At 37.8% G+C, this 72,089-nt stretch overlaps 3 protein-coding genes across 4 annotated transcripts in view; 1 reads left to right on the top strand and 2 right to left on the bottom strand.

The window, feature by feature from the left end:
• Positions 1 to 7,267, bottom strand: part of otud7b (OTU deubiquitinase 7B) — a 19,606-nt gene extending 12,339 nt beyond the window's left edge. For both annotated transcript variants that reach the window (XM_077527505.1, XM_077527506.1), the window contains exons 1-3: positions 7,051 to 7,267; positions 963 to 1,044; positions 279 to 509 (exon numbers count right to left, since the gene is read on the bottom strand). In XM_077527505.1, the coding sequence (XP_077383631.1) occupies positions 279 to 509; positions 963 to 1,044; positions 7,051 to 7,077 (340 nt within the window). In that variant the 5' untranslated portion in view covers positions 7,078 to 7,267. The remainder of the gene's footprint in view (positions 1 to 278; positions 510 to 962; positions 1,045 to 7,050) is intronic.
• Positions 7,268 to 7,890: 623 nt separating this feature from the next.
• On the bottom strand, positions 7,891 to 10,938 carry rbm8a (RNA binding motif protein 8A). The gene is made up of 6 exons (XM_077526895.1): positions 10,721 to 10,938; positions 10,301 to 10,360; positions 10,135 to 10,212; positions 8,905 to 9,041; positions 8,263 to 8,399; positions 7,891 to 8,190 (listed from the first exon to the last, which is right to left on the bottom strand). Exons 1-6 carry the CDS (start codon positions 10,890 to 10,892, stop codon positions 8,142 to 8,144), a joined length of 633 nt encoding a protein of 210 aa, XP_077383021.1. The 5' UTR covers positions 10,893 to 10,938; the 3' UTR covers positions 7,891 to 8,141.
• A 20,547-nt stretch (positions 10,939 to 31,485) lies between these two features.
• ntrk1 (neurotrophic tyrosine kinase, receptor, type 1) lies at positions 31,486 to 66,657 on the top strand. The gene is given in 17 exon segments (XM_077527414.1): positions 31,486 to 31,661; positions 36,802 to 36,876; positions 38,444 to 38,515; positions 41,439 to 41,507; positions 42,383 to 42,561; positions 43,451 to 43,593; positions 44,743 to 44,881; positions 51,828 to 52,160; positions 53,341 to 53,388; positions 53,391 to 53,488; positions 53,573 to 53,675; positions 56,620 to 56,775; positions 56,867 to 56,997; positions 58,900 to 59,072; positions 61,362 to 61,602; positions 62,739 to 62,897; positions 66,112 to 66,657. Coding segments are annotated over 17 exon segments (2,481 nt in total). The 3' UTR covers positions 66,298 to 66,657.
• The last annotated feature ends 5,432 nt before the right edge of the window (positions 66,658 to 72,089 follow it).

The following is a 72,089-nucleotide window of genomic DNA, read 5'->3' as shown; positions in this document are numbered from 1 at the left end:
GCCCAATTAGCCGATTGTTTTGGCCGATGTTTAAAGGCCAATAATCAGCCCGATTATAATCGGCGGCCGATTAATCGGTCGGGCCCTACTATAAAGTTATCATTTTAATAAGTCATAAAATTAATGAAATAAAGTTTTCTAAGAAAGGTCTATCAATAAGGCAGCTCAGTTGCACCAATGTTAGGGGAATAAAGTCAAATCTGTTCAAATTTCATCTCAAATATTTCGGTGTTCATTTATGCGGAAAAGTTGTGTCGGTTGTCGAATATCGGTCTTACCGGCGTGCTCCAGGGCCACCATCATGGATTTCTCGATCAGGTCCCTCTCGCTGACTTGGAAGTCGTCCTGGTACATGCTGAGGTCAGGCAGCTGGAAGGTGAACTCGGGCGTGTTCAGCAGCAGTTGCTCATCGCTGCCCCCCGCGGGGCTGGAGGCGTCGGGGCGCGGCGGGGAGGCCGCCGCGGGCGAGACGTCGCGGGCCGGGACCGCCCTCGTCTGACGCTCGGCAGCTGCAGAAAAACAAACAAACAAACAAAAAAAGACGGTCATGAGGGTCTTCGTTGGCGCTACCGCTATATTTTGTATTTTTAATGTGACAATTTCAATTATTACACTCCAAAATAAAAAAAATAAAAAATCTGCATAATCGTAAAAAAAACAAAAAAAGATTACTACTAATTTTTGAGTTGTTTACATTTATACATTTGCAATTTTTTATTTTATTTTAAAATAAGTAATTTAATAAATTTTGTTTCATCCAAAAGGAACTTGCATAATTAGTGTTTCAAAGAATTTTATTTGTCTTAATATTTTTCATATATTTGATATAATATTTTATTTGGTACATAACAGGAAACTGTTTAAATGTAAAAAACAAAAACAAAATTTTTTAATTTTTATATGGTCTCTCGCGCTCCCATTAATTTTTTTCAGCATTTTTTTGAAAATCGTGCCGGCCTCACCTTGGGTGACGTCGTCTTGTCTGTGCAGTACGGGCCGTCCGAGACGGGCCATGTCTTTTTCCGGGGGCTGGTATGTTTTCTCCTGGCAGGGGGGAAGGAGGACATCAAGTTCAAGTCAAAGTCATCAAATCAAAGCGTGGGTCGCCCCTCTAAGCTGGAATTCTGCATTAGCTTTCAGCTTTCAGGATTCCCACGCAATTTCTCCAGAAATTGCACTTAGTCTAGTTAGTTCACATTATTCCATCTACAAAATACCACAGTTTTTGTGTTGCTCGTATGTCATTCTTAAGCATTACCATAGTGACATCACCATATTAAAGCATCGTTTGTTACGGTGTTTGTGCTGCTAGTACCGGTACATAAAAATACATAGTGGATTTGCGTTTATTGTTGTTGAAGCCTTTTATTAATCAGCCGCAGAACAGGCACCATGACCGATGCAGCGTGTATGTAGCATTCCTTGCTCCGGCAAATACACACACCAGGCTGATGTCAGATATTCCGCACACGCCCACCGACAACAAACCCGCCGCATGCCAGTGAGGCTTCAGCTGGGTCACAACACAAGAATCCGCCAAGTGGAACTTCCCTCTCGCGGCCTCCTTGTCTGCGTGCGCACACACACACAGGCACGCACACACGGGTGCCAGATGAAGTAGGCACGACATGCATACCAACAATCTGGCCCAATTGGAGCACTTTTCAAGTTAGCACGTAAGATCTAGGCCGACAATAGGGGTACACGCTAGGGGTGTGCAATTAATCGAAATTCAATTACAATTTCAATTACTCCACAATTACAAAATCAGCATAATCGTAAAAAAAAAAGAAGAAAAAAAAAAAGATTAATACTAATTGTTGAGTTGTTTAAATGTATACATTTGTACCTTTTTTTAATTTGTATTTTTTAGGTTTCATTTTATTTTATTTATTTTTATTGGTCTTAACATTTTTAAATGCTTATTTTCTTGTTTTTTACAATTTCAATTTTTAAATTCCACAATTACAAAAAAAAAAGATTAGTACTAATTTTTGAGTTGTTTAAGTTTATACATTACATTTGCACCCTTTCTCAATTTATTTTATTTTATTTATTTTTTATTTTTTTGTGAATTTTGTTTCATCCAAAACGAACTTGCTTAATTATACTATAATTTTATTTGTATCAATATTTTTTTATATCTAAACATTTTCTTTTTTTTTTGTCCTCAAAAATCACTACCGCACAGTGCACAAGATTAGTCTTAATATTTTTAAATGGGTAAATATTTTCTTGTTTTGTACCAAACAAATTAATGACCATCCTACCACAAATAAATATATATATAAATTATTTAATTAATCAATAAATAAATATTATTAGAAATTCTGTTTGTTCCAAAAGGATCTTGAATAATTAAAGTGTTTCTATTTTTTTTTTATTGGTCTTAATATTTTTAAATGCTTATACATTTTCTTGTTTTTTTTTCCTTTTTTTTTTTTTGCCAAAAAATAATCGTTTGAATAATCGTGATTTCTATTATTGCTTGATTATTATTTTTCCCCCATACATAACCGAGCAGCCCTAATACACGCATTGTCACCATTGTGGTTGCAAAAGTGGTTGCTGGAGGGACAAAATGTGCAATGTGCACCTAATTGCTACTTGAGCGCATATCAACAACTTCCAGCATCTCCCCCAACCTGCTGCGCAACTCGCCAGCTAAATTAAGTTTCAGGGGCTAATTAAAAGGCATGACGAGCGAAGGCGAGAGAGAGAGAGACTTTTGTTTTGTTGCCGATTGGCCTTTCAAGACAAAAAGGTTGAGAAAGACAAATAAGTTGGAGTTGACCTTTGTTTGGTGGAGTGATAATTATGTCACGAAAAAAAAAATTTCAGATGAAAATGAAATGAAAACTAAAGTAGAAGTATGGAGGACCAAACCTGACAAAAGTCAAAATAAATACATGACTAAATAAATAAAATGACTAAATAAATAAATTACTATTTATATTTTTTATATTCATTTTCACTTTTAGTCTTTTATTTATTTATTTATTTATTTTGAATTTTGGCAGTTTTGGTCCTCCATAGAAGCCATTCATTGAGACTATAATGATAACTAAAATGGACTGACAATTTCGTCAATGTCTAAAAAGAATGAAATGTAACACAGTGAGGAAACTTCACACAATCCAATCAAAAGGAACAAAACGTGGGTTGGAGAAAAGAAACTGTTCAATTTTACTGCACTTTATTTCATGTTTACATTCTTACATTACATTACATTCTTTATGCAGCTGTAAGATTAATCTCAAGCAATTTTGCATTTTTTTTTTTTTTAATATAGGTGAAAACTAAGTTGGAATTTGCTCTCAAAATGGCTGCTGCAAAACCAAAATGGATCAGTTTCCTGCTTGGGTGTGTGAGATTGTTTTGTTTTGCATGCCGAACTTATGATCGACATGTCGGCCTAATTGGGTGTCAATCAGTGAGGCTGATATTTCCTCATATTCCATGTTGACGGCCGCCTACAAAAAAATCCCTTCAACGAGGAAGCGGCCTGCCACCTAACTTACACAAATGTAAGACTTTTGTTGACAATTTAATTACGGCTTGAATATTATTCTACTTTTACTTTTTTTTGTTTTTGTCCAAACTAAAGCAAAACTTTTGACACGAGCCTGCAAGGGTGCCATTTGGACTCTTTCTGGATGTTTATCTGAAACAACCTGTGCTCGTTCAAAAGTCTTAACAAAATAAAAGGAGAAAATTATACAAGAGTTCCTTATAATGTAACAATTTCATAATTCCATCTTCAGCTCAATAAGAAACGTGAAATTGAGGCTCAAGTATTTTTGGAATCGAGTATTTTATTGGTCATCATATCAATTATTCAAGTATTGCAATAAAATGTAATTTTGCATGATTATACACCGTGACGTGTACACGATAAGTTAACTTTAAAGGGATACTTGACTCATTGAATCATTTTCAGCAGTGAAAAGTTCATATTTTCAATTCTCTAGAATTAATTTGAGAACCTCATTATTTTTCCATGTACTATTAATACCTTTAAAAAGTAATTTTTCTACTTGCTGTCGATTGATGATGACATCACCTGTGCTGAGGAAGTAGGTCATGATTGGTCGTTACTTCTTACCTATTACCTGGTTTTATTTACTTTTATTCATATAATTTTTATTTACTTTTTATTTATTTATTTTATTAGTTTTATTTACCCTGTTACCTATTCTTCATGTACAATTAATGCCTTTAAAAAGTAATTTTTCTACTTGCTGTCAACTGATGATGACATCACCTGTGCTGAGGAAGTAGGTAATGATTGGCCGTTACCGACTTCCTCAGCACAGGTGATGTCATCATCAGTCTACAGCAAGTAGAAAAAAAAAAAACTTTTTAAAAGGTTTTAAAAATGTATTTATTTATAGATATATTGCTCAGGTAATAAATCCATGATAAAACTGCTCAAGACATAATGATGAGTCTTCTTCACCTGAAGACTTGCCATCCATTTTCCCACCACTCTTATGAGGCGCTCCCCCTAGTGGCCCGCCAAGTAATTGCTCATGAACAATGGCGCCGTTATAGTGGCTGTATATGAACTACAAATGTCACAATACTTGCGTAGGCGTATCAATAATCTATCGGGAGCCAAAGTATCACGATTTATCACGATAATCGATATATCGCCACACTCCTACACTGCGAGGCCTTGCTCGCCGTCCGGGTTGCGTCAGCGACTTCCGGCGGACCTCGTGACACGGCGCTGGCAGGCGAGGCTGGCTATTAGCTTGTGCCACACACCTGGGCCACAGCCCAAGCTTGGGTGTGTCTTTATCATCATCATCAACATGGCAGCCAAAACAAACCAGTCAGACGTGTGCTAATTAGCCGACGTGCTGTGGAAAGTACACGACGTGATGATCGACGGAAAGGTCCCGCCGACCAGGCAATCAATTTGTCCGCATTTGACAGATGAGAATCGTGATCGGCGTGTCAAATTTTGATCTGGAATTCCCATCAGTGAGGAAAACCCTGGACATAGAAGTGTTAAACCAGCATTCATTCAGACGGGCTGCGGAAATGAAGGCAAAAAAACCATTGCACTAAACTAGAGCTGTCAAAATTAAATCAACAAGTAATCGATTATCAAATAATCGACAACTAATTTAATAATCGTTAAGCCTTTTTTTTTTTATTCAAAATTGTAAAAAAAATCCTCTGATTTCAGCATAACAGTACTTGTTGACTGATTTCTGGAGTCTGTTAGGGGTGCACAGATCACAATTTTCCGGCTGTTTTGTTAGCATGCTAGCGTGTCATTTCAGGCACGCATTCTCTTCATGTGACATGTCGCATGTGTTTGTGTCATGTCAACAAATACATGAAAAGGTCACATTTTACAAAACGTCCAAATTGGGAATCAAAAAGAAGACATTCCAAATTGACATGCAGAAACATAAACCGATTATGATTCAGTTACGTATAGGTGTTGTCTATAAAAATTTAAAAAAAAACTGCAAAATGAAGAAAATAAAAGCAGATGTTTGCAAATGTCCTATTTTGATTTAAAACAAAGTTGATTAACTTTCTTAGACCACAGAAATCGGAGATGATTTGCTGTTGAGAGGCTGAAACGTTGAATGAACATTTTGAACAAGGTCTCCAAACAGTTATCAAAATAGTCGATCAATTTGATCATCAATTAGTTGTTGATTAAACCGGTAAATTGTTGTACCTCTCAAATGTAAACAAAGTCAATTTTAATACAATTTCTTCTAGCACAACTTGCCTTAAATTATACTAGAGGTGCACCAATCACAACTTTCCAGCCGATCACCGATAACCCATCTTTTAAAAAGTCTGACTTGCCGATCCCGATTTCTATCGATGCTGATTTTTTTCACAACAGGCAGCGCATACCTTCAGTTTTCCAATCTTATTTCATTGTTAAACATTAAACAGTATTGGCAAAATAATACAAATGTTTTGTTTTAACTGCACATGAATTTGTTCTCTCAAATAAAAATGGAAAATCCGATTAGTCGTCTTTTTCACACCTCTGAGGAGGGAGATGGGTGGAAAAGATCGGTTCATTTTGAAGGGATCGGGGCCGATGAATCGATCGGTGCACCCCTAATCTACACATTCCATGACAATTTCATGAATTTACCCATGTTAGGGAGCGCGTTACGCAATAATACTCTGAACTCATTTCATGTTTTTGTCTGGTTGATGCTGATTTTCAAAAATAACTGCATTTACTTACTAGTTACTCAATACGAGTAGTGTCTTCCCCACCCCACTTGATTCTTACTTAATTATTTGTCGGTTGCACCTTTATTTTTGACGTCAGTGATATCAATGTAATGTATTGCTCACATAACTTGACGAATTCTTTTTGTCGTTTGTTTGTTTATGTCCTGACGCACTCCAAAGAGACCTTCGAAGTCAACTTGTCAATCAATAATTGAAGAGTGTAACACGGCCTTGATAAGCCAAGGAGGGTGCGCTTGTTTTAATTGCCTGGAGGAAAAAAAAAAAAAAAGATGACAGTCAAGTGAAGCTCAGATCAGATCATCGCCCTTCTTAAAGTGTAGATGACGTCACTCGCTGGCCGCATGCTGACACATCACAGTCATGCCAGTCCACTTGGACTTGGGGGACGTTTGAAAAAAAAAAAAAAAAAAGAAGAAGAAGAAAGGAGCGAGGGAAGGGGGTACATTTTAGCACCACCACAGCTTGACACAGGCGGAAGCTAATTAAGCGCAAAAAACACAAACGCTTTACCCTAAATTAGCGCCTGTGATATGTTCGGATCGTGTTTGAAGAACGCTTACGTAAAAAAAGAGGCGTTGAAGAGCATGGGGTGGGTGCATGCGGCTTCCTACAACTTTACCGACGAGCGCTAAACACCAATGAGCACATCAATTGGTCCCAAAAGACTATTTTTTTAATATTTGTATTTACGTACACTGAGCAACGTCGCTGTGGTGTCTCCTCGAAGCTGTGTGGCTAATCGGTAGCTAGCCGTTAGCTTGTTAGCTAACCGAGCGATTGCACTCCACCAAGCTCGCTTCTTACCTTGAGCAGCCCCGCGGATGTTTTCATCCTTCCCGTCCTCCTTACTTTTCGCCCACTCGGTGTAAACGGACAGCGGCTAACTTTCCCAGCATCTTTTCGTGGCGCAAGTGAACGTCAAATCCACCAAGCCGGACCATCAGCCACAAAAGTAATTTCCACTCCGCTTACAACAACAACGCCAACATACTCAGAGTCCCAAGAGCCCCGCCCCACACCGCGTGCCGACCAATCAGAGACGAGAACGTCTTCCGGTGACGCCGATATGAGCCAGTGACTGAGACTTGAGTGTTTTGATGGACCGCTGTGGTTGACCAATGGGGAGAGGACTGGGGCGAACAAGTGTCTGCTGATTGGTTTGTAATTAAAAAATGGGCCGGGCCAGCCTATGGGCTACTTCCTGGAGGGAGAGTGACAGGTGCTTCGCAGCGTCAAAAATGGTACCGGGCGGGTGATGAGGTCATCCTGGAACGTCGTATTGAAAACGTCATAATAATAATAATAAAAAAAATTATTAAAAATATTTCTATAAGATATGAGTTTTCTTTTTTTTAAATCAAACAGTCAATGTCAAAGAAACTGAACATATAAAAATCCAAAATTGCGTCGTAAGAACTATTCAATAAACTGTTTCCAAAAATATTAATTTTTGTGAAAAAACATTTCCAAAATACATCAATTGAATGCAATATTTACATGTGAAATTAAATATATCGACAAATTGTATCGAACAAAACATTCAATATATTATACAAATCTAAGGCAAAAACAAATTCTTTACCATTTTTCAGTTTTTTTGTGATTACATTTGCCATTTTGTATATATATGAAAAAGAACTACAATTTTTTGTCCTTTTTAAACTTTAATGTTCATTGTATGTCACACAAAAGAAAAACTTCCTCACAATCAAATGCAAACCCAAAAAAAAAAGGGAATTAACTTTTTATAAGAGATACAAATTTGAGATTGCTACACAAGATACTGATCCACAAATTGTGTACAAACAGAAAATAAAATATAAAAAAAAAAGCAGTGAAATTGCTGCAAAGAAACTTTCCCCCCCCCCCCCCCCCCCCCAGGCCTTTCCTTGGTTTTAGCGCCGTCGCCTGTCGGGACTCCTACTGCGTCGCCGCCCACCGGTCCTAAAAATAGCACACATTAATTAGCAAGCTCGCCTGGCATCCTGGCTTGGTGCAAACGCCAGCCGGCCTCACCTGCGTCTGTTCTTGGGGGGTCCACGGACAAAGCCCCAGTCCACGCTGATGGGTTGGCCCATCATGTCCTGCCCGTTGAGGCCCTCCATCGCGGCCTGCGCCTCTTTGTACGTCTCGTACTCCACCAGTGCGTAACCCTGTCGGCAGGAAACGCGGTAGTAACGTAAAAGAATAAAAATGATTTATAGCGCGCTTTCAAACAGCCTTAGCTGTCACAAAGCGCTTTCCGCAAACAACAAAAAACATAAAAGTCTCCCACTTCCATCCAGCAGTAACAAAAGCCTGTTGTTTACAAATATTACTAAATAATCTATCTTGAAATTAGAGCAGAGAAGAGATGAGTCATCTTCCATTATGATCAATAGAGGTGAGTGATCAGGGCCATGTTAATAACATGCAAGATGCCATGTTAGCTTTTAGGAGGAGCAATGGCGCCATCTTGTGCTTGAAAACGGAAGTGCTGAAGTTGGGAACAGTTCCGGAAAGATTTGTTTCCCATTGGACTTCTGAGTCAAAGTGCACATATCAAAATGAAATTGTCGAAGACTTTGATTGGACTTTTGAAGTCAACGTCATAAAAGTCCCGAAATAAAGACAGTGAAAGTCAAAGAGATGAGCGCTCTCGCCGCAGGTGGCTCTCACCTTGAGGTATCCCGTCCTGCGATCCAGGTTGAGGTGCAGGTTCTTGATCTCGCCAAACTCCGAGAACTTGTCGTGGATGTCCTCCTCCGTGGCCTCCTCATGCACGCCCGTCACAAACAGGATCCAACCCTCCACGGCTACAACATCAAACAAAGTAGTATGCGGACGTAAGGTATGTTAATATTTTTCATAACTTAACAATAGTTCCCAGGTCCTCTTAACGTGTGCCATTTTTTTGGGTCAAAGTATCCAAGTACATTTGACTGAATCTTACTGCTTTTCCTTACCAAAGTCTGCAAGCATATTGGTAGCCTTGTAATAAACTTTCACTGATCTGAACATATAACTGGATAGCAGATAGGCCTATCGGCTATCCAGTCATATTCCGGTCAGTGTAAACTTTTAAGCAATCAACATATAGACAAAAAATATCCTCAGGCATATATATTCTTTATCTTCTGTTAAAAAACAAAACAAAAACTAACTAATATTACTGCTATTGAGTCAGTTATGACTGTCGACTGCACTGAAAACGGCAAATCTTCGCCCAGCCGAGATGGCATAAAGTCCATGTGGGCACGCGATAGGGCTGCACAATATTGGAAAAATCATGGAATATGTGATATAATTGCTGAATATAACGATATCAATGATATTGCGATATTTAACATGTACCTAAAGAAATTGCATTTCAGTTACCTAATGAAAGAATTAAAAAAATTTTTTTCATGCATCAAAATAAGCAAACGCAGTATAATCTTAATTATAACTACCATTCAATAACGTCCAACTATTGGATGGTGGCACACATTTTAGTTAGCGGTTGACTGGTCAAATTGAGATAAAAGCATCAAATTCCATATCAACGCCTTCTTAAAAGAATCGCTAGGGCTGCACGATATTGGGGAAAAAACGTGCGGTAGAGTTGCTGAATATAGCGATACTGATATTATTGCGATATTAAACATGTGCCTAAGATATTAGATTCAATATCGATACTTTTTCGATATATTGTACAGCCCTAGCACGCGATCATGCATATTATCAAAAGGGCTCTCTGACCAAAACATTTTTTTTTTTTAAATTAACACTTCAAAGGGTAACTTTGCACTAACGGACATTCCAGAGACTTGATTACTTGTAAATCAAGTTAAGTGGGAAGCAACTTGTGCGTGATGTGATTCGCGTAGCTGCGAGCCAGCAATCATCATCATCACATCTCGCACTCACATCTCTGAGGGCCTGGCTCATCCCCATCCTGCTCCACGGTGTCATAATCTTCTTTCATGCGGGACCTGGCGCCTTCATCTACCGACACAAGGAAGCACATCATCGTCAGCAATCAATCGCTTCAACATGAGCGAATGATGATTGCAAACGAGCGCTTCGTACTCACCAGATCCGAACCCTCGTCCCTTCCTCTTCTTGGCTTTCTCCTTCAGCTTGTGGATGCTTTCTGCGAGTGTATAAAAGTATCATGCGTGTTACTCCACCAGCTTTTGCGCTATAACTTTCATGCAACCCTATCTAGCCTAAGGAGCCCCGCAACTTGTATTACATGAAATTATTATCATCTGTCGAGGAAATGAAATCAAACGTGTAGCATAGCAACTAGCAAGGCGGTTTGAATGAATAGCCGGCGGCGCGTTGTTAGCATTTTAGCTTGCTAGCTTGTTAGCTCGAGCCTTCCACACGCCGTTCGACGCGTCCCTCTGTCACTCCTGACTTATTTCGCTAACTAACTCCTCCATATTCACTAGTCAGCTCAACTACTTTTCCGCTCAGCAGTGAGCGCAAACATGAAGGCTACCCTCACCATCCTCATCCATAGGAAAGTCCTCGCCGCCCGCTTCGTGAAGTTCCAAGACGTCCGCCATGTTGACTGCCAAGTGAGAGAGGGACGGAAGGAGGGAACGAGACAATGAGCATGCGCAGTTGCGCACTAGAAGCTGTAGCCTTTGACGAAAAAAAAATATTTTTCTCCTCATAAATATTTAACTATGAACGTATAATAAAGACGATATATATATAGAGAGAGATGTAGATATAGCTATAGACAATATAATAAAGACGTCCGCCATGTTGACTGCCAGTGAGCGAGGGAGGGAACGAGAATGAGCATGCGCGTTAGAAGCAGTAGCCTTGGATGGAAAAACTAAATCTTTTTCTCTTAATAAATATTTAACGATATGTATCGAACGTAACTTGATTCATGTCGTGTTTATTCATTTATACAACAGTGTTAAGTTAAAAAATTAAATATTTCCAAGTGTCGTGATAGATGTAATGTGTAATATTTCCAGCAGAGGACAGTCTTGTATCATTGTATGGGACGCATGGCGCTCTGGGCCTCCCTCTGGTGGCTGCGTGGCGCAACTTGAGGTTCTCACGAAGGCTTCCATTCGCTCTGCTGTTTCCGGTCACATATTTATATTTTAGGAAATCGGAATCGCATCTGGAGGGATGGCGCTCAACGTCCTAGGCAATCTGTTTGTTTGGTATTGTGACTCTCTGCCACAAATAGAACACAAAGCAACATTTGGCACTTCTGCTGTCCGGGCTGCCGGATGGTATCGGGGTCGCCTGCAGATGACGTCACGCTACAGTGTTGTCTGGAAATTGTCCGTTTACAATTGTTCAAAATAACATGTATGGACTAAAATTGTGAAAACAAACAAAAACATGTAAATAAACCAAAAAATATAAAAGCATGATACTTTAAGAGTACTGTACTAATAAATAAATAAATAAATAAATAAATAAATAAATTTAAAAAATAAAATAAAAAATATAAAAATAATAGAATAAAAAATATATTTGTCACATCTGAGACAATTATTTTGTGTATAAATCATTAATTCAATCTATTTTGTGATTTATTCAGTATATTTTGTGGTTATATTCTAAGGTTTATTTATTAACACATACAAACAGCAGACAACTGCCATACAGCGGGAGCTTCACTCTATCCAATGTTCTAGTGTGTGTGCGCAATGCAATGAATTAATAATACGTGGAAATGAGGTCCCAACAGACTCATACAAAAGCGGACAGACAGTAGTGGACTTTGTGTGAGTCCCGTTGTGTCAGCAAGCAAGCAAGCAAGCAAGGTTGAGCCATCAGGATGATTGCACTCTCCAGAGGTCAACCTGTCAACTCTGTCATGGTGATGTTGGCCTGCTTATTAGCTGGGATTCACTCTTCCTCAGGGGGGACTATAAAAGGCCCGTCTCGGCGCTGATGCCGAGCACCGTTCACTCCAGGAAGAAGCCCGACTTCCTTTTTTTTTTTTTTTTTGTGGATCCTGTCGAGCGGGACCGCCAGCGACGCCATTAAATTCTCCATCGACGTCACGCTCGCTGTCATCTCACCATCTAAGTTATTCGAGTCAACTAAAACTCAACTAAAATTCAGAAAACAATTTTGTTAACGAAATGAATTAAAAACGACAATGCTTTTAAAATATCAGAAACTAACTGAAACTAGATTTTATGTTTACAAACTAAAACAAAAAAAAACTAAAACTAAAAATTCAAATAATTTTGTTAACGAAATAAAACAATGAAAATGCTTTTTAAATAACAGAAACTAACTGAAACTACATTTTGTTTACAAAACTAAAACTAACAAAAAAACTAAAAATTCAAAACATTTTGTTAAAGAAATAAAATAAAAACAAAAATGCTTTTTAAATAAACTAACTGAAACTACATTTTCTGTTTACAAAACTAAAACTAACAAAAAACACCTAAAAATTCAAAAAAAATTGTTAAACAAATAAAATAAAAAAACAAAAATGCTTTTCAAAAAATGGAAACTAACTGAAACTACATTTTATATTTACAAAACTAACTAAAACTAACCAAAAAAAGAAAACTAAAACTAAAATGTTTGTTAAATGAAATAACTGACAACAAATTGTTAACGAAATAAAAACTACAATGCTTTTTTGTAAAAAAAATAAAAAATAAAAATAAAAAATAAATAAAAAATAAATAACAAACTACATTTGATGTTTACAAAACTAACTAAAACTAACTATATCGAAAAAAAATGTCCTTCGTTTTCATCTTTGGTAATGAATTGAATGCATGAGCCTTTAGGGATGATTTCAAATGTGATTTGAAGTCGATTTATTTTGATATTAACAGAAATAAGTACGTTTGAAAGAGAAAAAAATAAAACTAAAAAAATAAAAATAAAAATAAACCTATAACTAATACAGAAACTAAAACTAAGCATTTATTAAATAACTACAACTCATAAAAACTAACAGAACCCTGCTGAAAACGAATTAAAACAAACTACATTTAAAAAGCAAAACGAAATCAAAACTAACTCAAAATGAAAAATTCCAAAACTATAATAACCCCGCTCACGATACACTAAGAATTCGAGTTCAGATTTTAAGATCGGTGATCGGCCGATCCCCTTCAAAATAAACCGATCTTTTTCCACCAATCTCATCTCCCTTCTGAGAGGTGTGAAAAAGTCAGCCACTGCTGAGACGACTAATCGGATTTTCATTTTGATTTAAGGGAACAAATTCATGTGCGGTTACAACAACCCATTTGTATTATTTTGCCGATATTGTTTAATGTTTTCCAATAAAATAAGATTGGAACACTGAAAGTATACGCTGCTTGTTATGAACAAAAATCGCCATCGGCAAAAATCGGGCTCAGCAGGTCAGACATTTTAAATGATCGGTTATCGGCCGGAAAATTGTGATCGGTGTACCTCTAATAACAACAAACAAACAAACAAGAGAGAAAAAGGGGCAATTATCATAAACAAATGTAACGAGCGGATCAATAGGCAGGCAGGCTCCACTTTTGTATTGATCCGAGGTGTTGATGATTTGCTAGCGTAGCGGGCGAGGTGGCGGTGTCTCCACGACAGCGATGTGGGAGACAATGATTTGCTGTCCTTTTTTTGAGTCAAAACAACAAAATCACGAGTCTTCCACTCCGCCGTTGGACGCGCGCCCGAGATCTTCCACTTCGTTGTCGTTGCCACGCCAAGGCTCCCCCCCCCTCTCCTCCTCCCCTCAAGGACGAATATGAGAGCTCAGCTTGGCCTTCTCCTTGTGTTGCCAACATGAAGACGATGCGTCTTTTGTTTGCATTCAATATTGCATGGAGACCATTCAGATCGTTGATCAAACAGAACATTTCTATGAGGGACCCCCCCCCCCCCCCCAAAAAAAAAAAAGATACTAACGATAATGCCTTGAGATTTGTTCAATGCTAGCACCTCAAAGCACTTGTATCTTAAATCTAGGGATGTAACGATACGGGCAATATCATAATACCGCGATATTAAAACTGCCACAATATATCGTCGTCGTCATGTCACGATATTAAAAGCAGCACATCTGTTGAAAAAGTCAGGTTGATTTCCATTTGTGCAGTTCTAGCACCCTCTGGTGGCTATTTTTTTTTAGTGCTGTTTAATTTTCATGAGGCATGTTTTGGCCCTTCTTTGTTTAAAATCCATGCTAATGGTGATATAAATAATAAGTAATATGCTTGTAAACTGAGTCAATATGTGAAAGAACTGTGTGTGCGTGCATTAACAAGTAAGAGCTAATTTTATTTTATTTTTTTTTAAATTTTTTTACAGTATTGTGCCATTCTCTAGAGCAAATTAACAACTGGATGAACCAAAATTTCCTTCAGCTAAACGAAAACAAAACGGACCTCATTGTTTTCGGCAATAAAGACAAGAGGATTGCTGTTAAAAAACAGCTTGAGTCACTGTCTTTAGAAACTAAAGACCAAGTTCGAAATCTTGGGGTACGAATAGATTCAGACCTGACCTTCAGCAATCATATTAAATTCATCACTAAAACAGTCTTTTACCAGCTGAAAAACATATCCAGACTGAAGGACTGCATGCTTCAAGCAGACCAAGAGAAGCTTATCCATGCTTTTATCTCCAGCAGACTCGATTACTGTAACGGTCTTCTGACTGGACTCTCTCAAAAGAAAATGAGACAATTGCAGCTCATTCAGAACGCTGCAGCTTAAGTTCTGACCAAAACAAAGAGATCAGAACATATCACTCCGATACTTAAGGATTTACACTGGCTCCCAGTCAGCTGTAGAATCGATTTCAAAATTCTGCTACTCGTCTATAAATCACTAAATGGTTTGGGTCCTGAATATATCCAAGAAATGCTGATTGAGTACAAACCCAGCAGGGCTCTGAGATCGACAGACTTGGGCCAACTAGTGGAACCCAGAGTTCGAAGCAAACATGGTGAAGCTGCAATTAGCTATTATGCTGCACACAGATGGAATAGGCTGCCTACAGAAATGACGTCAGCCCCGAGTGTAAATGCTTTTAAATCCAGGTTAAAAACTTTGCTTTTTTTTTTCTCATACCTTCGATTAAGGACTTTTAAACAGCTTTAATTAAGTTTTTTTTTTTTTTTTTTGTTTCCTTTTTAATGTACTGTACTAAAAAATATTATAATATAATTATTATAATTTATTTTATTTTTATTATTTTAAACTTCCTTATGCTAAATGTTTTAAAGTTTGTTGAACAATGTTTTAAGATTGTTGGCTAATTAAAAACAACCCACCTATTGCGTAAGCAGTAGCAACGGGGACATTTGCAAACTCGCCATCACCGTCGTCGGCATTTTGTTGTCAAGCCTGCTGACATGAGTCAAAAAAAACAAAACAATCAGAATTATACTTGAGATTATTTCCGGACATATTAGCAACAAGTTGACGTCAAATGAATTATTATGACCACTATCTTTTTAAAGTCATAATTCTTTTTCCTTTCAACATCTCTTTTTGTGTGTTATTAACCATATTTGGGCATAGTCATATTGCACAAGATTAACTTCCATTGTTAGAAAAAAATCCATCTGTTGCATTCCAGGACAAATCCATTCCACAAGTACACACAAAAAACGCGATCAATCGTGATCAATAATTGAAGAAGCAAATAAAAAGAGAGTTGACGGCAAGGAGCCAGATGGACGTTTGAGACGACTGGCCGGCTGCCATCTTGTTTAATGCTCGCACGCATTCGAGTGATGGATGGATGGATGCGGCGCATTACGTGACAGGTAGAACAGACACTTCATTAGGAACCACCTCGTAAAATAGAAATAGATACGATTAAAAATAAATAAATCCGATTCGTCGACAGCTTTGTGGATTGAAATGAAAATAAATGCCCTACTTTTCCGAGCTATTTATGATATTTTGGTGCATAATTTTCAATAAATAACCTGCAATTGGCAAATAGCCACACCGGCAACTATTTTCCCCAAAATTTTGGCTTCATATTTTCGGTCCAAATGTTCCCAAAATGGAGCCATTTTGTCTCGTTACACGGACAAACTGCTTACGGAGCAGGCAGCAGGCGTACCTAATCAAATGGCCCGCCGACAGACAGACGACAATTTGCATTCCTGGGCCACTTCATTAGGAACACCTGCACCAACTCATAAAATACAAATATATATGATTTAAAAAAAAAAAAAATCTGATTCGTCGACAGCTTTGTGGATTGAAATGAAAATAAATGCCCTACTTTTCCGAGCTATTTTTGATATTTTGGTGCATAATTTTCAATGAATAACCTCCAATTGGCAAATTGCTACATCGGCAACTTTCCCCCCCCCCCCAAATTTTGGCTCCATATTTTCGGTCCAAATTCTCTCAAAATGGAGCCATTTCGTCTCGTTAACGGACAAACTGATTACAGAGCAAGCAGTAGGTGTACCTAATCAAATGGCCCGGCGACAGACAGACGACAATTTGAATTCCTGGGCCACTTCATTAGGAACATCTGCACCAACTCATAAATTACAAATAGATATGATTTTAAAAAAAAAATCTGATTCATCGACAGCTTCATGGATGGAAATGAAAATGAATGCCCTACTTTTGATGGACACTCCCGAGCTATTTCTAATATTTCGGTGGATATTTTTCAATAAATAACGTCCAATTGGCAAATTGCCACACCGGCGACCATTTTCCCCAAAATTTTGGCTTCATATTTTCGGTCCAAATGCTCCCAAAATTGAGTCATTTCGGACAAACTGCTGACGGAGCAAGCAGCAGGCGTACCTAATCAAATGGCCTGGCGAGTGTATGACAGGACAAACAGACGGCAAACAAACAGCCGATTCCCTGGGCCACTTCATTAGGTACACGTGCTGCACCATCCAATCAATCGGTCCCGATGTACAAACGTTGCCTTGGCAAGTGTCAATCAAAAAAAATCTAAATTGGCGGGAGAGAAGCTAGGGGTACCTAATGAAGTGTCCCGTAGATGAGTGATGCGTTCGCGGTTAGTGGGAATTATTTTTTTTTGGGGCAACTTGATTTGAGAAAAGGATGTCATGTTTGTTTCACAAACTCAAACGTCCTACCGGCCTTGAACGCAACTTCAGCCACAACACTTGCTATCTAACGAGCTACAATATAATATAATATAAATAATACAATAGGGCTGCACAATATATCGAAAATATATCAATATCACGATATTGGCCTCATGAGATGCGTTCAAAGTAGGGGTGCACGATGATGCTAGTGTCAACCGATAAACCAATCATTTAGAAAGCGGCGATGTCGATAACCGGTAAATAAGCCGATATTTGTTTGCAAAATTAACTTGAATACAAATACACTTTTGAGTCCGATTCCATTAAAAACTTTTGTTTATTTCGTCTGTGTATGACGTTAAATTGGTCCATGATTGCCAATAATTATCGGCAGATTTCTTTATCTGGTTTATCTGTATGACGTCAAATTGGTTGATAATTGCCAATAATTATCAGAGGATTTTTTTATTATCTGGTTTATGACATCAAATCGGTCGATAATTGCCGATAATTTTCAGCGGAATTCTTTATCATTTGATTTATCTGTATGACGTCAAATTGGTCGATAATGATCGGTATATTTCTTTATTATCTGGTTTATCTGTATAACTTCAAATTTGTCGATAATTGCCGATAATTATCGGCAGGTTTCTTTATTATCTGGTTTATCTGTTTGACGTGAAATTTGTCAATAATTGCTGATAATTATCGGCGGATTTCTTTATGATCTGGTTGATCTGTTTGACCTCAAATTGGACGATAATTGCCGATAATTATCGGTGGATTTCTTTATTGTCCGGTCTATCTGTTTTACCTCAAATTGGTCGATAATTGCCGATAATTATCGGCAGATTTCTTTCTGATCTGGTTTATGTTTGACCTCAAATTGGTTGATAATTGCAGATAATTATCGGCGGATTTCTTTATTATCTGGATTATCAGTTTGAGATCAAATTGCTCGATAATTGCCAATAATTTTTGGCGGAACTCTTTATTATCTGATTTATCTGTATGACGTCAAATTGGTCGACAATTATCGGCAGATTTCTTTACGATCTGGTTTATCTGCTTGACATAAAATTGGTCGATAATTGCCGATAATTTTTGGTGGATTTCTTGATCTGGTTTATCTTTTTTGCATTTATTTGTTTGTAGTTATTTGTTTCTCTTTTTTGTATTGATGTCATTCGAGTGAAAGCAGATGTACCTAATGTTTTGACCCGGCTGACGAATAGCGTCCGAATCAAACTGGGACAAAAACAAAAACAAAAACAAAAACACTGGATACAGGTGAAACAAAATCATGGATACTTACCTGGGATGGTGAAGGGGCACCTCAGACGGGAGTTTTCCTCGCAGCCTGTCAAAAATCAACAGAAAAAAAATAAGAATTGTTGTATGGACGCGAGATGGAGGCCAATTTGGAGAGGAAGAGGAAGAATCAGAGGAAGAAGAGCGGGCGCCGGACGGACGCGTTTGTCGTTTTGTCGACGACGGACTGACACACGGACGGACGTGCAGGTTCTGCTCGAGGAGAAAAAGAAGTGCGCAAACGTGACGTCACCAAAGAAAGAAAGAATCAAAAAAAAAAAAAACCTGAAGCCCTTGTGGGCCTTTGTGTGCTCCGCCCACCACATGTTGCTCAATTCCCATTTTTCAATTTTCTCCCTTTTTTTTCTTCTACTTCTCTCTCGCTCTCTCGCTCGCCCGCCACATCCACGTGTGTGCGTGAGAGCCTCTAGTCTACATTTCAAGCGACCGCACTCTCATTATTAGGCACGAATGCTCGATAAAAAATAATTAATTAATTAATCAACAACTATGAACTGAATAGGGTTCAAAAAGGTCACAAAAAAAAAAAAAGGTCAACAAAGCCTCTGGTGTGATATTGCGCAATTGTTGTTTTGTAACGAAACAATAGCAAATAAATAACAATAATTGGTTATTAATAAACAGCAATCAGGAAAAATGCAATACAACTAAAATTGTAGCTGACAAATTGAATCGAATAATGGATTCGAAAAAATATTAGTATTGTATTGATTTGAAGTGTCATTGACTGCAAATGTAACAATTGATTTATTTTTTTTGTGAATTTATATATTCATTTCAAAGTAATGAGGACTAATAGAGGAAAAAATAGATTCATTAAAAAGACTAAATTCATAAATGTTCATTTGAAATGATGTTAAATGACTGTGTCAATGTACTGGAATATTATTGATTGAAAATGTATTTAAATTTAATAATATTGATTGCAAATGTATTCATTTAAAATTTAGTTTCACTTTTATTTCATTTGAAATTCATTTTAATATTTTTTTTAATTTGAAATAACTCTTATTTTAATATACTAACTTTTATATTGTAAATATATGCACTTCAAATTTATTTGAATATTTTTTCATTTGAAATAACTTATCTTAATATATTAATTTCTATATTGTAAATGTATTCATTTCAAATGTATTTCAGTAGTTTTTTTTTTCCATTTGAAATAACTTATTTTTAATATATTAATTTCTCTATGCTAAATGTACAAATTAAAATGTATGTTTACATTTTTTTTCCATTTGAAATAACTCTTATTTTAATAGATTAATTTCTATATTAGAAAGGTATTAATTTCAAATGTATTCGAATATTTTTTCATTTGAAAGAACTTATTTTTAATATATTAATTTCTATATTCTAAATGTACAAATTAAAATTTATTTTTACAGTTTTTTTTCATTTGAAATAACTCTTTATTATTTTAATATATTAACTTCTATATTGTAAATGTATTCATTCAGAATTAAAATTTCAGATAATGGATGGGTGTTTTCAATTTTGTGATTTTTCCATTTGAAAATAATGACATTAATTAACGTATTGAAAAAGTTATATGGATATAATATTATGTAAATGCAATAAAAAATATTGTTCGGTATAATTAAATAATGCAGCCATAATAAAAGTATTTTTTCCCCAAAATATTAGCAACAGCTCTTCATGCTTGTTTTCCTCGTCGCCGTTTGTCCGTCTCTCCATCTTTTTTTCTCTCTCTCGTATTCTGTCCATCCGTCCAAACGCCACTTTTGTGAAACGAGCGCCCAATTTGGGAAAGTAGCAACAGGCAGCGGAGCAATTGAGGCCGGCGCTCCACAATGGAGCGCTGGCTGGCCTTGGTGACGGTTGCTAGGCGACCGGAGGAAACACAATGGCCTCCTCGGAAAAGCGGTGCCGGCCTTTTAAGTGGACTGCCGCGCGCACTCACGCACGAGTGAGGCCGCACGCGCCCCCTACCTGCCCGCACATGTGCATGCATGCGGCGCACAAATATGAACGACAGCCGCTGTTTGGTAGCCAGCACCAGGCAACTTGTTTTTTCAGTCGACACAAAGTAGAAAAAATTACTTTTTAAAGGTATTAATTGGTGATAATAAAAAATAATAATAATAAAGTTATCGAATTTATTCTGGGAAAAATATGTTTACTGCTGAAAATGGCTGAATGAGTCAAGTACAATTTTTCTACTTGCTGTCAACTGATGATGACATCACCTGTGCTGATGAAGTATAGGTGACGACCAATCATGGTTCACCTGTTTTCTGGGTTTGGTCAGCCATGATTGGTCGTTACAGATGATGTCATCATCAGTCGACAGCAAGTAGAAAAATTACTTTTTAAAGGTATTAATTGTACATGAAAAATAATGATGTTAACACATTAAATTATAGACAAATATTAACTTTTTACTACTGAAAATGGCTCAGTGAGTCACATATCCCTTTAAAGCAATGCTAGTTATTACACAAAAAAAAACACGTCCAGCAGGTGTCAGCAGAGTATAAGAGATCAGCCAGGGCCATTTTGCAACAGGCTCTTTTTTGGCAGTGTTTTGAGCAGGAATGGGAATAACTGATGAAACTTAGCTAATGCTAATTGAAGCAAAACGGAAAATATTGCACTGATTTTTTTTTTTTCGTATCGTAGTCGAGCGCCATCAAAAGGCGGCCACTAAATGCGTTTGTTTCTTTTTTGGGCCTCCATGTTGTACAATGGAAGGCATACGCCACTCGAGTGGAGCGAACGCCCGCTGGAGTGCCGCACTCACTCACTTCGGGGCCGGCCCCGCCCGCCTGTAATGCAGATTCCATTTCAGACGCAATTAAGCTTCAGCCAAGCGGGTCTTCCTAACCCCTCCCATTGCACTCATCCTCTCCTCTTCCTGGCCCATCTGTACCCCCCCCCAATCCTCGGGGGAGCCCCTGCAAGCTGCTTATTCAACAGCCAGCCGCCATGAAGATATGTAATGACATTTTGGAAGGCAAAGAGGCCTGTGTGGTTTTTAATTCATATTTAATGGCCGCCACCATCCCAAGTGGAGGAAAAGGAGAGCGTGGTTGGACGGACGGATGGTCACCTTGTGTGTACCACTGAAGACTCACACAGTGACATCACACGCGACAAGCTAAAATTTGGACAACTCAACTTAAACAAGTTCTCAAAATATTTTCGCAATTCTGATCTGAGTAGTTGTTGATTTATTGTGTGGGACGTATATCCATCTCAGAATTTAGAGAAACATAGCAAGAGAGAGAGAGACAGAAAAAAGTTAGTCTAATATTTAACCCAGCGAGGGTTCAAGATATGTGGGAAAAGAAAAAACAAAACAGAAATTGCAAGGTAATGGCGCTGCTAAGACGACGGCGTGCGAGGCGCCGCCGTGCGCGCAATCAGACGGCACAACACGCAATCATGCCGGACAAATAGACTTTGATTACACGCAGAGGGACGCCCGCTCGTGTTTTGACATTCGCCACGTGATTAATAGACACGAGCGGTCGCCCGACACCACCGTGTGGACGTCCTGCACCACATCTCTGCTTTATCAAGTGACATTAATTCTTTCGACAGTCGACAAACATCGGCTGAAATGTAGTACCAAATTTAGCCACTAACAGCCTGGGCAGCACCGAGCTCACTGGAATGCAATTAAGAGCAAGAAGAAGAAAAGAAGGTCCCAAACTAAATGGCACTATTTTTGACTGCTCCATGTGATCTCAAACAACATTTATTTGAAGACTTGGAATTAGCACAACTAGTTTCCGTTAGCACGCTATATGGTGCTTGGCGTTGTAGGTTAGCATGAAGCTAGCTGGATAGGTTTGGGGAATCCAGGTCCAGAAAGTAAAAAAACAAAAACAAATTGCCTCAATTTGACTTCAGCCAACACGGGTGCCTCCACTCAACTGGCAGCTAAACCAGCTCGTCTCCACCTGTTGAGTAAGAAGCACCTGTGGCTAAAGTCAAACGGCAAATATGGAGGCGATATGAAGCAGCAAAAGGGAGGAGCGGCGATGCTATCTCAGCGCAAAAAAAAAAAATCGATCCGCGCGACGGGCCAGCGTGACATCCATCCGCCTGGATGAAGCCGTCGGGACGCAGCCGAGCATTCCGAGTCGCGAAGAGGGTCAGACCCGCTCGACCCGGGGTTAACCGGTGCGGGGGTAAACATGACAACGTGACACCGCACCGAATGGATCGTCCCTGCAAATCGATCAATAGGGAAGAAGAGTTGCACTTTTGACGGCCATCTTATCGTTTTCATCAGCACAAATCGAATTGAGCAGCACGCGGGACTGACCATTGGCAAATGGTATTCAACTTTCAATGAGCAGAAAAAAAATGTTTAATTTAATGACCATTCGTTTTTAAATATTTGTCACATTTAAGATGTTCTTCATATATCTTTTTTTATGGTTATTAGTTTATTATGAATGTTTTTTTTATTCATAATTTATGTTTTTTTTCCAATTACAGTCAATTTTTTCCCCATAAAAAGTATGTTTTTTTTTTTTAAATACTTATTACAGTATACAGCACAGTATATTTATTTTTTCATTTATTATATGTTTTTTTCGGTTTGGTATGATTTTTAGTTTATTATGAATGTTTTTTCATTCATCATTTATGTATTTTTTTTTCATTTATAGTCATTTTTTTCCCCATTAAGTGTATGTTGTTGTTGTTTTTTTATTCATTTACTTGTTGTACAGAACAGTATATATTTTTTTCCTTTATTATATATGTCTTTTCGTTTTGGTATGATTATTAGTTTATTATAAATGTTTTTTCATTCATCATTTATGTTTTTTTTTTTTGTCATTTTTTTTCCATTAAAAGTATGTTTTATTTTATTTTATTTTATTTTTTTACTTTTCTCCGGAATGCAATGTCATGGAAGGACCAACATAAATAAATAAATAAATAAACAAACATACAAAAAAAGCACGTAAAAAAACATGGTTTAAAAAAAAAAAATAATAATAAATTGGCGAAATGATGAGTTTCTAACTGAATGTCTTGTGACGTACGGCAAATCCATATTCCCAATCCTTCTACAGATGTCAACTTCTTTCTCACGCTTGCATAAAAGTTCAAGTTGTTCAAATCAAATGTGATGAAATAGTTCTGATATTGAAATTGACATAACCAGAAACATTTGGAAAATGACGAACATGATGAAAAATAGCAGATGCAAATTTGTTGTTGTTGCTGCTGCTGCTGTTGTTGTTGTTGTTGCGCTCGTCCGTCTCGACCTCCGACTGAATTTTTCCACTCATCAGTTCGAGAGAAACAAAGCATCGTAATGTTCCCGCCGCACGTTTAGTGATCGACTTTTCCTCGAGCTGCAGACAGACGGACCGAGTGCGTGCGCGGATTCCAGAAAGCTCTAAACGTCTCCCACGTGCACAAAAAGGCAACTTGTGGCAACTTTCAAGCACAACACCAAACTGACACCACACAACCGGACGGATGCCAGGAAAACAAACTGTGTCGCTTTAAAAGGACTCATTGAACAATTTTCAGCAGCCAAAAGTTCTTATTTTGTCCAGTTTGAATTTGATAACTTCATTAATTTTCTTGTACAATTAATATCTTTAAAAAGTCATTTTTCCACTTGCTGTCGACTGAAGATGACGTCACTTGTGCTGAGGAAGTCGGTGTTTTCTGGATTTGGCAGAAAATAGAGCCATGATTGGCCGTTAGTACCGGTGATGTCATCATCAGTCGACATCAAGTAGAAAAAAAACTTTTGAAAGGTATTCATTGTACACGATATAAATTGTTCAGAGTCAATTATCCCTTAAAATATTGTGCACATTTGCACTTTAAAAAAAACAAAACAAAACAAACTAATACTGAAACTAAACTAACAGTAAGCCTTTATTAAGTAACTAAAACTAATAAACTAAAAGAACCACCCTAAAAATAATCGAAGCCAACTCAATTTAAACAACAAAACTCAAAACGAGCTGAAATGAAAATTCCAAAACTATAATAACCCTGCTACTGCTAGTCAGCCAATTGGAGATATTCTGAGAAATAATCAAAGTTATCACATCCAAATTTAATTTTGAAGCCATTTTCGATTCCATTGTTCTACAGGCACACAAAAAAGCCAGATCCATTCCATTTGTTACATACAAGTTTTTATTTATATATGAATTTATATATTAAATTGTTAATTTAGTATAAATATAATTAAATTAATCAAAATGAAAATTAAAAAATTAAAGGAATAAATTAAATATATGAAATTGATATATCAAATTTTTAATTTATAATAGTTATTAATAATTTATATATTTTAAGAAGATAAATAATCAAAGTTATCATGTTAACTCTATAACTCTAATTTTGAAGCCATTTTCGATTCCATTTCTTCAGGCATATGATTTGTCAATTATTTTTATTTATTATAATTTTTTATTTATATATTAAATTATTGATTAATTAATTCTAAATACAATTCAATTATATAATTCAATTAATGTAAATAAATAAAATTAAACAATTAAATCATTCATTAAATTATAATATATTGTTTTTATTTATTTTTAATATTTTAATAAGAGAAATAATCAAAATTATCACATCCAACTCTAATTTTGAAGCCATTTTCAATTCTATTTTTTTACAGGCACACAAAAAAAAAGCCCGACGCATTCCATTTCACTTTCCGTATAAGAAATCGTTCTCAACTGAAATGAGATCACGCTCGATTGTAGCAGATTGCATCGTGGGTGGTGAGATGGAATTGTGACTGTAAAAAAAAAAAAAAAAAAAAAAAAAAAAACTCCTCAGGTTTCTGCTCATCTACACGAGCCTCTGGTGTCCACAGGCCGGGCTGCTAATGACGCTCCGGGACGGGCACGATCGGGTTTCACGCGCGCACAACAACTCATCGATTCCGGGTTTGCCCAAAAGCACGATGATCGTGCGCACACGCGCATGGTAATAAACACAGGCTAATGCGGGCATTAGCGGCGGGGGGGCTGGGGGGGGCTGGGGGGTGGATTCGGCTTGCAATGCCAAGGAAACAATGACGCGCTGGTGTTGATGTAAAAAAAGATGAAGAATCGGAGCTGGCCGCTCGATGAGGAGAAAAGTGTGTGTGTGAGTGTGTGTGTGGGGGGGAGGGGGGGGGGGGGATTAAGCGGGATGAGGCCTCGGAGGGGGGGGCAGGGGGGCGGCCGTGTTCAAGATGTGTAGATAAGGAAGGGAGCGAATGTGGATCTTGTTCCAGCAGCTTGTTGTACTTGAGCTGATCTGATAAGATGCACACGCGCGCATGCAAGTTGACATGTTTGCTGGTGTGGCCCCGACATGACATGAGCCGGGTCAACCGTTTACTAGCGTATTTAGCAGCGGCCCCTTTCGCTGGCACAGCGCGTCAAATCAGCCCACACGCAATCTCCTTGGAGGACAACCTGGAAATGGACAAAGAACCGTTTCAAAGTCAGCCGCGACCAAGGTTATTTTAGTGAACTAAAACTACGAAAAACTAAAATTCAAAAAACAATTTCATTCACGTAATAAAATAAAAAGGAAAATGCCTTTAAAAAACTGAAACTACATTTTATGTGTACAAAACTAACTAAAACTAACTATAATGACAGCAAAAATGTCCTTCGTTTTCATCTATGGTCATTAATTGAAAGCATGAGTCTTTGGGGATGATTGGAAATGTGATTTGAAGTACATTAATTATGATATTAACCGGAATAAGGACGTTTGAAAGTGTGTCACACAGAAGTGAAGTCATCTTACAGCAGCGAATAGAAAAGCACCAAAAGATGACATCACTCCCATGGTGTTTTTAAAATATTACGCACAAGTAATACACATTTAAAAAAAAACTAATACTAAAACTAACTAAAACTAAACTTAAAAAAAACATTTATTAAATAACTAAACGAATAAAAAGTAACAGAACCACCATGAAAACATTAAAACCAACTAAATTTTAAAAACAATAGTCAAAACGAATTAAAATAAAAAATAACTGTAACAACCTTGGACCCGACCGATTAATCGGCCAGCTGATTAAATTGGCCGATTATGGGGCAAACGGCTGAAATTTGTCTGTGATTTTTACTACGCTGTACTCTAACCATTGCCAGCAGTTGCCATTATTTATTGCACACAAATCTAAAACTAACACTTAAACTAAAACAAAACTACAACTAAGCATTTTTTAAATCACTAAAACTAATAAAAACTAAAAGAACTAAATTACGAATTAAAACGATTTCAGATTTCAGTTCAGGATGTACCCCGCTTGCTGCCCATCGCCAGCTGGGATAGGCTCCAGCACCGCCCCGCAACCCTTGTGAGGAGCAAACGGTTCAGAAAATGGATGAATGGATGTATATATATATATATTTTACTTGTTAAAAAATAGTGAGCACCCCGACACAAACCCCCCCCCCCCACCCTGCCTACGGCCTTAGACTACGGTAACTGCCTCCGGGCTGTATATGTCTCATTTATACGTATAGCGTATGGTTGATACAGTCGTCTGCTCGCAAGATGGGAGGAGCAAGATGGCCGCCCTGTGACTTATTGATACCAGTGCAAGAAGTAGGAGGCACAGTGTGAAAACTTTTCAAGACAATATGAAATGTTTGGAGCTGTCGAAGACATGGAATGTTGATCGCCAAATAACAATTCACGCTTGTTTTTATGTTTCTTCTTTTGGTGTTTTTGTTTTTGGAGACATCTTCGCAATTTCACCGTCATTTACAAGCCGGCCGATCGCCAGATAATAGTCGCCTCATTTTTTTTCCCCCCAGCGTATTTAACCAGATTAGCGTTTTTTTTTTTGTGTGTGTGCATGACGCTGATTGATGTCGGCAAGAGGGGTTAATGACGACACTTGGCTTTTCAATCAATCAATCTGCCGTTGTCACTACAAAAGATAAATGACGCCGCTTCGGGACTCCAATGGCAGGAAACGGACGTGCGGTCGACTCGAGCCGCGGTATCGCACATCATTTCTTGTCGTTAAACGATACACGCCCGCACTCTCGTTTGTTGCCCGGCATCGCAAACTAACACAAAACAAAAACACGTTGTTGGATTGACAAGTTTGTGTTTTTGTGTTGAATTTGACTGACGCTTCAAATGAAATTCAAATGAGCTGCGTCGGCTGCCCCAAATCGGATCTCATTGGTCAAGACGTGGCTGCGGCGCGGGTTCGATACCCGACGCCACCGGCATGAGATCTTGAAAAGGTCAGGAAAAAGTGGATCTTGGGTCAAAAAAGTTGGTCAAAACTCATTTTGAACAGTAACTCATTTGTTCCCAAAAACGTATAAATACGTTCTATTTGAAATGTTTTAGGTGTTCCAAAGATGTATTTATTTATTTATTTATTTATTTTTTCATGCTAAAGCATACAGAAGGCTTTGATGCAGCCTCTCTACTGCAGACAACGTGTGGCAGGAAGGTGGCAGCAGAGTATAAGAGATCAACCAGGGCCAAAAACGAGCTCAATTACTCACAATTCCAAATAGATTTGTGAATAATAATGATGAAACCTAGCTACATTCTAATGCTAAATGCTGCAAAACAGAAACAAATAGAAACATACTTTTTTCTTCCTGATGAAAGAAGAGACTTTCATCTTTCTTTTGCTAAATTCCACGTTTTTATAGCAATAGAACAAAATATTCTGTGGTCCTTGCAAAATCTGTCAAAATCCAGTAACAGCCGGGAGCGAAGGGGGTTGCTTCCGTCAAAATGGCTGCCAATCAAGTTAAGTAGGCCTTCAAAAGAGAATTCTTTTCTTTTTTTTTTTTTTTGTAATGTTTGGCATCTTTCAGTGAACTCTTGAGTATTGTTGAAGTATCTCAAGGCTGAGTCACAAATTAAAATAGGCTCCTCGTACCCTAAAGGGTTTATAACAACAAAAGGGATTGGTTCAGTGGTAACGTGATAAGCGTAAAGTTAAAAGGTTTTTATGAAGTTCACATTTAATGTGATAAGTTTTGACTGTTGCATTTGGCAAAACAACACAAACCAATCGTTTTGGGTTAGTTCTTTTTTGTGTCCTATAAATCAAAGTTCTGAGCGACGTAGTGTGCCATCAGCGAAGAACGTGTCAAGATGTTGGTTCTCCAAATGAATGAGGTTTCATCTGGCTGCTGCTCTCTCAACACTTTTGCTGTCAATAAGCGCTTTGTCCCGCAGCACTTTGCTGAGCTAAGCCGCAGGAAAAAAAAGAAGAAAAAAAACGTGTAAAAGGAAGAGTAATTATTAAGGCAGCAGATAATCCTGATGACACCAGCAAAAAAAAAATTCTTTTTGAGCACACGGTGGGTAATTGTGGTCAGGACACGGCGACCTCACTTGTGAGTGGGAGGGGGTTGGGGGCGGGGCCACACGTTGACGGAGAAGCTCTTCAGCGCAGGAATATTCAACGGCCATCTGGCCGTCACGCGACATGTTTGTGTTCAACGTCAACGTTGCGCTCAAATAGCTTGAAAGTGGACTCGAGCGTCTCGAGTGCGTTCATGTTCGAGGAACGAGCTCGAGGTGAGCCGACAAAAAGACGAGAAGGAACGACTTTTGGAGTTTCTGATCGTTCCCACGTTTGTGCTTCCATATGCCGAACGTCCGAGTTGAACTGACATGACGTGCTCATGACATTTCATCATCATCATCATCACTAGGGCTGGGTTTCAATAATCGAATAGATATCGAATCAATTTTCCGTTACGAGCGCAATACCGATTCATAAGACCATGAATCGATTATTTAAATATCTCAATTTTCTCATAAATTCTGAAGAAAATAGAATTTTAAAGGCCTTTTTTTTAATCTTACTCTTTTCTTGAAATTTACTGTTCACAGGAATTGAAAAGTATTTTCTTAAATTTAATAAAGACCTAACTTATTGCACTTCAACACAATTCAGAATATTTTAAGCTTATATTTACAATTATGCTGAAGCATTTCCACATAAGTTATTGTGATTTTTATTCTCCACACTTTTTTGACGCATAACAACTCCCACATAATACTTTACACTGTTCAAATTTCAACTAGCTTAAAAAATTCCCACCTCCCGGGGTATATATTGTCTGCTTCCACATTACTTACAGTATTTGCACAATTTCACATTTAATATCAACTTTTCCCCATTCATTCTCAATGGGACAGACATTGAGCTTTTTCTAAGTATCACTTTCCACGTCCACTTCCATACGTATAACTTATTATTATTATTACCAGGTGTCTGATACGGCTCAGTGGTACAGTTGGTAAAGCGCATTGTCCAGTAACCAGGTTATAATTTCATAATTTGTCTCTCAATTTACTTCATAAGCATTCCACATACATTCAAATCTTAGCATTCAGCTATTCGCATTCAGCTTTCAGCACTTAGTCCAGTTATGAATAGATTTTCATTTCATCCTTGCTGATGTCAATTAACGAATTATAATTAAATTATTTGACCAGTTACTGCCTCCACAAAATTGACTTTGGAACTTAATATTTGTGGCGTTTTTATCATGTCCTTGACATTTAAGAAGAAATGATGTTCCATTAATTCATCGATATTAGATTGAACTGAATCGAATCATGAAAAATTTAATCGAACTGAACTCTTGTGAATCGAAATCGAATTGATTGAGGAAATTAGAATTGATACCCAGCCCTAATTATCATCATCCTTATCATCATTAGGGCTGGGTTTCACAAATTGAATAATCAATATCGAATCAATTTTCCTTTGAGTGCAATACCGATTCACAAAACCATGAATCAATTGAAATATTTTTTTCCCCGTAAATTCTGAATAAAATAGAATTTTAAAGGCCTTTTTTTAAAAAATCTTGTCTTTGACATTTAAGAAGAATTGATGTTCCATTAATTCATCGATATTAGATTGAACTGACGTGAATTCCATCCATCCATCCATTTTCTTGACCGCTTATTCCTCACAAGGGTCGCGGGGGCTGCTGGCGCCTATCTCAGCTGGCTCTGGGCAGTAGGCGGGGGACACCCTGGACTGGTTGCCAACCAATCGCAGGGCACACAGAGACGAACAACCATCCACACTCACACGCACACCTAGGGACAATTCGGAGCGCCCAATTAACCTGCCATGCATGTCTTTGGAATGTGGGAGGAGACCGGAGTACCCGGAGAAGACCCACGCGGGCACGGGGAGAACATGCAAACTCCACCCAGGAAGGTCCGAGCCTGGACTCGAACCGGAGACCTCAGAACTGGGAAGCGGACGTGCTAACCACTCGACTACCGTGCCGCCCCTGACGTGAATTGAGTCGGGAAAAATCAAACTCAACTGTTGTGAATAGTAATCGAGGAAATAAGAATCGATACTAGGGGTGTAAGTTACCTAGTACCTGATGATTCGATTTGTATCACGATTTATAGCTCACAATTCGATTCGATTAATCCCAATACAAATTTATAAGTCGATTGTTGTGATTTTTTCTATTGAATCAATTCGGGAATTGTGTGCTATAATATTGCGATCTATTGCCGAATCGATTTTTTTAATATAGCACTCATCATCATCATCATCATCATAATCAACAACAACACACCCTCTTACTTTCTAAGGTGTCTGGTGACTCTTGCCCCTCCCTCCCTCTCTTCCTCGCATGGGATGAAGCGGGAAAGAGAGTGAGAAAGAGCGAGGCACTGACCAGCCCACCATCGTCGCCGCCTCCCCCATGATGTCCCCAGAGGGCCCTCGCACCGCCTGCCTGGCCGCCCGCCGGCCCCTCCCGCCGCTCAGTTGAGCCGCGCCTCCGTCCTGGAACCCTGACCAGCTGGGATCTCCCCCTCTCGCGAACGCTCATCTTTGTTGGCCGGGAGAAGACCCTCACCCGCTTCCTCCTCTCGCCAGAATGGGCGCAGCGTCTCTGGTGCTGCCCCTGCTCTTGAGCCTGGCACCGGCGCCCGCCCTGGGAGGATGCCCGTCGGCCTGCCGCTGCTCCTTCGCAATGCTGCAGTGCCTGGAGCCCGACGGCATCGCCGGCGTGCCGGCGCTGGCGCCGCAAGAGAGCGAAAACGTCACTGAGATGTGAGTATCGCAAAATCGGGATTGCTCGCTCGATGAATCGGAAGCGGTTTGGGTTGTGACAGTTGGGTTTTAGGCGCGTGTTTGTTAGGAGCTGTGTGGGCTGTATTTGAAATTCAGGTATCGGGGTTGGAAGGGTTGACGCCAACTTTCTGAAAAAGTGAGGGAGATGTGAGAATCGGCGGCGTGGACAGTTTTGATTTGTCTTCCAAGACAAACACAAGAGTCCAGTTGCTATCGATTTGGTGTTCTGAGAAGCATGAGTGATCACTACGTCTTTTATTTTCAACTACGATGTGGACTGAGCTGAGAAAACATTCTTTTAAAAAACAAACAAGAGCTGGAAGTGACGTTCTCGTGATCGATTCGTAAGCAGCTTGGAGGCCGTCGAGGCTTCACCTCGTTTGGTTTTCAAGGAATCGGACGGTGCTCAGGGAGATTGTTGCCCCTTTCATGCGCTTGCTTGACTGGGACACGCTGGTAAAAGACACCAGGTGCGTTTCCATGACCCTCAGTTTTGCGCAAAAAGCAAGTTTGCTGGTAATGGAAACACTGGATTTGTGAAAAAAAACAACTCAAATATCACAAAAAAAAGTTTTTGCGCTTTCATGAGGTGGTTTCTGAGACATGTCGAAATTGAAGCATTAAAATATTTTTACGCATTAATCGTCATGTGACACCCGCCCGGTCACAGAGTTAAAGGAATGGAACACGTTGTTTGCCAATGTGTATTTTCATTGACTTACAATTGACTAATATTTGTTTTGAGAATAATTAATTTTTAGTTGTACATGCTGAAGTGTTTTGCATACTGCACAAGTCATGAACGCAAAAGAGAGAGAGGTGTAACCGAGCGAGCCTCGTTCGAGAAGTGGAATAAAAGGAGAGGACCTTGAAATCCTGTCCTGCCATGTTCCACTTCATTTAGCAGGGGAAGACGCCAGAAAACATCAGAAACTAAAAACTATTTGTAACCGCCTTTTGACCCAGCCTCCGGTAACAACAACATTTTAGGGTTACGTTTTGTGTCGGAAATGCCTCCAGAGGGGATAACAAGTCTTGTGAAGCACAGAGCCATTTTAGTTATAGAACCAATATACCGCCGTTCAATGCACGGTCCATATCGTTTCATCAGAAATGGCCGGGGAATACGCCAGAAAACATCAGAAACTTTGATTTTGTAACTATTTGTAACCCACATTTTTACCGAGCCTCCAGTCACAACAACAACATTTTCGGGTTACAGGAAATAGGAAGTACGGGGCCACTCGCTTTTGTGTCGGAAATGCCTCCCGAGGGGATAACAAGTCTTTTGAAACATAAAGACATTTATAGAGCCAATATGCCGCCATTCAAAGCACGGTCCATATCGTTGCATGAGAAATGGCCGTTACCACCGGCAACAGGCGAGACACGGCTTGAGATCCGTTCTATCCGTCCGCACCATTTTTTATTTATTTATTTATTTTTTAATCAAGGATGCGTTGCACCAACTTTCAAAGTGACATCATTGATGGCAAAGTGAGCTTGAGATTTTTTTCAGGTTTTTTTGTTGTTTTTTTCATGATACTCCTTTAGGTCAGCAAATTGGGCAGCCCACAAACTATTTTTCAATTATTGAGACTCGGAAACAAACAATCGACTCAAGTTTGCCCTGACCTTATTTGCTATTTTGGCAAGATGAGTTTTTGGACCGATAGCAAAAAACGTGAGCCCAGCTTGGCTTTTATAATTTTGCCGTCCATGGAGAGGGAATGGAAAAAAGTTGTCAGTCAGTCGTCCACTTTGTGATTGCAGGAGAGCGCTGGTGCTTTTATTTATTGCTCTGAAAGCGGCGCCAACGTGGAAATGGAAATGTCATTCTCATCAAAGTCACTCGCATTGTTCCATTTCCATTTTGAGGGCAACTTTTGTTTTTTGTTTTTTTAAATAGACATAAAAAATGCACTTTTGTTGAATTTTTTTTTTCTCTCATAAGACTATGACATCTTCTTTCAATTTATTGTAATCATAAGCTTACGAGTTTATGATGACAGAATGAATGGATGATGTGATGAAAGTACAGTGTGATTCTCGGATGTTTATTTTATTTTCTGTATGGCAGGCGGTTGTACCTGGGTGTCCCTAATCAATTTGCCAAGATGGCCGCCGCTCTGGGTGGGTGGGGCTAATGAGAAACCTGGGCGTGCCTAATCAATTGGCCAAGATGGCCGCAAGTCTGGGAGAGTGGGGGGGGGGGGATGAGAATCCTGGGCATACCTCATCATTTTTCCAAGATGGCCGCCACCCTGGTCAGGCAGGCAGGAGGCCGAGAAACTTGGGCGTACCTAATCAATTGTCCAATATGGCCGCCTTTCTTTGGAACGTTTCGGTAAATTATGTTGATTATGTTGATTGTGATTTTGTAAAGAATAACATTTTATTTTTAGCTTTTGTGAGGGACCCCCACCATGGTGACAACTAACTCATTCACTGCCATTGACGGAAAAAGACGTCTAATGATGCATTATTTGCTGATCTGGCAATGAATGTGTTAATGGGGATCCCATTTCAAAGAATAAACAATAAACAACAGAATTTATGTCAGGGGTTTTTACTCCTCCCTCTATAAAAGCAAATGGCCTGTGGGTGACGCTGTCGCCACCTCACTTCACTTCTTCCTGTCTGGCTACGCAACATTTCGTTATTTGGTTGAATACATTTCATTTAGCTTTTTTTATGTCGCTGGATTAACATATTTAAAATAATAGTTTTTTTCAAAAAATACAATACATAATTATTTTAGTCAAACTTTTCTTCGAAAAAATACAAGTCGCTGCTCAAGGTGTTGGCATAAACTTTCAAAAAAAAAGAAAAAACATATATATATATATATATATATATATATATATATATACACACACACACACGTGGCCCTGATACGCTGTCGTACTTTTGTGACATTTTTACAAGATTAAGATTTCTGTCTAACTTTCCTGCCCAAAAACAACATTATTTATTTATAGTGAGAAAAAAAGCATCTTTCTGAGTTTTGCCTTGGAGAAGAACTCTGCAGGAGTTGTTTTTTTTTTTTTATATGCAACTTTAAAGTGTACTTTGATGATTGCGGGAGGTCCGCGCCGGCGTCTTGTTATAAAAGCAAGCTGTAAATGTCGCCGTCGGCAACGCCACGCTGCTTTTTTCTTTTCTTTTCTTCGCCGCAATTAGGCCGGCCGAGCAATTGTTGGCAACTTTTCTGAAAGGCTCTTTGAGTGGCGCGACTGCATTATTATTACTCACACTTTTAATCATGAGCGGCGACATGAGCCACCCGCGGCCATCTTGTACAGTAAAGCGCTCGGTGTGAGAAATCAATAAGCGTGCGTTTTCAAAAAAAACAACGGCGGCCAACTATGTTACAAAAATGGGAGAGGCCATTAACGGCGGGTGGGCGGTCGCAGATTGATCATACAGCATACGAGTTATAAATTCAATTTTGTGAATTGCCCGTCAATGCGCTCGCAGCCAGCCGCCCTCCCCCGGGAACAATATGATGATGATGATGATGATATACAACGCAATTGGCTCAATCCAATCAAGTGGAGGCGACGGGGGCGATCCCACCTGCCGCTCTAATCACATTACGGGCGCGTGGGACCATCAAACGGGGGACGTGTGCACACAAATAAATAAGAAGTTGGCCTGCTGCTGCTAACGAGCGGGATGGCTGAAAGTATGTCGCGCACTGCAGGCATTTGTCTGAAGAGTTTACGGACAAAAAGTTATTTTAGTGAACTAAAACTAACAAATATCTAAATAAAAAACAAAAAAATAATAAAATTCAAAACAAATTTGTTTAACAAAATAAAAACAAAAATGCTTTTTAAAAAACAAAAACTAACTGAAATGATATTTTATGTTTTAATCTACTAAAACTAACAAAAAATTAAAACTAAAAATTCAAAAAACTATTTTGTTCATGAAATAAAAAAAAAAATGCTTTTTAAAAAACAGAAACTAACTGAAACTATATTTTATGTTTACAAAACTAAATCAAACTAACAGAAAAAAGCTAAAACTAAAAATTCCCAATTTTGTTAACGAACTAAAATAAAAACAAAAATGTTTTTTTTTTTAAATGGAAACTAACTGAAACTACATTTTATGTTTACAAAACTAAAATTAACGAGAAAAAAAACTAAATCTAAAATTTCCCCCAAAAAATTTAACCAAATAAAATAAACACAAAAGGTTTTTTTTGAAAAACAAAAACTAACAAACTACATTTGATGTTTACAAAAATAACTTAAACAAAAAAACCCTAAAACTAAAAATTCAAAGATTTTTATTAACAAAATAAAATAAAACAAAAAAAAAAGCTTTAAAAAAAAAAAAAAAAAAAAGGAAATTAACTGAAATTACATTTAATGTTGACAAACGTAACTAAAACTAACCCCCAAAAAAAGCTAAAACAAAAAATTCCCCAAATTTTGTCAACAAAATAAAATAAAAAAAAAAAGCTTTTTACAAAAACGGAAACTAACAAACTACATTTTACGTTTACAAAACTAGCTAAAACTATCAAAAAAAAAATGTCAATGTTAAAATGTACACACAAAAAAATGAGGATGACAAAGTAAAAGCGTGAAAGAAAATGTTATCAAATGTGCTCCAGAAATTGGGGACAAAAATCAACTGACTTCATTCTCATAAAATTGAGACTTTTCAAAAAGTTAATTGTGATTTTCTCCCTCCCACAAAATTCATTATTTAGGAAAAACTCGTGATTTGCAGTGTGGTGTTTAGAAGCAAAAATACTCCAGATTTAAAAAAAAAAAAATATGTGTATATACATATATATATATATATATATATATATATATATATATATATATATATATATATATTGAATTCATTGCATTTCTTGAGCTTTTTTTTTTTACTGTCTTTGAATGAAAGAATTGGTCCAAGGCTTATAATGGAGATGAGGAGGACGATGACGAAGATGAGGATGAGGTCGTCCTTGTGGCTGCTGAATGGAACGCAACGACATCCCTCTAAAGTTTTTTCAAGGCGTTCCACGTTGTTCATTTCAATGGTTCCATTTTTTTTTTTTACTTGTGTCTAATCTCAAACGCACTCAATGCTTTTTTTTTTTTGGCAGCTACATTGAAAACCAAGCGGGCCTGGAGAACATTACGCAAGCCGAGCTGATCAACTACAAAGAGCTCAAAAACCTGTGAGTATTATTATTATTAGGGATGTTCGATACCACATTTTTTCAGACCGATACAGATACCGATACTCAGACCCTCAGTACTCAGCGATACCGATACCAACTGCCGATACCAGTAGTACATTTTGACAAATAAAAAAAAAAATCACTAAAAGATATTTTTAAACAAATATATTTCCCTTAATTTTGACAAAAAAAAACAACAACAAAAACAGCACAGTCACTCTTCAATAGTCTTAATGCTCAAAATAAAACAGATTCACAATTTTTGAAGTATTTCCAAACCAGTGAAGTTTTGCTGACAAACTGCTGCAAGCTAGCGCCAGTTACAGGCAAGGAGGACTCACTTCACTTAACGTCTTCCCTCTCTGCCATCGGTCGCTTTACTCATCTGTGTCACAAGTACTTGAAAAAAGGCTGGTATCGGCCCGATACCAATACTTGGTATCGGTACTCCCCCATCCCTAATTATTATTATTTTGTGCTTGAAGTATAATGTTCGAGAACTAAAACAAAAAAGTTCTGAAGATGGCTGACAGGGTTTGTTTGTTGGCAAAATCTGCATATCGTTCGTTTAGTCGTTTTTCCAAAACAAAACAGGAAGTACAAAAACAAAAACAACAAAATAAAAGACTTGTTTTCTCAATATTGGTTCCAAAAACTAAAATGAAGAAAACGGCGGTCGACTCATTTTGCGCACAAATGGAAGATGGGAAACACGAACGTTTCATCCCGTTTGGATATTTGCACTTGAGTCGAAGCGATTTTTTTTTTTTTTTTGGTTGTTTTGATCGGAATCGTGGCTCGACTTTGACGACGGTCGTGTCTTCTTGGCCTCACAGTTACTGAAGAGCACATCATCACACATCTTTGCAATTCCCAGTGCACACTCGCTGACCTGTATATATTCCTGGATAGCCGATAGCGCATACGCGCCCGTGCGAGCCGTTGAAGCTACACGGCGGCCATCTTACCACTCCCATCTCGCCAGCAGACATGTACACTTACAGATTAGACTAGGTTAATTTATTGTTTTGATCTTATTTCATACAGTTGAGTAGTTGAGCGTATAATTTTACGCAGGGATTTAGCGGTATACTGTCACGTATGTTGCGTTACGTCAAGCTGTGTTGAATATTTATGAATGAAGAAAGCTATATAATGTATTTAAGGCAAGATGGAAAATGTCTGAAGTCCTCTTGTTTATGTGTTAAGAAATTTAAAACAGCATAAATGATGCTATTTCTACTAAAAAGTACAGTCTCAAATGTTGTCCAATTGTATCGGATGGTATGGTGAGAAACGTTTCTTGGGAGGAGCAATATGGCCGCCCCGCCACCTCAAAAGTCTCGGCCGATCAGCTATCCAGCATTGGTTAGCATATTAGCATGCTAGCTTCATCCCTTAACAATGTACTTCCTGGAAAGAAAGTAGAGTAGCACTAGTATAATAATTTCTACATGTATTTCAGGCAAGTTGTAAAATGTCTGAAGTCCTCTTGTTTATTTATGTTCTGTTTTGTCGCTTTCTATTGATAATTGTGATGCGGTTTTGTGGCCCCCCCACGCAGGACGGTGACGTCGTGCAAGCTGAGGCACATCGCCGCCGACGCCTTCCGCCACAACCTGAAGCTGCAGTACGTGTAAGTGCAAACGTTTTGCAATCCCGCTGATGTCGAAGGGATGTAACGATACCGGCAATATCGTGATATCGCCATTATTAAAACTGCCACAATATATCGTCATCATCATGTCATTAAAAGAAGCAAAGAAAGAAGTCAGTTTGATTTCTATTTGTGCAGTTCTAGCACCCTCTGCTGGCTAGTTTTTTTTTTAGTCATGTTTAATTTTCATAAGGCATGTTTTGGCCCTTCTATGTTTCAAATCCACGCTAATGGTTAGATGAAGAGGATACGTAATATGCTTAATATCAATAGTCAATATGCGCCTACGCCATTTGGATGTCAACCGCTACGTGACCCAACGTACAATTTCGATTCGTTTTGTTGCCCACGCGTCATCAAATTGTCAATTATAAAACATATTTCAAGCTTAAAGAGATACGTGACTCCATTTTCAGCAGTAAAAAGTGAATATTTTGTCTATAATTAATGTGGTAACTTTCATTATTTTTCACAATTAATACCTTAAAAAAGTCTTCGATCTACGATTTATGATCAAACTACTCAAGACATAAACTGATGTTTTTCCAATGAGAAAATCGTTTATTTATTTTACCATCAATGAAACATAGTATTCAAACCGCCATCTTCTTCACACTGAGTACTTTATTGTATTTTTTTAAACAAATACGGTCAACAAATTTGTGTCTTTCGTAAACATTATTGTCATGCAATTGTGTCATTTTATAAACTGTGGCATCATTTTTTTGTGTAACATTGCAAAAGTAAATAAATAAAATTACTTAAATATTAAATCAATATTAAATTATAATTGAAATTTTGTATTTTAATATTTTAATATATATAATATATATAATACAATATGGATACATAATATATATAATACTTAATATTTTATTTTTTAAATGAAATTTTAATTTAAATTTGATTTAAAATTTCTTTGAAAAAGTCGACATTTTTTTGTGTAACTTTGCAAAAGTAAATAAATAAATAAAATGGCTTAGATATTAAATTCAATTAAATCAGTATTAATATTCCTCAGAAATTGTGTGCTTCAAAGAGTTGAAACATAAAATATGTTTTAAAATGTTAAAATTGAAGACATAATACACATTTTTCATAGAAATGTATGCAAAAGTGAGTCAGATAAATGTCTTCCACAAGTCAAATTGAGTCTTCTTCACCTGAAGACTTGCATCCATTTCCTCCCCACTCTTATGAGGCGCTCCCCCTAGTGGCCCGCCAAGTAATTGCTCAATAAGTCATGAGCAATGGAGCCGTTATAGTGGCTGTGTATTAACTACAAATATCACCAAACTTGTGTAGGTGTATCGATAATCTATTGGGAGACAAAGTATCACGATTTATCGCTATATCAATATATATCGTCACACTCATAGTTGACACTTTAAAGTTCAACAATGTCCAAACGATGAATCATTGATCAATTTGATAAATTGATGAGTTGTGGACTATTCAATGAATTGTTGCACTTATTAAAAAAAAAAAAAAAAAAAAAAGTAGGAAAAAAAAGTACACAAATGATGCAAACACAAATCAATAAAATCCGATGAAAAAAACAAGCGTAAAATGTAATCAAGACAAATCTCTTTGAAGATGTCTCCGATTTCCAGCAAAGCGTCACAGATCATCATTTGTTGCGCTCTCGTTACATTTTGTTCCGCGTGAAACTTGACCTCCGTTTCGGTGAGACGACGCCCGGACCGTCTTTTAGCCATCGATTTTCTTTTTTGTTTGTCTGCAGGTGACAAATGTGACCAAGGGAAGGAATACGTTTCATTTTATTTTGGGGATTGGATCGCGTTTAGGATGATAAGCTTGCGGAGAGAGCAAAAAAAAAAGAGAGAGAGGACCTCCTGCCAGTCACATTTCAACTGGCTCACTTTGGCGGATTATCCACAACTGATGCATAATAAATACACTCTACTCAGGCTCCATTATCGTTTAATCAATAATTCCACTGGGGGAGGAGGGATAGGAATCGGGTGGGGTTGGGGGGGGCGCTCCAGTTGCAAATGGAAAAAAAAACACAAACATTTTATGATTTCAGGGAGACAAAGATTTGCGGTTTTGTTGCCATATTTGTAAGATTTTTTTTATATTTTTTTTTGTCATGAGAGTGGCACAGATCAAAATATTAGGAACACTTGCACACGCTGCAACGACAGCCAAAACAAACGAAGACAACAAAGTAAATGAATGTGTGAAGTGTAAATTTTTTTTGGACTGAGCAAAATCACAAAATTTTAAATAAATAAATAAGTAAATAATTCAATCCAATTCAATTAATTTCATTCCTTAAAAAAATAGAAATAAAAAATAACAAATATAACAAACAAATAAATAAATGATGTAATTATTATTACTATTTATTTATTATTAGTAGGGGTATTAAGAAAAATCGATTCGGCAATATATCGCGATATTATATGCCGCAATTCTTGTATCGATTCATTATGCGACCGAATCGATATTTAGGCTTCGCACACTTTAAATATGGAAGAATGTTATATTAATGGAAACATTAAGCCTTATTTATTAATATTTTATTTTAATGTTGTTCAAACATGAAACAGTTTATTCAATACAGTGTTGAAGTTTCAGTTCCATACACGATCATACAAATCTTACAGAGTACAAGTTTAGTGATTAGTATTTTCTAAATTTTAATTAAAAAAAAAAAATCGCAATAATTGACTTACAGATTTGTATCGTGATTAATCGTATCAAATGGTGACCTATGAATTCGTGATACGGCTCGAAACACCAGATACGAGGCAATTCACAACCCCTAATTATTCCTATTAATATTATTTTTAAATAACTATAATAAAATGATGCATGTAAGATAATACAAAACATTGTATGCCAAGTAAGTATTTTTGTTTTGTTTGTTTTTCAGGAACCTGGCAAACAACTTTTTGGAGCACATCTCGTGGCGAGTCTTTCATTTTCTTCCTCTGCTCAACTTGTGAGTTCCTCCACAGTCGCAAATGTTTTCTTAAATAAAACATAAACTCAAATAAAAAGAGAAAAAAAATACATAAATACATTGCCGAAGAAAATAATGCAAGAAGACCAAATATGGAATTGTGGTCCAAGTCGTATCCTTGCATGATTTCGAGAACGTCGAGAAAAGAAAGTTCACAGCTCAACAATGGCAACAAAAGTGAGTAGACCCCCTCAGTGAAAATGCCCAAATTGAAGCTTCAGTGTTGAACATTTAAAATTATGATATTATTGCTGATTTTTTTTTTCTTTTCTCCTCAACTTGTATTTTATACTTGTGATGTGTTTGCGTTTATATGTTCAAACCAACTCTACCTGCTCGATTATGGCAAAAAATAGTCACAATTATTTTGCAATAATTGAAATGTATGTATGTATGTATTTATTTATTATTTATTTATTTTTATTTATTTATATATTTAATTGCACAGCCCGAAAACCAACCATCAAAAGATCTCCACAAAATCCTGCACAAATGTGAGGGGGTGTGCACACTTATGCAAGATAGTCTATGCTCAGGTTTTGCCTTCAATTACCTAAATGAAGTTGAGGCGAAGTTGTTCCTTCCAATCAAAAAGCTCTGCACCCACTCAAATTCAAAAATCATCTCGGATGATATATTTCATAAATCAGACTGAGTGCATTGTTCTTTAAAAAGAAAAAATGTCAAAAGCAACGTTGGGTGTAATTTAAAAGCCATTTGTGATGTAAAGGTTCACGCATCGCTTCCAGTCGCTTTTTCACCCGCCAAGGAAAAGTGCGCCCGTTTGATTGACAGGCGGCTTTTTGAGCGTTGACATTTTTCTTTTTCTTTTTCTTAACATTTTACCCCCCTAGGGTTCTGGTGGACAACCCTCTGGTGTGCTCGTGCGAGCTCCACTGGCTGCAGCAGTGGCAGCGCGGCGAGCGCGCCGCCAACGAACCCAGCGACCCCGACGGCCTGCCGCTCACGTGTCTCGCCGCCGCCGGCGGAGGACGCCAGCTTGCGCTCGACTCGCTCGTCTTGGACAACTGCAGTGAGTTGACCCCGCCCACCACAAAAAAAAAAAGATCAATTGCCTTTGGGGGAAGTTCGCAAACCGGTTCCGTTTTATAACTTGGCGTATCGGGAGGCGGGTCCGACACAAAAAGCTGCAAAACGCACTGACCTGTAATATATGACTGGATAGCCGATAGCCCAGACACGCTAGGGATGTAACGATAACGACAATATTGTGATATCGCGATATCGATATTTTTTCAATATAATGTGCAGCCCTAATTCCAGCTTTATTTTCAGGTATCGGTACTCGTGACTAGGGATGAAACAACGGCGATATCGTGATATCGCGATATTAAAACTAACAGAAAATCCTTGTCATATGACGATATTAAAGGTAGCACATCTGTTCAAAAAAATAAAAAGTCAGGTTGATTTCCATTTGTGCAGTTCTAGCGCCATCTGGTGGCTCGTTTTTTTTTGTAGTGCAGTTTCATTTTCATAAGGCATGTTTTGGCCCTTTTTATTTTATTTTAGCAAGTATGTGCCTCAATATGAAGTGTTATTAGAGATTATATGTTTTTTATGTGCACTGCTGTTATGTACAAAAGCAAAATATTGTGCTTTTTTTTTAGTATGAGCAAAAATTTTTTACAATATTGTGACTTTTTTTTTTTTTTTTAATATCGCCAACCTCCCCATAGAAATTTGACATTAATTAATTGCATGCATTTTTAAGGAAAAATACTATCAATGTTTCTTTAAAATGATTATTATGACAACACATACTGTAGCTAAATAAAAAAAAAAAGTCATGCAATTATTGTGGTTGCAGAGCTTTGATGTGGATGTGGTTGCTAGGAAACAAAGCGAGACGAGTGGGCGGACCTTCTTTTGCATGTATGTGTGTTCATTGTGCTTCTCAGGTCTGCCCGAGGTCACCATTCTGCCCTCCAACAACAAAGTCCAGGAGGGGGGCAACCTGACCTTTGAGTGTCACGTGACAGGAAGTCCCACCCCACAAGTCAGGTGGCGCACGCACGCGCTACGCTCGCGCTTTGTTGCCCAGGTAACGTACACGCACGCACCCACGCACATTCTTCACTTGTTTTGTTTCCAGGGTGGTTCTGTTAGCTTTTATTAGTTTTAGTTATTTAACAAAATGTTAATTTTAGTTGAGTTTGAGTTAGTTTCAGTATTAGTTGTAGTTAAAAAATAATAATTAAAAAAAAGAGGAGCACCAACCTGTCTGTCATTTATGACAGTCCTATTTTTAACCCCCCCCCCAAAAAAAAAAAAAAAAAAAATTAAATGAAAAAATAAATAAATTAATAAAAAAACTGTGCTTTTTCATGTTTCAGTTTTTTTGGCTTAAGTGAAAAATTTGAAATTGAAAAACAGGTCAAGTTACGGATTTATTTGTAATTTTATTTTATTTTTTTAAAGAATATAAAAAAAAAGTTGTTTTTTTTCACCGGAGCCAAAAACTGAAAAAAAAATTGGATTATCATTTTTCTTTGTTAAGGGTCATTTTTAAAGATGAATTTGAAATGATAGCAGACTGTTTGGGAAGGACGCTTTTTTTTTTTTTTTTTTTTTATTAAATAATAAAATTAACTGGGCCTACTGGCCATCAGGAATTTTGGGAGTTTCCTGAACGGCCAGTCTATTGTTGGGCCTGTCACCCAACCACTTCCCATCGATAAAGATAATTTGCCGCCGTGTGCCGAGTAACGAACAATTAATACTTTTTGAATTTGTTTTTATTATTTATTTATTTATTTATTTATTTTTTGTTAAAAAAAAAAAAACAAACAAAAAAAACAATGAATATTAATTGCTGGATGCCCCTCCTCCCCACCGTCGATGGATACGAGTCAGTGCATGGCCATCATCTCCTCTCACCCCAAACTGAATAATATTTTCATGTTCCCAATCCATCCCTGTTTCAAACGATTCGAATATTGGAATTGATAACCATTTTCAGGGCGAGTTTCAATTATTTGCCGATTGTAAAAAGGGGGGGGGGGGGGGGAACTAACAAAACATTTGTATTATCTGTGTGGCAGTTTGTGCAAGTAAATTCTGAGGAAAAACTTGCTTGAACTGCTTCAGCTTGTTTGGAATAATGTTGTGGCAATTTGCTTTTTGAAAATATGGGAAAATGTGTTTTATTATTTCCTGGAATTGAAAGTCCGTCTGTCTGTGTGTGCGTCAGGAGCGAATCTGGGGCTCCACGCTGGAGGTGGTCTTGTACCTGACCAACGTGTCGTCCAGCGACAACCTGCACAACCTGACCTGCGAGGCGGAGAACCAAGCCGGGCCCGGCGAGGACGTGGTGCAGCTGGACATCGAGTGTAAGTAAGCCCACAAAAGTCCCACAATGCACCGCCAGGGTGGCCATCTTGGATTCGGCAGTGGCACCGTAAAGGAAACAAACAAAAAAGTCGGACTTTACGACGGACCGACGTTGAGGTCGATCGCTGGCGTCGGGACGGAACTTTCCGCACAAATTTGGTCAATTTAATATTTTCATCACAAATCAATAGTATCCGTGCGCCACTGCCACCTACTGTAGTGATGTGCAATTACACTTGAGTAAGACAAAAACAACAACAACAACAAAAACACTAGTGAAAACTGAACAAAAATAATTTTGTCAACAATAACAAAAAAAAAATAATTTTGTCAACGAAAACTAAACACAAATTTCATCAACGTAAACAAAAATAATTTTGACACTGAAAACTAAAAAATAATTTCGACAACGAAAACTAAAAAAATAATTTCGACAATGAAAACTGAAAAAAAATTGTCAACGAAAACGAAAGAAAAGTAATTTTGTCAACGTAAACTAAAAAAAAATCATGTCAACAAAACGAAACAAATATAATTCCAACGAAAACTAAAAAAATTATTTCATCAACAAAAACTAAAAATAATTTCATCAACAAAAACAAAAATAATTTTGTCAACGAAAACTATAAAATTATTTCGTCAACGAAAACTATAAAATTATTTCGTCAACGAAAACTATAAAATAATTTTGTCAATGAAAACGAAACAAAAATAATTTCAACAAAAACTAAAAAAAATAATTTCATCAACGAAAACTAAAAAAAAAAAAAAATGCCAATGAAAACTAAAAAACAATGTCAACGAAAATCGCGATATTACAGCGCGGAATAGTCAAATTGATTCAATAGGCGACTGAATCGATTTTTCAAACATCCATTTTTGATGGAAAAATATTCAACAAAGCGTGTCACGGTTTACTGATTAGTATTTTCTAAATTTAAGTTAAAAAAAATTGCAACAATCGACTCATAAATTCAGCTCGGGATTATTCGGTATCGAATCGAATTGTGATACGAATCAAATTGTCAGGTAGTAAATTCACACCCCGAATAAAAACCAAACAACCTTGATTGAAACTGGACTAAAACTAAGACGAAATTTTAAAAATGGTGGCTAAAATGAACACTACATTGCGGCCGGTTGTGGAGCAAATGGAAGCGTTGGGCCGTCATGTTGCTAATGGAGCGTGCGTACGCTGCTGCGGTCTGCCACTCAACGTTGCGCAACAATACAAATCAGAAATGCGGCTGGCAGACGTTTTAATGCCGGGCCAAGAATCAAAAGGACAAAAAGGGAAACGTTAACTGGCCTCTTTGCGCGCTCAAACCTGTTGCCGTCCCTTTTCTTTCTAATGTAACAAAAGTACTTACAGGAAGTACAAGTACAGATAATTGCTACACAAAAAAAAAAAAAAAAAAAAAAAAGAAGTGTTCTGATTCAACCACTGTAAAGTCGATTTATACAAGTTAGAAGATCAAAACATTTGCAAAGTCGTTTGTGTGGAATTGTGGAGCGTTAAACTGTTTTGCATCGTTTCAATTGGTCAATTTGATTTGGCTTGTGCCCTCGCCAACTATACAGAAACGATATACATACTGTAAAATATAAAAACAATCTTCCAATCAACGTTTATCTAGCACAATTGGGACGTGCAGTTTAGAAATGTAACAATTAATCGATTCATGTCAGAACTGTCACTCTGCCCCGCCCTAGAAATGATCCACAGTCCAATAAAAAATGAAAATAAAAATTAATGTATGATTAATGATTTGATTTGAAGATACAACTAACAATTATTGAAATAATCAACGACTTATTTTTTTCAATTACGCTTATCGAATTAAAAAAAGAAGAAGAATGTACTAACATATGATTAATGCTTTGATTTTAAGATACAACTAACAATCTCCCAAAGTGAAGGAAATCAATAAATCGGCCAGTCGATCGATTGGTGCACCCCTAGTTGATTGTTGTAGGCCCACATGTTATTCGGCTTTTTATTCGCCACACTCTTTTTTGCAAGCTAAATGTTGGCAAATTTCTTATTCAGATTCAACACGAAAGTTTGCTTTGTCTGCAGAAATCGGACAAAATTTACTGCTGAGACGTGAAAATTCCAAAAACTGTTGGACATTAAAGAAGGATTCAAAATGGACTTGTCTTTGACATTTGTTGACGTTTGTGTCGACTTTGGAAAGTGGTGCAGCATTTCTGCTGTCATCAAGTCAGTCAGGATTAGCAGGAAGACAAAAGGAGCAAAAAAAAAAAAAAGGGGGGTGGTTGGGATGTTGCCAATGGTCTGGAGCCCCCCCCATGCACGAGCACCCAGGGACAGATAAGCAGCGTCGGGGAAAGAGAGAGAGAGAGAGAAAAAAAAAAGAAAAGAAAGTCTCTGATCCAATTTGAGCCTCGCCCTTAATGGACTCTTGCCTCCCACTCCGGAAAAAAAAAAAAAAAAGATTGGCAGGCCACAAAATGCTGTCGATCCATCAACACGGCCCCCCCTCCAATGGACGGACGCTCGTTAACTGCCGGCCCTTTAATTACCCTTCATTACCTCCCCAAGCTCAACGTGGGTGTTTACTGCCGCGAGGACGGATCCGGATGCTGATTGGCCGTGCTCGGGCGCCTCAGCCCGCAAACACAACTTCTGCTTTAGTCAAATTTGTTTCTTCCTAAACGCTACCTTGAAATGTTCAAAATAAGAACTGTTGACGTGTCACCTGCCAGAAAAATTCTCCCTGGCATGTAAAAATGGCTCGCAAGAAATGAATAGCAATCAGGAACATGCTCATGATGACAAAGCACAACTGCTCATGACAAGAAACGATTTTGAATCGATGGTAATTATCTGCCTTCAAATATCATACAAAAGAATCTTGTACTCTACTCAGCATGGTCTCTTTTAGATTTCAATCGATTGTAAACTGCAAATACATAAATCCATAACTGCATTTTTTCCCAATACAGTGTAGGGCTGCGCAATTAATTGAAATTCAATTACAATTATTATTACACTCCACAATTACAAAATCAGCATAATTGTAAAAAAAAGAAGAAGAAAAAAAAATATATATATATATATATATTACTACAAATTGAGTTGTTTAAATTCATACATTTGCACCTTTTGATTTGTATTTTATAATAACAATTGTAATACATTTTGTTTCATCCAAAAGGAAATTGCATAATTAGTGTTTCAAAGAATTTTATTTGTCTGAATATTTTTTTTTTTTTTTTTTTATCTTTAACGGGATACCTGAGACTCCTTGAACAATTTTCAGCAGTGAAAAGTTCAGATTTTGTCCAGAATGAATTTGATAACTCTTTTTTTTTTTCATGTACAATTAGTATCTTTAAAAAGTCATTTTTGCCCTTTGTCACCGATTCTGTTCATAACTTTTATGGACAGAATTTCTAGGCGCAGCCGAGGCGTGGAGGGGTTCCGGTTTGGTGGCCTCAACATTGCATCTCTGCTCTTTGCAGATGATGTGGTGCTGTTGGCTTCATCAGGCCGGGGCCTTCAGCTCTCACTGGAGCTGTTCGCAGCCGAGTGTGAAGCGGCTGGGATGAGGATCAGCACCTCCAAATCCGAGACCATGGTCCTCAGTCGGAAAAGGGTGGAGTGTCGTCTTCAGGTCGGGGATGAGATCCTGCCCCAAGTGGAGGAGTTCAAGTATCTTGGGGTCTTGTTCACGAGTGAGGGTGGGATGGAGCGGGAGATCGACAGGCGGATCGGTGCAGCGTCTGCAGTGATGCGGACTCTGTATCGGTCCGTCGTGGTGAAGAAAGAGCTGAGCCAAAAGGCAAAGCTCTCGATTTACCGGTCGATCTACGTTCCAACCCTCACCTATGGTCACGAGCTGTGGGTCGTGACCGAAAGAACGAGATCCCGGATACAAGCGGCCGAAATGAGCTTCCTCCGCAGGGTGTCCGGGCTCTCCCTTAGAGATAGGGTGAGAAGCTCGGTCATCCGGGAGGGACTCAGAGTCGAGCCGCTGCTTCTCCGCGTTGAGAGGAGCCAGCTGAGGTGGCTCGGGCATCTGGTTCGGATGCCTCCTGGACGCCTCCCTGGGGAGGTGTTCCGGGCATGTCCCACTGGCGGGAGGCCCCGGGGACGACCCAGGACACGCTGGAGAGACTATGTCTCTCGGCTGGCCTGGGAACGCCTCGGGATCCCGCCGGAGGAGCTGGTTGAAGTGGCTGGGGAGAGGGAAGTCTGGGTTTCCCTCCTGAAGCTGCTGCCCCCGCGACCCGACCCCGGATAAGCGGAAGAAGATGGATGGATGGAAAAAGTCATTTTTCTACTTGCTGTCAAATGATGACATCACCTGTGCTGAGGAAGTAGATCACAACCAATCATGGCTCACCTGTTTTCTTTTTCTTTTCTTTTTTATTTAATTTATTTTTAATTTAAAAAAAAAAAATGCTCACCTGTTTTTTTAATTTTTTAAAATTTGTTGTTTTCATTTGTTTTTTTGAAGGCTCACCTGTTTTCTTTCTTTATTTTTGATATTTTTATTTATTTATTTATTTAGTTATTTATTTTTGTTTTAAAGGCTCACCTGTTTTCTGAGTTTGTCAATAAACTGAGCCATGATTGGTTGTTACCTACTTCCTCAGCACAGGTGATGTCATCATCAGTCGAAAGCAAGTAGAAAAATTACTTTTTAAAAGGTATTAATTGTACATGAAAAATTACCACAATAATTATAGACAAACTATTCACTTTTTACCACTGAAAAAGTATCCCTTGAAACATCATCTTGTTTTGTACCCCAAAAAAATAATAATAAACCGTCCTGACCTAATCATGATTTCAATGATTAGCAATATGAATGGTGATGAATATTTTCTTCATAATCGAGCAGCCCTATCATGTAGCCCAACATTACAGTACATTTGCAATAAATGTGCTACTTTCCGTTGGTAGCGCCGATTACTCACGGTCGGTTGGCAAATTCAGCACTTTTCCAGGTAGGCGGGGCAAGACGGGATGGGGCGGGGTCGGGAGGGTCTCCCGAGTGCCTCCTCCGATCATTTCCTGTAAAGTTCACGTTGCGCTTTTGCGGTTTTGCACATGTTGACCGGACTTCATTATTCATGGCGGGGTCAGCACATGTCTGAAAACACGGATGGGCAACATCGATTCAGGGAAAACAAACGGCAAAAGCAAAAAAAAGGGCACAATCAGCAAAAACGTTGTTGTCACGATTCCGCCGATATTACGACAAAGCATTAAAAAAATTTGTTTACACGTGTTTGGGTTTGAATGAGTTAAAAGTGAAAAACGGGTTGATTTCCATCTGTGTGGTTCTAGCACCCTCTGGCGGCTATTTTTATTATTATTATTTTTTTTAAAGTTTAATTTTCACAAGGTCTGTTTTGGCCCGTACAGGGGTTAAATGATTGTCCTGACTAAAACTAGACTAACAACATTGACATTTTTTGTTGACTAAAACTAGATGAATAAAATGTTTTCTTGGACTAAAAATAAAGACTAAAATGCTTAATTTATTTAACTTTTTAACTTATGTAACTATGATAAAAAAACAAAGAAGCGTGATTGAAACTGGACTTAAAAAAAAAAAAAAAATTTTTTTTTAAAAAGATAAAATTTTAAATGGTTATTTTTATTTAATTTAATGTATATTTATGAATTAATTATATAATATATTTTAATTTATTAAATTAATTATTTTTTTAATAATTAATATAATTAGCAATAAGAATATAATATATAATATTATAATATTAAAACTAGACGAATAAAATGTTTTCTTGGACTAAAATAAAGACTAAAACGCTCGATTTATAGTCGACTTAAAATAGACTAAATAAAAGTGGCATGCGGTGGATTAACTATCATAAAAAACGAACAAGCGTGATTGAAACTGGACTAAAAAAAAAAAACAGACTCAATTTAAGAATCCCAGATAAAACTAAAAATTTTACATTTTTATTTTTATTTAATTTCATTATATATGAATTAATTATATAATGTATTTATTTTTTAAATAATTAATATAATGTAATTAACTCATTCAGTGCCATTGACAGCTATACACGTCAAAGTAGGGCTGTGTAATTAATCGAAATTCAATTATAATTTCAATTATTACACTCCACAATTACAAAATCATCATAATCATAAACTAAAAAGACTATTGTGTTGTTTAAATTTATACATTTGCACCTTTTTTAAATTTTAAAATAACTCATTTGATTTTTTTTCATCCAAAGGAACTTACATAAATATAGTGTTTCAAATAATTTTATTTGTCTTAATTTTTTTTCGTTTTTTTTTTTTTTTATGTTTAAAAATTTTCTTGTTTTGTACCAAAATAAATAAATAAATAAATAAATAAATATTGCCCTACTGCACAGTGCATATGCTGCACTCCAACTTTCACATTTTTTGCCAACATAAATAAATATATATTATTATAAATCATGTTTGGTCAAAAACTTAATTATAGTGTTTCTATTTTATTTATTTTTTTGGTCCTAATATTTTTAAATGCTTAAACATTTTTTCTTGTTTTGTACCAAAACATAAATAACCGTTTGAATAATCATGATTTCAACTTTTGCCAAAATAATCATGAATATTATTTTTCCCATAATCGAGCTACGTCAAAGATCCATTTTTACTGGGCTGGCAGTGAATGAGTTAATAATAATAATTTAATATATAATCTAATATTAAAACTAGATGAATAAAATGATGTTTTCTGGGACTAAAATAAAGACTAAAACGCTCGATTTATAGTCAACTAAAAATAGACTAAATAAAAACGGGATGAGGTGGACCTGAACAAGCGTGATTGAAACTGGACTAAAATGTAAGAACGCTGGATCAAATGAACACTCCACCACGGCACAACTAACAGCGGACATGTTTTTTTGTTTTGTTTTGTTTTGTTTTGTTTTTGTGGGTAGTTCCGGCCCGTATCCTGAACCTGAGCGACGCGGTGCAGCTGCACCACTGGTGCTTCTCGTTCGTGGTGGACGGCAACCCGGAGGTCAACATCAGCTGGCTGTACGAGGGCGTCCGGCTGAAGGAGACGGCCTTCACCTACACGCAGCTGATCCCGGACTCGGCCGACGGCTCCAAGAAGCACGGCTGCCTGTCGCTCGACAAGCCCACGCACATCAACAACGGCCGCTACACGCTGCTGGTGGACAACAAGCTGGGCAGGGACCAGGCCACCGCCGTGGGCAACTTCATGGACAACCCCTTCGGACTCTACGACCCCGAGGGCATCATTCCGGGTGGGTTCGGCTCGTTTTGTTCACCCATCCAAAAAAGAAAGAAAAATATACAAAAGCGGAAGTGGAACATCAGTTCACTCATTTGCTGCCAAAAACGTGTAAATACCTTCTGGTTTACATGTCTTAAGTGTCCCAAAGACGTTTTTATTTGATGTTTTTTTTGTCTATACGTTTTTACAATGTAGATATTTCTTTCTCTCTCTCTCTCTCTCTCTCTCTCTCTCTCTCTCTCTCTCTCTCTCTCTCTCTCATCCACTCATCTCCCTCTCTCATCCACTCATCCCTCTCTCTCTCTCTCTCTCTCTCTCTGTCTCTCTCTCTCTCTCTCTCATCCACTCATCTCCCTCTCTCTCTCTCTCTCTCTCTCTCTCTCTCACTCTCTCTCATCCACTCATCCCTCTCTCTCTCTCTCATCCACTCATCTCCCTCTCTCTCTCTCATCCACTCATCTCCCTCTCTCTCTCTCTCTCTCTCTCTCTCTCTCTCTCTCTCTCACTCTCTCTCATCCACTCATCCCTCTCTCTCTCTCTCTCTCTCTCTCTGTCTCTCTGTCTCTCTCTCTCATCCACTCATCTCCCTCTCTCTCTCTCTCTCTCTCTCTCTCTCTCTCTCTCTCTCTCTCTCTCTCTCTTCCACTCATCTCTCTCTCTCATCTCTCTCTCTCTCTCTCATCCACTCATCTCTCTCTCTCTCTCTCTCTCATCCACTCATCTCCCTCTCTCTCTCTCATCCACTCATCTCTCTCTCTATCTCTCTCTCTCTTCCACTCATCTCTCTCTCTATCTCTCTCTCTCTTCCACTCATCTCTCTCTCTCTCATCTCTCTCTCTCTCTCTCGCATCCACTCATCTCCCTCTCTCTCTCTCATCCACTCATCTCTCTCTCTATCTCTCTCTCTCTTCCACTCATCTCTCTCTCTATCTCTCTCTCTCTTCCACTCATCTCTCTCTCTCTCATCTCTCTCTCTCTCTCATCCACTCTTCTCCCTCTCTCTCCCATCCTCTATCTCTCTCTATCTTTCCCCCTCTCTCTCTCTCTCTCAAGTGGTTGATGGTCCACCACCCAAGTGGACAAAAATTAGCAACAAAAGAGTTCCTTTTATCAGCGAACGTTCATTTCTACAATTTGCGCGAGAGCTTGTGCACTTATTGGTGTTTTTGTTTTGTTTGCCCACATGCAAGTCATCAACTTGGACCCAAGTGAGTCTCCAAAATCTACAAAATCTTTCTCATGCAAACCGTGCCCTTGACGGCCTGTTCTCTGTGCACAGTTCCCACCAACAAATCGGTCACGGACGTCACCGAGAACCTGGAGAGTCGAGTCTTTGTGGTCGGTTCTCATTTTCATGATGATGATGATGATGAAATTGAAATGTGCATTTGACGTGACCGGAATGAATGGTACGCCCATCAGGTGTCGGTGGCCGTGGGTCTGGCTGTGTTTGCATGCATCTTCCTGCTGGTCACCGTACTGGTGGTCAACAAATGCGGACACAACTCCAAATTTGGCATTCACCGTAAGTTGACACTTTGACGTTGACGCTTACTGCACGCCGTCCTCTTCTTGGACGTAGCCAAGAATACGCTTGTGAAGCATGTAAAAACTTGCGGAATAATTATTCTTATCTATTGTACATTTAATTAACCCATAATTAACCAAATCTTGAATAAAATATATACATAATTGTTTCAAAATAACTTTATATTACAAACGTGTCAAGTTATATTTGACTTCTGGAGAAAAAAAATGAGTGTGATATGTTATAGTTACTTGTTTACACCCAAAAACGTATAAACACGTTCTATTTTAAATATTACCATGCTCCCAAAGACGTATTTACACGTTTTATTATGCTAAAGCATACAGAAGGCTTTGATGCAGCCTCTGAACTGAAGAGAATGGTTGAAGCGATGGTAGTTATTACAAAAACACCCAGCAGGTGGCAGCAGAGTATAAGAGATCAACCATGGTTATGTTGCAACAAGCTCTTTTTGACATTGTTTTCACCAGGAATGTGAATGATGAAACTTAGCTATATTCTAATGCTAATTGCTGCAAAACGGAAAAAGATAGAATGTACTTTTTTTGTTCCTGATGAAAGAAGATGCTCTAATCTTTCTTTTGGTAGGTTCCATGTTTTTATAGCAATAGAACACAATATTCTGTCGGCCTTGCAAAATCAGTCAAAAAAAACTTGCAAGCAAGCTAGCTATCGCTAAATCTATGTTCCTCTCTTCTCTCCTCGCGAGCTTTGAACTGAACTCACATTTTTTGGTCACGTCTAATCAATGTCAAACAGGTAAACCTTGACACTCTCATTGGTCAAATTCATATCAAAGCATAATATTTCATATCAAACTTATTGCATGTCTTTGCAAAATGCATATTGCATAGGCCAATAACGCGATATCGATATTTTTTCGATATATTGTGCAGCCCTAATACATATTATGAAAATAAGTCCAACAAGTGATAAATGATGGTGCCAGTAGGAGGGTCATTTGTTTTATTTTGTTGTTTTTTTAGATCGTACTTGATGTGAAAAGTTGACGAACTCCGGTTGTAAGCACGTGATGTGTGAGAAAAGAGGACCCGACTGCCGGGAACAGAATCAAGTGTTGATTAGCTAATGGTGCTACTTCAACTTTTAATTGTTGAAAAGCCGTTTGTAAAAAAGCGCGATGATGAAAAAGGCTTTTTGACGTCCGATTGCAGGCAAACGGGCGAGCGAGTCCGACTAATATGCGGCCCAGCTGTAAGTTAGCGCACGCGGCTTTCGGGCGGCCTTAAGTGCCTTAATTACCGTAAGAGAGCCAGAAAAACCTCCCTGGGCTCGGTCGGGGGCCCCTGCGGCGCGCGCGAGCGAGGCCATTAAAGATGATGGATGGACGGACGGACGGCGAGACGGGCGGCCCAACCCTCGCTCTTATACATTTACACTTGCGCCTAAGTGGCTGTGATTGCCTAAGTGGAAGCGCCGGCGGTTCCTTCCTCGCGTCCCTCGGCGAGCTTTTGTTGATTTCCATTTCCAAGCCGCTTGGACCCTGGAGGTTGCGCCGATTCGGGCCGAGACGGTTTGGGCCTTTTACGGGCTTGACGAGACGTCGTTTTGGCTTGGATGGCGTCCTGATTGCCGCGCTGATCACGGTCATTATTGGCAAACAAGATGGCCGATTTCTGGGAAACTGGCGCAATCAGCAACGCTCGGGTGGTAAAAGTATTCACGCTCAACAACACGGGTACGAGTACTGATAAAAGTTCACTTAAAAAAAATAAATAAATAAAATTCGAGTGTCTGTATTTGCCACCAAAAAGCTGAAAGAATCGTAAAATCCAAGTACAAAGTTAAAAATAGAGGTGTCAAAATGAGTGCATTAATTTTGAGTGAATTTAAAGTTCCTAATTTTTTTTAACGCACGATTAATGACAACAGAGCAGAGATATCCAGTCAAAATTTAGCTGTTTAATTTAATTTAATTTAGCACATTTATTAATAATGCATATATTTGTGGAGACTGGGGTCAAGTAGAATTTTTGCAATTTAAAAAAAAAAATGTGCAGAATTTCACAAGTTTATTTCATGTTAAAGATTCGAATGCTCTTATTATGAAAAGACAAATGCACTGAACTGTCACCAACATCTTGAAAAAAAATGCAATTATGCCATCTAGTGGCAGAAAAATGACCAACACGAATCAATATCACCCTTTTTTTTCCTCAGTACATCTTTTTAATTTTAACTCAATTTTATGAATTATTATTAAACTAAAAGATGCAGCCATATTTACATTAGTTTAAAAAAAAATTCTGTTTCTGTTAATGAGTATGAAAACTTAAAAAAAACATTTTCTTGTACATTGAACAGAAATAAAAGTTGCCATTAATTGTGAGTTAACTATTGAAGTCATGCGATTATTTACAATTAAGAATTTTAATCGCCTGACACCCCTATTAAAAAGTAAACAATTTTCTCTCAATTATGTACAATACCTGCTTTATTAAATTCAAGGTTTGTTATAGTTTGGGAATTTTTCATTTGAGGGAGTTCTGATTTCGTTTTGAGTTTTATTTTTTAAATTGAGTTTAGTTTAGTTTTAATTCATTTTCAAGGTGGTTCTGCTCATTTTTATTACTTTTAACTATTTGATAAATGATTAGTTTTAGTATTAGTTTTTTTTTTTAATGTGTATCACTTGTGTGCAATATTTAAAAAAAAATCATGGGAGCGACGTCATCTTTTGGTGCTTTTCTATTGGCTGCTGCTTGATGACGTCACTTCGTGTGACACATTTTCAAACGTCCTTATTCAGGCGGCTAATATCAAAATAAATCGACTTCAAATCACAAAAAAATGGTTTGAAATCCAATTCATTCCAAGTAATATGAGTAAAAGCAATTGGAGAAATTAATGAAAGGTGAAGTATTTGCATCTGGTTTACCTGGAATTGGGGGCGTGTCAGGCTCGTCGGTGCTGGGCGCGGAGGACGACCTGGCGGTGTCGCTGCGCTTCATGAACCTGGGGAGCAGCCCGCCTTCGTCCGACGAAGACTCGGGCTTGTCCAGCTTCGTGGAGAACCCGCAGTACTTCTGCGGGATCGTCAAAGACAAAGACATGTGTGAGTCACTCCGCTTCGTTTTCATTTCAACGCCTTGCGCAAAAATGGACCAAAAAAATGGACTTGATAACTTTTTTTGTTTCTATTTCAGGCGTTCAGCACATCAAGCGCGCGGACATCGTGCTCAAGTGGGAGTTGGGCGAAGGCGCTTTCGGCAAAGTCTACCTGGCCGAGTGCGCCAACCTCAGCCCCGACAGCGACAAGATGCTGGTGGCCATCAAGGTGAGTTTGATTGGGGATCGTCTCTGCCTCTTCTTCTATGGGAGGACCAAAAAACTGCAAACATTCAAAATCAATAAATAACTCCATAAATAAAAAAAAAAGTGAAAATAGAAACGATATAAAAAATATATATAATTCAAAAATTATATCCAAAAAATAAATATAAAGGGAAGTATTTTTTTTTATTAATTTATTTTCCCTTTTAAGCATTTATTTATTTAGTCATGTATTTATTTATTTATATCATTGCGACTTGGCAGTACGGACCAAAATTGCCAAAATTAAAAATAAATACATGACTAAATAAATAAATGACTTAAAAGTGAAAATAAAAACTGATATAAAAAATGTAATTTGAAAATTATATCAAAAAATAAATGGAAATAAAAAGAATATATATATATATATATATATATATATATATATATATATGGGGTGTTAAAAAAAATCGATTCGGCAATATATCGCGATATTACAGGACGCAATTCTCGAATCGATTCAATAGGTGGCAGAATCGATTTTTAAATATCCATTTTTGATGGAAAAATATTCAACAAAACGTCTTATGGTTAAAGTTCACACCTTAAGCATGGAAAAATGTTATAATAATGGAACATTAAGCCTTAATATTTTATTTCAATGCTGTTCAAATATGAAACTGTCTGTTCAATACATTGGCTCACAGTTATAAGGCTGAAGTTTCAGATAAATAATACATGTTCATACAAATCTTACAGTGTACAAGATTACTGATTAGTAATTTCTAAATTTGAGTAAAAAAAAAAAAAAAAAAAAATCACGACAATCGACGTATAAAACCGTATCGGGATTAATCGGTATTGAATCGAATCGTGACACGAATAGAATCGTCAGATACTAGGCAATTCACACCCCTAATATATATATATATATATACATACATACATACATACATACATATATACATATATATATATATATATATATATACACACACACCCACATTTGTATTTAATTTTGAATTATATGTTGCGAGTGCAAGTCATTAACTGGACCCCAAAGCAGACGAAGACCGAGCAGGTGAGTAGCAACAATGATTTAATAACAAAAGGAGCACGATGAGAACGTGAGGGAATAATGCGATACAAAGTGCAACCAAAATGGAACAAATGGAGCACCAAAGGCGATATCAATTAACTAGCAAAAAAGTACAACAAAAATCCAAACAACCTGAACGGCTGGGCGGATTCCCAGCTGAAGGACGTCGTCGGATAAAAATACAAAAATACTACTTAGAATCAAACAAAAGGCAAAAATGCATACAGAGTAGTTGTGTCAGGAGTAGCAGTCATAACTCGGACGAATACGTAGTAACAAGGACAAGAATAATCCGACGGCGTCCTTCAGCTCCTGCTGCACCTAAATACTGAGCTAATTGTGATGCCTGCCAGGTGTGCAGCTGGGGACTCCGCCCACCCAGAAGTATGCCAGCAGCTGTGGGAGAAGGAAACATGTGACCCAGCAGCCTGACATCATACACAAACATGACATTAGATTTTTTATATCCATTTTTATTTTCACTTTTAGTCATTCATTTAGTCATTTATTTATTTATTTATTTCATTTCAACTTGGCAATACGGACCAAAATTGCCAAAATTAAAAATAAATAAATGACTACATAAATAAATAAATGAATTAATTAATGACTTAAAGTGAAAATAAAAATGGAAATCAAAAATATTCGAAAATCACATCCCAAAAAAAATATACAAATGGAAGTAAAAAGAACAAAAAATATATATATACATAAATAAATATATTTGTATTTATTTTTTCAATTATAGTTTTTTATATCCATTTTTACTTTCACTTTTAGTCATTTATTTATTTCATTTCAACTTCAGCACTTTTTTGCCGGCAGACGCTGAAGGACGCCAACGAGTCGACGCGGCAGGACTTCCAGAGGGAGGCGGAGCTCCTGACCGTCCTGCAGCACCAGCACATCGTGCGCTTCTACGGCGTGTGCACCGACGGCGAGCCGCTCGCCATGGTCTTCGAGTACATGCGACACGGCGACCTCAACCGATTCCTACGGTGCGTCATCGGCAAACGCCGCCGTTTGCACGTCCTCAAGCCGCACATTCATACCTGCCACAAACTATTTATTTATTTATTTATTTATTTTTCAAGAATTATATTCACAAATGGAATCAAATCAACTCATTTCTATGAATTCATTTCTGTCAAAGTACTATTCAATAATAAACGAATAAAATGTTTCCATATTAATTTCCATGTGAAAAAATTTTACTTATTAATTAAATATACATTTTCTTTTTTTTTAATCAAATAGTCAAAAATCCAAAATTGCGTCGCAAGAACTGTTCAATAATAAACTCAATTTTTCCCAGAAATATTTATTTCCATGTGAAAAATATTTCTAAAATACATCAATTTAATGCAATATTTACATTTCAAATTAAATATACATTTTCTTTTTTTTTAATTAATAGTCAATGTCAAAGAAATTGAACATAAAAAAATCAAAAATTGCATCGCAAGAACACTTCAATAACAAACTAAAATTTGTTCATAAATATTAATTTCCATGTGAAAAATATTTCCAAAATGCAATCAATTTAATGGAATATTTACATATAAGATTAAATATACATTTTCTTTTTTAAGACGGCGGATGTCGCTGCACATGTGGCCAGATCGCAACGCAGGGAGCTTACAATTTCTCAACGTCCGCTCGTCTCATCTGCGGACGGCCTTCAAATCTGGTTGCAAGACGACAAATCCACGACAAGTTTGTTTTGATGAACTCCTGCAAATGGACAAAAACAACACCAAAAATGATCACTTTTGAAACTTTTTGTGGATCTACTCATAATCGACTTGTCTACCAAATTTCAAATTGCTAATCTAAAAAACGAGCCTAAAATGGCAGCTCTCAACCAAAATGGCGGACTTCCCTGCTTTTTCCAGCATGGCTTCTTGAGACTTTTTTGTGCGTCTACCCATGATGGACGTACCTACCAAATTTCAAGTTTCAATGTCAAACTGGCTTCAGGGGCTGAATTTTTAAAAACATCATTCTTCTTTAAAAGCTGGCCTGAAAAGCGAGCCTAAAATGGCAGCTCTCAACCAAAATGGTGGACTTCCCTGCTTTTTCCAGCATGGCTTCTTGAGACTTTTTTGTGCGTCTACCCATGATGGACGTACCTACCAAATTTCAAGTTTCAGTGTCAAACTGGCTTCAGGGGCTGAATTTTTAAAAACATCATTCTTCTTTAAAAGCTGGCCTGAAAAGCGAGCCTAAAATGGCAGCTCTCAACCAAAATGGTGGACTTCCCTGCTTTTTCCAGCATGGCTTCTTGAGACTTTTTTGTGCGTCTACTCATAATGGACGTGCCTACCAAATTTCAAGTTTCTCCATTAAACTGCCTTCAGGGGCTGGATTTTTAAAATGATCTTTCTTCTTTGAAGGTTGGCCTGAAAAACGAGCCTAAAATGGCAGCTCTCAACCAAAATGGCGGACTTCCCTGCTTTTTCCAGCATGGCTTCTTGAGACTTTTTTGTGAGTCTACTCATGATGGACGTGCCTATCAAATTTCAAGTTTCTCCATTAAACTGCCTTCAGGGGCTGGATTTTTAAAATGATCTTTCTTCTTTGAAGGTTGGCCTGAAAAACGAGCCTAAAATGGCAGCTCTCAACCAAAATGGCGGACTTCCCTGCTTTTTCCAGCATGGCTTCTTGAGACTCTTTTGTGCGTTAACGTTGGCCAATTAGAGCTCATCTTGTTGCCAGGTGTCCTCTGACAAAAACAAATAAATAAAATAAAATAAACGCCGGGACGTCCAAAATCACATTTGGGTCTGGAGCGTCCTACTGTGCAGCTGCTTTCCCAGCGCGTGCACCTGCCCGCTAAACTAATCAGTGAGCACATTTGCGCTGGGCGTCGCCCGCCGACTATCGCATCATCGCCAATCAGTCGGGACGGGACGGGTACGAGGCGCCGGGCCACCGTTAACCCTTCGGTCGCACTCGTTTCACGTCACTTTGTAAGGATTGTCACGTAGTGGACCCGGATGGTTCCGGAAAATGTCCACTGAAATTCCCTTTGTAGTCGTTCGGGAACGGTTTGCAGCGAACGCGTTTGGAATCGTTCATCATTCCCAAGTCAACTCTCAAAAGACCACAACAGGATTTGAACTAAATTGACGACTCATCAGTCAAACGAAAAATAGTTTTGGAACACGATTGGGGCATCGTGAATGACGTCAATGCCGTCGCATAATTCTAAAAAGAAAAAATGATTCTTATTTCCCCCCCCATAATCGAGTAGCCCTACTTGAAGTCGTTGAATGTTGTTGCAGAGCTCACGGTCCGGATGCTCGGATCCTGGAGGAGTCCAAGATGGCGGCGCTGGGCGAGCTGACCGTTCCTCAGATGCTGCACATCGCCGCCCAGATCGCGTCGGGGATGGTCTACTTGGCCTCGCTGCACTTTGTCCACCGGGACCTGGCCACGCGCAACTGCCTGGTGGGCGAAGGCCTGGTGGTCAAAATCGGAGACTTCGGCATGTCGCGGGACATCTACAGCACCGATTACTATCGGGTGAGCGCCAATAAAGATAAAGCTTGGGTCGCCGCCGTTCGCCCGTTCGTGCAACTGGGTCGCGAGTCACAAAGGCTTAATTTTAGTAGGAGTTTGCGTTACGATTAGTGGCGTCAGGTTCCAAAAGCTCAATTTACAGTACAATTTCATTTTATTTTGATTTTATTTAAATTAGTTTCATTTTGTCTGTTAACAGGAGGCTTAAGGTTTAGATGGTGGGTTAGGTTTGGAGTTACTGGTTTAAGGATTTGGATTCTGGTTAGGTTTCAGGATAGGATTAAGGTTGGTGATCTAGGGATGGGGGTTGCAATTGGTAAATTAGGTTTAAATATTAGAATTAAGGGGCTAAGATTTGGAATTAAGAGTAACGCCTTTATCTTAATTTAGGGTTAGCCAGGCATTTTCATAAAACTGCGTAACGGGGATTGAATGTCGGATTTTTGAAAGACGTACAATCACGTCATTGGCAGTAAATGAGTTGAGATCTGGATTACTATATTGAGGTTAGTTGGGAATTAGTGCTAGGGTTAGCAGTAGTGCTGTCACTATCGAATATTTTTAGAATCGATTAATCTATCGATTATTCACTCGATGAATCGACTAATTGGATTTATTTGAATTTTGTATTAAAGTGAATAACAACGTCTTTTTATTATTAACCAGTGATTGACGTTTATTTCATACTTTGCATTCATATAGTGATTTAAAAAAAAGGGGGTAAGGATTGATGTTGTACTATGTTATCGGTTCGACCATTGTTTTCCAAAGGTTTTATTTAAACACAGAAGATAATCAAGATAATCTTTTATGAAGAACTACAGAAATCGGTGAGCAATTGCTGCAGATATGTTGAAATCGGTGGATTTGGACCATTTAAAATTAAAAAAATGGCTCCAAACGATCACTCGATTATTAAAATAGTTGTCGATTAATTTCATCATCGATGACTTGTCGATTAATCGATTCATTTTGTTCGTTTTTATGGCAATGATAAACTATAAAAACAGAAACTGTACATATCAATACGTCACCGTTTGTCAGGTGAAGGAATGTGACTCATCACCCCCCGGAGGACCAAAGTGGCACTACAAACGACCTCTTATATTTGCGTTGTCGCCGTTGGCCGCTTTTTTTAGGTGGGTGGCCGCACCATGCTGCCGATCCGCTGGATGCCGCCCGAGAGCATCATGTACAGGAAGTTCACCACGGAGAGCGACATCTGGAGCTTCGGCGTGGTCCTCTGGGAGATCTTCACCTACGGCAAGCAGCCCTGGTACCAGCTGTCCAACAGCGAGGTGGGTCGTCGTCTTCAATGGGCAGGAAAAAAAGAAAAGAAAAAAAAAACATGTTTGGGAAAATTGGCCTCGATTACTTCCCAGAAGAAAATCAGACAAACGAGTGGCGGAACGAGACGTTTTGGTCTTTTTCAAGGATCCTCATCCAGATTCTCCTAAGTTAGAGAACTTATCATATATATTATTGGACGTCCACGTGAGAATGGACCGACTTGCACTTTAACTCATTCGCTCGCCGCCATTTTCACATTTCGCAATCCCGTTCGCTCAAGGCTGTTTTACTGGATTTTGACTGATTTTGCAAGGCCCACAGAAAATTGTCTTCAATTGCTATAAAAGCATGGAACCTCCCAAAAGAAAGATTAAAGTCTCTTCTTTCATCAGGAAAAAAAAAAAAAGTATGTTTCTATCTGTTTCCGTTTTGCAGCAATTAGCATTAGAAGTTTCATCAGTTTTCACAAATCTATTTAAAATTCAAAGTAATTTAGCTTTTTTTCTAGATGGCCCTTGTTGATCTCCTTTGCTCTGCTGCCACCTGCTGGACGTTTGTGTAATAACTACCAATTCTGCAACCGTTCTTTGCAGTTGAGAGGCTACATCAAAGCCTTCTGTATGCTCTAGCATAAAAAAAAACAAAAAAAAACGTCTAAATACGTCTTTGGGACACTTACATTAAAAAAACGTATTTACACGTTATTGGGAGCAAATGAGTTTTAAGAGGGAAATGTCACTCGCACAAAAATGGCGGGTCAAGAGAGTCGAATTACGCAGGGAGCTGCTAAGGCTAACATCGCTAGCACCGATGGCAAATTGGAGTGAGTTTGAAAGAGACTTTTGGAAAAACTGCAGCAGAAGTTGATCCGAGTAACCAGCACATGCCCAGTTTCAAGTTCAACTTCAAGGCAGGCTTTTTTTTTTTATTTAATTTGTATGTTAATTAGTAAAATTTCATGATGGGCTTTAAACATTATTTTGAGATGGTTAAACTCAATCAATTCATTAAAATTGTAAGTTTTTAAGTTGTATAAATAATGGATTAGTGTGGTCTCTGTATCCGCAGCCGCAAACGACACGAATTGCATATTTCTGACAAAAAAAAAAAGAAAAGAAGGAATCTGTGTTCAAATGTCATTTCAAACTGTTTGATCCCATAAAAATAATATAAACTATATTAATAATACATCAAATCAAAAATGTGAGTTTCTCATCTGAACAATGATTGGAACTCGGAAGAAAGAAGTCCTAAAAACAGACTACGACTGTTTTTCAGTGTCTGGCGTCCATCCCAGTCAGAATATCGAATGTCAAGGCTATAAATTTCAATCACCGCTGTGATTATTTGAGTCGTGTGCGAGTTTAGCTTTGATGCTGCTCTTAAAAGTCCAATCAATAATAATAATAATAATAATGTAGTGGAGTCATCGAGTAGTCGTATGAAGTCCAGCGTGTCGCCTTTCAACAGCAGACTGGATCGCCTTCCATCTAATCGGATCAACTGCCTGCCCTTCCATCCTAATCGCTTTGTGAGGGGACACGTCAAGTGTTTTTTTTTTTTTTTGTGAAAATCTCCACGGGAGTGTGAGGAAAGCAAAAACAAACACGACTCCATGTGTGACTGAGTCTGTAAGTCGTCTTTTATGACCTTGGGCAGTTTCAGATCTTGTTGCTTTGTTTCCCTTCCAAACTTTCAATAAATCACAGCGCAAAATGCAAACAAATTGTCCAAATTAGAGTTGAGGCGTTTTTAACGGAGGCTTCGACCTGCAAAAACGTTGACCCTCAGCTGGATTTTTCTTGTTTGCTGAAGACGTTGAATCCAAAACGCAAACCATTTGTTGAACACGTTAAGTCTTAGGACTGGCTTCTCCAGTCCTGATCCTTTTTTTTTTTTTTTTTTTTTTTTTTTAATCTTTTTAATTTAAAGAATAAACTAAACTAATAGCAACTGAAAAAACATTACGAACACGGACTGCTCTTGTGCATTCTGGCCTCCAGGGAGCAGTGTGGTGCCGTGCATCCATTGGTGTACACACAAAGTGAGTGCAGAAGAAAGTTATGTTCGAATTTTATGAAAATAACTCACTTTTCACATATTGGGAAGAATTTGTGCCTTTGGGTAGTGTTATCTGATCTGTGGGTTTGTGTTCCCACAACATTTGTGCGTGGAAGGAAAAACACTCCCGACGTCGATGCTAACTTCCTGATAGCGCTAGGCTAGCGATGTTTTAAAAACGAAGCGTGTTTTGCATTTAAATATAGAGTGGCTGTAATTCTTAACTCATTTGCTCCAAATAACTGATAAATAAAAAAAATTTATGTTTTAAGTGTATCAAAGACGTTTTTATAAGTTTTTTGTTTTGTTTTTTTGTGCTAGAGCATACAGAAGGCTTTGATGCAGCTGCTCAACTGCAAAGAATGATTGAAGAAATGGTAGTTATTATTCAAACGACCAGAAGGTGGCAGCAGAGCAAAGGAGATCAACCAGGATCATGTTGCAACAAGCTCTTTTTGCCAGTATTTTTCACCAGGAATGTGACTATTGATGAAACGTAGCTATATTCTAATTCTAATTGCTGCAAAACAGAAACAGATGATGAACTGATAAAAGAAGAGACTTAAATATTTCTTTTAACAAGCTCCATGTTTTTATAGCAACAGAACACAATATTGTGTGGGCCTTGCAAAATCAGTCCAAATCCAGTCAAACCGCCAGGAGCGAACGGGATTGCTTTTGTGAAAATGGCGGCGAGTGAATTCGTTAATATTGTGTATTTAGTTTTACAGTTAACTCCAAGTGCGACGTCATTCAACAGCTTAAAGGACGCTTGGGGGCAACAGAATAACAAACGCTACACATTTGCTAGTTGCTAATGCTACGCAAGCAAAACGGTGCATTCAGGGTACTTTTTTTTTTTTTTTTTTTTTTTTTTTTTTTTTCCGGAAACTTCGGTTTTCTTCAATAGCGTTTTAAGAAGAAAATAATCGTCCATTTGGCCCAATTGGCCCATTGTTTTGGCCGATGTTTGAAGGCCAATAATCGGCTGATTATAATCGGCGGCCGATTAATCGGTCGAGCCCTTTGTCTACTTTTGATTTCAAGTTAAGATTACAGTTTCAATGTTCAGCATTAAGATCAAGTTAATGGTACGCTTTGAAGTCCTCAAACGCGCGTCCGACGCGATGCTAACGCGTGCCTCTGCGCTGCCCCCCGCAGGCCATCGAGTGCATCACGCAGGGGCGGGAGCTGGAGCGCCCGCGCACGTGCCCCAAGCAAGTGTACGCGCTGATGCGCGGCTGCTGGCAGCGGGAACCTCAGCAGAGGACGCTCATCAAGGACATCCACGCGCGCCTCCTCGCCCTGGTCAAGAACCCGCCCGTCTACCTCCACATCCTGGCTTAATTAGGACGACACGGATAAAACAAACAAGTCCACCTCCCGGCACGCTTCGGCCTTTACCGGCAAGGTAACTCGCTGCCACTCGGTTGGTGTCGTCTTACTAGTAACATTTCGCCCCCCCCCCTCCAACACCCTACTAGTGCCACTTTTGGCCTCCTAGTATGAATTTCAACCTGACGAGCAGACACTAGTAGGCTTGTGTCCCACGAGGATCCCCAAAGTGCCAACTAGTAGCATGTGGTTGCCATCCTAGTAGTGTGCAGAAATGTCATCGGAAGGCAGTCATGGAAAAATTTACTAGTGAGATAGTTCTACGAATGTATTGAACTGGCTTACTAACAATTTTTATTCATTGTAGCTTATGGTCCATGCAATTAAAATTCATTACATTAAATTAAAATTCAATTACAATTTAAATGATTAAATTACAATTCTGTACATATATTATTTAGATATTTTTTTTGTTTATTTTTTATTTATTATTTATTTATTTTTATTATTATCTTTTATAATTCTGTACATCATATATATATATATATATATATATATATATATATATATATATATATGTGTGTGTGTGTGTGTGTGTACACACATACACACACATACAATACAGAATTACTTAAATTACAATTTCATTTACAAAATCAGCATAATTGTAAAAAAAAAAAAAAAAAAAGATTATTAATCCTAAATTTTATATTTACATTTGCACCTTTTATTTTTGTAATTAAAATAACTAATTTAATAAATTTTGTTTCATCCAAAAGGAACTTGCATAATTACAGTGTTTCTATTTATTTTTTTATTGGTCTTAATATTTTTAATATTTTTATTTTCTTGTTTTGTACCCAAACAAAATAATCGTTTGAATAATCGTGATTTCAATTATTGCCAAAATAATTGTGATTATTATTATTTCAATAATTGATCAGCCTTACCATGTACTAGTATTTTTTTTTTTTGGTCAAACATAGACAATTCTGCAGACTACTAGCAGACAGACTTTTTCTTTACTACTAGCGCCACATTTTGGGCTGCTACAAGTGCACATTTTAAACATAACTAGAAACAACAGTACTGCACTAGAACTAGGCCCAACAAGTCGACGCGTCACGTACTAGTAGCCTCCTCGCCACATCAAAACAAACTAGTGTGGTCTACCCTCGCTAGTAACATGTATTGCCATCTTACTGGTACGCCGCCAAATTTGTCCTACTAGTGTGCAGAAATGTCACACAGTAGTTGAAGAACTCGCAAGTCATCAAGACATCAGTGGGGGAATAATAATAATTTAAAAAAAAATGTTATGACTAAGACAATTCTACTCGTGCGCCAAACTGTCCTGCTAGTGAGGAGAAGAGAAGCACGGAAGAGACGGAAGAAATCCTCCAACAAGTTTTCCATCTTGCCCCGCCCCCCTCCCCCAACAATGATGCGGCCTATTGAATTTTAGCGCCCCCGCAGGCTGAGAGCAGAACTGCGGCCTGTCGACCTGAGGGGAGGACCGTGCTAATGACCTCCGCTCAAACTTTTCACAAGATGATGATAACCACGATTTGTGTGTATATAAGCTACTTTGTGTCTCATATATGAATAATTTTTTTCAATATTATCATGCGTTATGTTTGGTCCGGTTTTTTTTTCTGTGTGCAGATGTGACGTGGCTGTACAACCTGCAAATGTCAATTTTTTAAATATTTTTATTTATTTTTTTATTTGAGGTGTGCAGTTTCTGTATTCACAATTTCAGGAAGGCAGTTGCTACTGTAAAGACCTTCAAAATAAAAGTCGTGCACTTGAAAGTGGGCAGAAGATGTGACGCCTTCAAAATAAAAGTGAGGCGTACTACAATGTGACATGCCAGGGCTAAGACATTCAAAATAAATACACAGCAGTGTAAAGGCCTTCAAAATAAAGGTGACGTGCTTTCAGAATAAAAGCACGGTTGTGAACGTTAGTGTGAAGGACTTCAAAATTAAAGCACTATGATGACCTTTCAAATGAAAAGCGCAACAGAGAAATGGAGTCAGAAATAATAAAAGGCGCTTCAAAATCAAGGGTTTGCAAGTAGTAAAACGGCCTTCAAAATTAAATGTAAGGTTATGTGCCAGTGTAAATATGAAATAACTTCAAAAATAAAAGCAACGCTGTCAGGGTTGGAGCTGAGACATGCTTGTGCAAAGGATTTCAAAATAAAAGTCTTGGAGTGAAACTGGACATATGTGACACAAGCCTTTCAAAATAAAATTGCTTCATTGGAATCAAGTAAGAAATGTGACATGCCCTTGAAAACACTTCAGTGGCAAGACCTTCAAAATAAAAGGAAAAAAATGCAACGGACCTTCAAAATAAAACCTGCTGATTGCGTTGTGGACCGAACAGTGCAGTGGCAGAGTGACAAGAGACTTTCAAAATAAAATCTGTATAAAGTGTAAATAATAGCCATGGGATGTGCATCCATTCCACACTGTGTGACCGATAGATCATGTGACCAAATAAATAACAATAAAGTTGACTAAAGAAAAAACAATGAAAAAAAACGCTGTTGACTGCTCATCACTGCATTTCTTTGACTGGCTAAAGTACTCAACACACTCTACTCAAGTTACAAGTTTTTGGAGGGGGGAAAAGGGAGAAGAACTGAAAACGTGGAGCTTCATTAGGCGCGAAAATGCTAACACTATTGCAAACATGCTAACGCTAATCGCGAACATGCTAACGCTAATCACAAACATGCTAACACTAATCGCAAACATGCTAACGCTATCGCAAACATCATGCTTACATCGCAAACATGCTAAAATATCGCAAACATGCTAACGCTATTGTAAACATCATGCTAATGCTATCGCAAACCTCATGCTTACATATCGCGAACATGCTAACATATCGTGAATATGCTAACGTTAGCGGAAACATGCTAACGCTATCGCAAACATGCCAACGCTATTGTGAACATGCAATCACTATCGCAAACATGCTAACACTATTGCGAACATGCTAAATCTATCGCAGACATGCTAACGCTATCCGCAAACATACTAACGCTAATCGCAAACATGCTAACGCTATCCGCAAACAAGCTACCGCCATCGCAAACATGCTATTGCAAACATGCTAATGCTATCGCATGCTTACGCTATCGCAAACATGTTAACGCTAAAACATGCTAACGTTATCGAGAAACATGCTAACGCTATGGCGCGTGCGTGCGTGTTTGGCGTGCGCGTCATGGCGAAGGAGGCGAAGGCTGACATCCATTTGTGCTTGGCAAATAAAAGTTTTCCATCAGCAGCCCTTCAACGTCTTGCTTTTTGTGCATCTTTCAATAGCAGATGAAAAAACGAGGACGTTTTTTTTTTCAGACTGGACTTGAGCTTTTTTTATTTTTTATTTTTTTTATTTTGAGGCTTTTAAGGTTGAAGGTGAAGTGAATGTTGAAGTGGGCCTGCAAGCGCAACAAACACACATCAGCAAATGGTTTGCATTTACTTTTCACAAACACCTTTCACAAAATACAACTTCTGCAAAATCTCTCTTTCTTTTTTAAAATTTTTTTTTTAAACAAACTGTTCTCGACTTACTTTTGTCGTTTGTGGTTTGGACTTTGTAGATTTGTTTATTATAGGCAATGAGATTTTTTATTTTTATTTTTTACTTTTTTGTTATTGATTTTTTTTTTGTGCTATTTTTCAACTTTGTTTGAACATTTAAGTTTATTAAAAATAATATGTTTTCAAAATAAATTCATTTTTCTTAAAGTATACTATATTTTATTCAGATGTACAAATGATACTTAGCCTGCCAGTTATTTTAAATGCATACTTTTCTTTTAGCCATTTTTGGCAGTCAAAAGTTAATATTTTGTCAATGATAAATGTAATATTTTCATCATTTTTCATGTACAATTAGTACCTTTAAAAACACATTTTGCAACTTGTTGTCGACTGAAAACAATCTCACAATATGCTCAGGTAACGACCAATCATAGCTCAGCTTGTGAATGTCACATGACCAAACCGAGACAACAGATGAGGTGTGATTGGTCATTACCTGAGCATGTGATGTCATTTTCAGTCGACAACAAGTTGGCAAAATTGTTTCTTTTTTAAGTATTAATTGTACGTGAAAAATAATAAAAATATCAAATTAATTATGGACAAACTATTACCTTCTTATTGCTATAATGGGCTTCACATAAGTGAAGTATCCCTTTAGAGTATTGAATATATATATATATATATATATATATATATATATATATATATATACACATACACATACACACACAAAATTATATAAGATGCAATGAGACTTGGTTTGGTTCTCCTTTTTGTTGTACTCGTCTGCCCCCTGTTGGTCCATCGTAATAATGCAGCCTCCCTCCAAACATGAAAGGACAATTTGAATTATTTTTTTTTAAATAAAGCTTCGTTTATTGCACAAATCTAGTGGATCAATGACATAGTATACAGAGCACAAACAATCATTTATTGATACATTCAAATTGTTTTTTTTTGTTTTGTTTTGTTTTTTGCTGAGCGTATAAAAACATTAAGAAAAGCACCCATATATATTTTCATGCTGGTTCTTTACAGTCAACACATCCCGCAGTATTAATATTCGTATTTACAAGGAGGTAACAGTCATACAGTCAAGGATATTGGCAAAAATGTAACCACCCATTACACATGGGGAATAATAATGATAACCATCATACAGTGTGCGGAATATATAAATATAGCAAATATGACAAAGTTGACGTTTCTGGAGACTTTTTGGACTTTATACTCAAATTTTGCTTCAATAAATGTTCATTTTTCACCAAGTAGATGGACCAAAGAGCACATAACAAAAACAAGACAAATACAGAACATTGAGTTTTTGCAAAATATATTCCAGAAGAATATTGCTGCCACGACAGGAAAAAGAAAAACAAGTTGCATATCATCATCTTAGAATGTGAGTTAATGAGTTACGACGCGACATCAAGTTCGAGTCACTCGCTACGTAACGGCACTGCTCTCTTAAAAACAATAGGATTATGGATTATGAATTCACTATCATTATTATTGTGAAGTGAAAATCTTCACACGGCCAACACGGGCCAGCGAGCGCCGCCGCAAGTCCTCGAGTCACATGCGCTTCACCTTCTCGCAAAAACGTCAACCAAAAAGACCAATTGCAAACAATCGCAATTCAGTAGTGATGACCTCTGACCTCACGTCAAATGGCCACCACTGTCAACATCTTTTTTGTTTTTTTTGTTTTTTTTCAACTGACGCGTCACACGTTCAAAGTTTGAAGGCGCAAACGCTTACCTGAATTCAAGTCCTGGAAATATTTACAGCACTTCCTTTTTTCTTTCCCGCCACACTTTTCCAAACCGTCTGAACCTCGCTCAAAAAATATTTCCCATATTTTCTAATACAAAAATAAAAATCTCACTTTTTAGACGTAAGTTGTTTTTTTTTAATTAAGATTATGATGGCTACATTTTTTTAAAAATTTATTTATAAGAAATTTAATTTGAGGAAAAATTACATTTTGTTTTTTCAAGTTGTCTTGCAAAAAAAAAAAAAAAAAGATCCAAATTTCACACTAAAATAAAAAAAAAAAAACTTTTACAGACTTGATTTTTTTTAACTTACCATTTTATAAATTTGAAATTGTCTAGTTTTTTTTTTTTAATAAAGATTGTGATGGCTAAAAAAAAATAAAAAAGTAGTTAAAAAAATTACATTTGAGGAAAAATTATATTTCTTTGTTTCAAGTTTTCTCACAAAAAAAAA

This window comes from Festucalex cinctus, chromosome 7, assembly GCF_051991245.1.
Source record: "Festucalex cinctus isolate MCC-2025b chromosome 7, RoL_Fcin_1.0, whole genome shotgun sequence".
NCBI lineage: Eukaryota > Metazoa > Chordata > Actinopteri > Syngnathiformes > Syngnathidae > Festucalex > Festucalex cinctus.
This window is presented reverse-complemented; position numbering and strand designations above follow the sequence as displayed.

What these genes read in the sequence shown, in the direction of transcription:
- rbm8a (XM_077526895.1), bottom strand. Translation starts at nt 10,892, where the DNA reads ATGAGGAGAAAAATATTTTTTTTTCGTCAAAGGCTACAGCTTCTAGTG. An exon ending in GGGACGAGGGTTCGGATCTG is followed by an intron (nt 10,213 to 10,300) that starts GTGAGTACGAAG and finishes TTGTGTCGGTAG; the next exon opens with ATGAAGGCGCCAGGTCCCGC. An exon ending in CCCCCCAAGAACAGACGCAG is followed by an intron (nt 8,191 to 8,262) that starts GTGAGGCCGGCT and finishes TGCTATTTTTAG; the next exon opens with GACCGGTGGGCGGCGACGCA.